The sequence below is a fragment of the Ochotona curzoniae genome, unplaced genomic scaffold, assembly GCF_017591425.1.
Source record: "Ochotona curzoniae isolate NIBS_2020 unplaced genomic scaffold, NIBS_Ocur_1.0 scaffold_3171, whole genome shotgun sequence".
In the NCBI taxonomy this organism is placed as follows: Eukaryota; Metazoa; Chordata; class Mammalia; order Lagomorpha; family Ochotonidae; genus Ochotona; species Ochotona curzoniae.
The window spans coordinates 4,404,543-4,473,683 of record NW_024467104.1 but is presented as its reverse complement, the minus strand read 5'-3'; the positions used below and the strand labels follow the sequence as shown (position 1 = coordinate 4,473,683).

At 54.3% G+C, this 69,141-nt stretch overlaps 2 protein-coding genes across 5 annotated transcripts; one reads left to right on the top strand and one right to left on the bottom strand.

Annotated features, from left to right (window-relative positions):
• The first annotated feature begins 12,212 nt into the window (after positions 1-12,212).
• On the top strand, positions 12,213-36,577 carry VPS37C (VPS37C subunit of ESCRT-I). 4 transcript variants are annotated; one of them, XM_041004250.1, is made up of 6 exons: positions 12,213-12,417; positions 20,751-20,948; positions 30,284-30,382; positions 33,969-34,140; positions 34,557-34,639; positions 35,488-36,577. In XM_041004250.1, exons 3-6 carry the CDS (start codon positions 30,290-30,292, stop codon positions 36,214-36,216), a joined length of 1,077 nt encoding a protein of 358 aa, XP_040860184.1. In that variant the 5' UTR covers positions 12,213-12,417; positions 20,751-20,948; positions 30,284-30,289; the 3' UTR covers positions 36,217-36,577. The 4 variants fall into 4 exon arrangements, with proteins under 4 accessions (XP_040860184.1, XP_040860185.1, XP_040860186.1 ...); XM_041004251.1 differs by lacking the exon at positions 20,751-20,948; XM_041004252.1 differs by lacking the exon at positions 12,213-12,417 and having other exon boundaries at positions 20,677-20,948.
• Positions 36,578-40,607: 4,030 nt separating this feature from the next.
• CD5 (CD5 molecule) lies at positions 40,608-60,727 on the bottom strand. The gene is made up of 11 exons (XM_041004247.1): positions 60,601-60,727; positions 51,162-51,200; positions 47,570-47,875; positions 47,081-47,143; positions 46,528-46,866; positions 44,686-44,979; positions 43,481-43,606; positions 42,928-42,981; positions 41,977-42,099; positions 41,327-41,418; positions 40,608-41,019 (listed from the first exon to the last, which is right to left on the bottom strand). Exons 1-10 carry the CDS (start codon positions 60,656-60,658, stop codon positions 41,330-41,332), a joined length of 1,491 nt encoding a protein of 496 aa, XP_040860181.1. The 5' UTR covers positions 60,659-60,727; the 3' UTR covers positions 40,608-41,019; positions 41,327-41,329.
• Positions 60,728-69,141: the final 8,414 nt, after the last annotated feature.

Sequence of the window (69,141 nt, the reverse complement as noted above, 5' to 3'; positions counted from 1 at the left end):
CAATGACTGAAGCAGTGAGGATAGCTTGAAGGGAAGGAGAGGTGTTTTTTTTTTTTTAAGACTTATTTCTTTTTATTGGAAAGGAAGATTTACAGAGAGAGGGAGAGACAAGAGGAGACAAAGAGAAAGATCATCCACTGATTCACTCCCCAAGTGGTCACAGTAGCTGGAGCTGAGCCAATCCAAAGCCAGAAGCCTCTTCCCAGTCTCCCACACAGGTGCAAGGTCCCGAGATTTTGGCAGTCCTTGACTGCTTTCTCAGGCCACAGGTAGGGAGCTGAATGGGAAGTGGAGCAGCTGGAGTATGAACCAGCACCCATATGGGATCCTGATGCATGCAGGGCGATGACTTTAGCCACTAGGCTACCATGCTGGGCCCAGGAAGAGGGATTCTTTAGTTCAGTAGTGGGGAGGGCAGTTCATGCTGGACACCAGAGGCCCTAGGCTGGGGAGGAAGCTCTGGGGCATGACCCGAAGGGCTGCAGAATGCAAGCTGTCAGAAAAGGAGCTTTTGGAACAGCAGCAGGGAGCTAGGGGAGGGAAGTGGGGGGACGCTTCTGCAGGTCCATTCACTGTCCAAGCCCATTTGGCTCTCCCTGTGAAGGCGAACCAAGCCTGTGAAAGCAGTGTCCTTCCTGCCCTAGCCAGCGCTCACTGCTGCTGAGCCTGGGGAGAGGGGACCAGCCTCATCCAGCGGCTCTCCTATCTCTGTGTGGCTCTTGGCAGTATCTTGGGCTGGACAGTGAAAGCAGGCCCCGTAGAACACCTCCACGTTAAAGACCTAATCTGATTTACCTAATCTTTCTTGGCACATTGTGGCCCCAGAGTCCTGTTACTGTCACTGATCCCTGTAGGAAAGGTGACTCAGCAGAACTGAGACTCCTATCTGCAGGCTCCCTGGCTGGAGAATTCTTTCTTTTTTTTTTTTTTAATTTTATTATTGATGATGTTTACATAGCTGATCAGGGTGGGAAGGGTGGAGAATCAAGGGACAGCAGGTGAGATCCTTGTTTGCACATTTTCTTCTGCTTCCTCCCATTTATGGGGGAGAGGGAGATACAAGAACAGAAACCAGGCCCTGGCTGGCGACTTCTAACCGGCAACCATGGGCTCTCAGCTGACAGAAGCTGAGTGCTAGAATGTTCCACAGGGAAACAGAAACCTTCCAGCTTGTGACGGCAGGCACATGGCACCTGGCCTCCTCCATCTGTTCTGGGTCCAAGGCCAGACATGGCCCGTCAACCCCAGCAGCCCTGATCACTGGCTGCAGCCTCAGAATCCTGAGAAACACATACGCCCTTAGCCATGCATCCCCATTATCAGGACCCAGTCCCGGGGGGTATGGGAATGCTGCTGTACTTGAACAACTCCATCTCCTCATTCTGCAGAAGGGGAGACTGAGGGCTGGAGGGGTTGACTTACTGAAAGGTTGCAAGGTGAATGCAAGGAGGAACGGACCCCAGGACTTCTGGGGGAATACCCTCCTCTTGCTGCACATGGGCTCTGAGAAAGCAAACATTGGAGAATGCTCATTGGCCTCCGTGGCTGCTCACTGGCCTCCGTGGCAGCTCATTGGCCTCCGTGGCTGCTCATTGGCCTCCGTGGCTGCTCATTGGCCTCTGTGGCTGCTCATTGGCCTCTGTGGCAGCTCACTGGCCTCCGTGGCTGCCGACTGCCACGGTGGTCTGCAGGTTCCAGATGCTCCCTCTTCCCCTGCTGCCTTGGAGAGGAGAGAGTTGGTTCTCCAAAGTGCCAGGCAGAGGGCAGTGCCAACCTGAAGCAGTGATACCCTTAGGGCCTCACTTGTGCCCAGCCAGGCAGCCCCACAACTCCACTGCTCAATCAGACCTTCCCTGACCCTTCCTTACATGAAGGATCTTCACCAAATTCACAGAAAATGTGTTTCCGCAAAAACTGTCTGTGGATTTTAACCATTATTATTATTTTGCTCCAGATAAACTTATCTTTTAGTTCCATCTTTCTAAACCCTTTTGGAAATACCCTTTGATTGGGAATTAGAGGCATTTTCCTATTGGACTGGCACTGAAACCCATGTCTTTTTTTCTTTTTGTTAATTTTCCCCTGTATTTTATTTTTAATTTTATGATACAATTTCATAAGCTTTGGGATTTCCCCTGTCCCCTCCCCATATTCCCTCCTCTCAACTTATTTCCATCATTGGATGGACTTAAGTCCATCATTCTGTTATTTAAGCGTGTCCTGACATTGCTGGTACAATGGCAGACAGTCCAGAATCCTGTTGTCAAGATACATCCATCAGTTTCATTGGGAATCCATCTTTGATTTGGAAATGGAGATGCACACTGCATTGTATCCTTACAACTGGATATGATAGTTTCTATCATGCAGTTACTATACATTCCCTTAAATGAGAAGCCATGAAACAAAATCAACAACATGAATAAAGATAAAACAAAAGAATACAGCACTATGGGGTTAAGTAACATGCTACTGAAGAACAAAGGTGTTAAGGAAGAAATTAAAAAGAAAACCTAAAGCTTCTTGGAGAAAATGATGCTACTGTATGATGCATGAGTCAGTGAAGAATTCAATAAGAGAAAAACTATTTTAAGAAATGAAAATAGACACAATCTCAAAACCCATGGGTTGCAGCAAAAACACCATTGAAAGGGTTATTGAGGGCCCAACACAATAGCATAGTGGTTTAAGTCCTCACCTTGCATGCGCCAGGATCCCATATGAGCACGATATAAGTGCTGGTTTTAATCCCAGCACCCCCGCTTCCCACCCAGCTCCCTGCCTGTGGCCTGGGAAAGCAGTCGAGGATGGCCCAAAGCCTTGGGACCCTGCACCCACATGGAGACTCAAAAGAGCTCCTGGCTTCGGATTGGCTCAGCTCCAACCGTTCTGGCTGCTTGGGGAATGAACCATCAGACGGAAGATTTCCTCTCTGTCTCTCCTCCTCTCTTCCTGTCTATCTGCCTTTCCAATAAAAATAAATAAATAAATAAAAAGAAAGAAAGGGTTATTGATCTGATAATTTCCATTAAGGTTACCTTATATCAGAGAGAACATATGATATTTGTCCTTTTGAGAAACCCATGTCTTATTCCTCTGTTGGGAGACACTGGCTGAGTGAGGAGGCTGAGATCAGGCTACATTTGGGAGCATGTTGCTTCTCTGATGCCCAAGGCACTTGTTGAACTTCCGGCAGTCCCATGAGGGCTAAAACCCACAGGATGCAGCCCTGCAGATCTCAAGGGAGACAAGACAGAGCAAGGCAGACCCCAAAGGAAGGCCAGACTTGCCCTGCGTTCCAGACCCCACGCCTTGCATCAGTGCTGCCCCATGGGCACTTTCTAAGAATAGAAGGACCTGATTCTGCCAAGGGAGCAGCCACCGCTGGCCAGGGATGGCGGGAGGGGGGTGGCTGTGGTCACCCTGGGCAAAATTAGACAAGTGAGTTTACCTTCCTCCTGGCCCTATCTGCTGTGGCGGTTCCACCCAGGAGGATAAACAAACCCAGAGGGCCCAGGTCACTGGCGGCAGCAGCGACCTCCTCCGTGCCCACTGGGAGTCGGTGGCACAGTTGTTGATCAGCTTATCCACATGGGCCCAAATCCAGGGTAAACTTGGCTCTGTTGCTATCTCTGCTTCTCTTGAAGCTGCTTGCACGCAGCCCTAGAGCTCCCTGTTGTAGGGAGAGCTGATGGTTCACCCCCGGTAACTCCAAGTGAACTGAGTATGAGTGAAGCCAGGGGGTTCGTTCGTGGTCCCTGTGTTCCCTGATTGACATGCCCAAGAATGGAGGGGAGATTGGCAATGGGCGAAACCTTGGGCCTTTGTGAACACCAGTGCCCCCGGGCCTCCTCTCTGGAATGTTCTTTTGCCAGCTCTTTGCATGGTTGGCTCTTTCTCAGCCTTCAGCGGCCATCTCAAATGTTTCTTCCTCCACGAAGCCTTCCTTGGCCACTTTGGGGTCCCGGGAACAGCATCTGATTCATTGGAGGAGCTCCACAGACCCTCGCTGAACGCATTTTCCCATGTGCTATTTGTGGGTCTCTCTGAGAGGTTGGCAGCGTCCCCAGTTTACAGATGAGGAAATTGGGGTTTGAAGGTTCTGAACAGCCCCCTCGGGAACTTACAGCAAGTAACTGGCGGAATCAAGACTTGAACCTGGGTCTAGGAATTCCATGCCCTTAAACACTCTGCCACTCATTATTTATTTTACTTATTTGACAGGTAGAAGGAAAGAGAAAGAGGCAGAGAGCTCCCATCTGCTAGTTACCAAAAGTCCAGTCCTTGTCAACAAGGCCGAATCAGAATAACGAGGACAGGTCTGAGGATAAAGCAAAGAGGTAGCCGCATCCATCAGCAGATGAGGCGGTAGCAGCTGGACGGCACGAGAACTACCAGCCCCCAGGGAAGGGTGGCCAAAAATCTTAGGGGTTCAGAGTGGGAAACTGTGCTTGGGAGGTCACCACTCATGGCATAGAAATAAACAGCACAAACACCGAAACTGATCGCAGGCCCAGTACCAGGATGTGTTAGAAATCTCAGCTCGCAGGGCAGCCTCTTGAGAAACACACCGAAGGAGAACTGATGGCTTGATTTAGGATGGAACCCAGTAGCTCTTAACTGCCAGGCCAGAAGCCCACCCTCTTGCTGTTCATTAGAGTTGGGGTTAGGAGATCAGGAAGTGATGCGAACGAGAGGGAGGAGGGGGGCACAAGGTGGGGAGGAGGAAGGTGCTGTAAGTCGAGTCCACATTGTACTCGCTGTGTTGAGCCTGGCCAGAGGTTGAGAGATCTGCAGGAGGGTGCACAGGTGGCGTTTTGGACACAGGGCCCAGGCCAAGTGGGGCAGGAACTGCAAGTCCAGGAAAGCTAGAGAAGCAGCTCTGTTATAAGCATGCCCTGTGCTGCCTGACTGGGAAACAGGATGGCTTCCTGAAGGAAGTGACAATCGAGTGGCATCTTAACGTATAAAAGGACTTTCCCAAGTGGGTATAAAAAGGAGGCAATGCCAGTCCAAGAGGCAGAACTGGCATCACTATATACTTAAGGGATTGTAAACTGCCTGGCAAGAGCCACAGGCCTCAGTGAGGTAACTTATTTGTCACTTTGGGTAGGATGTGGTGCAGTAACAAGTAACACCCAATTGATAAACAACATGGCTTCGTTCTCACTCTGTCGAGGTGTCTGGCCTGTGACCGACTGACAGAGGTTTCACTGCCTACATTGCCACCGGTTGCCATGGCAGGCAGGAGGAAAGACAAGGACCAGCTCAAGCACTCGAGGTGGCAGAAGTGTCTGCCAGGAGAGGCAGGCGCCATCACTGCTTGCATTTCCCAGATCTAAGCAACTCATGCGGCCACCATGTGAGCCTAAGGCCTATGGAAGTGCAAACTAAAGTGAGTTTAGAACAAAGGCTGGATGCAGCACTGATGATATCAAGGGTGACACGGAAAAGGAGAACTAGGACTAGGTCACAGTCAGGTGCTTGAATGTCACGGTTGGGGGCTTGGAACCCAGCCTGTGGGCAACTTTGCGAGAAAGAGTGAGATTCTGGGCCTCAGGGAACAGAGGAGAAAGAGCAGGGGAGGTCAGTGCAGGGATGGCTACGTAGGTAGGGTGATAGGAATGAACCCTAAACTGAGCCAAGGGGCCCACGGAAAAGAGCACCTGCAGAGAGGAGTAGAACAGGCTGGAAGGACGGCAGGAGCAGCCCAGGGTTTCACACCACAAAGCCCTGCCCACCAGCCTTCCCAGGAGGAAAGCCCCCAGGGGAAACCTCTCTCTCCAGCACCAAGTGGGGTCCCCAGCCTGGGACTGTTGGGTAGCAAAACCTGCCAAGGAAATTTCACAGCCAGCAAACCTTTGTCCAAGAAGAGAATAGGTCTGAGGATGGGAGGAAGCAGCAGGAGGAAAGCTCGGACCCCGTGCCCTTTTGAGTCCCTGAGCCTGCTACGTCCTCTCTGGTCTACAGGCAGACTGCATCCTCCGTGCTCAGTCCTTTGCTGAGATGCCTGCCTGGCCTGTCAGGGGAGTCTGTTAAACTGTGTAACCTTGCCTATGCCAATTTGAGAGGCTGGGCCCTCTTCTCTCAGATCCGATTGGCACAGGTGCCCCATCTTCTCGTGGGTATCCCAATCATTAAATCCTGCTACATGGCTCACATTTCTCACTGTCTCACATTGAAATTCTGTTCTCATAGAGAAATGACAACCATCCCTGCTAACAGGTGCAAGAGCCCAGGGAAGTGGAGGGGAAGAAGGGACAAAAAATCAGAGAGCTGGGAACAGGGAAAGTAGGTGTGTGTGTGTGTGTGTGTGTGTGAGCGGGGCTGGGGGAGACTTGGTGAAGGTCTGGGTCTTCAGCTTCCAATCTCTGCTTCACAGGAAAGAGAGCGAGTGTAGAGAGAGGCTGGTGGGGGCTACAGAGACCACACAGACACTCTGGGGAACTGTGTCGACTGGCAAACCGCAACTGGAGAAGCTAAAATGTCTGGAAGTGTTTTCACATAAATAATAAGGGACTAGACTTGGTCTATGGGGGATTTTCAGGGTGCAGCAAGGACAGAAGCAGGGAACGACAGGAGGCAGCTGTAACTGTGAGAGCGTCGATGACGTCTGTCACCACCCTTGGGCTGCTTCAGGGACTATTTGCCAAGCACCTTGCACGATGGGGGCTGTGTGCAATGTGCGGAAAGATGCACTTCCTTCCTGATCTCACATGGTAGGTGAGCAAGAGTTGAACTGCCCCTGCGGCTGAGCAGTGAGTACCTCGGGGCTGGCGTCTGTTCTGGGAGTTTAACAGGAACTCACGGGCCCTGGCCAGAGTCACATTCTGTCTTCCCCCTGGACCCAGATACACAGCAGCCCACCCTGACCACCTCAGGAGAAACACACCGACCCATGGCACCAGTCAAAGAAAGGCTGTAGGCACTCATGGCTCATCCACAAGCAGAGCACACCCTGCTCATAGCCAGCTTTGAACTCAAGAGTCCCTGTGTTTAATCCCTCAGGTACCTGGGGTGCAGCGAAAGCTGCCTGACTCCTTGCTCTGTGTGCACGGCAAGTACTCTCCTTTTCTCCCAGCAGCCAATGTCAGTGAGGCAAGGGACCCAGTTATCAGGATTCTTCCCACCAGTTTTTGAGGGTGTTCTATATTACTAGGGGTTAAGCAGGAGCTGCCTCTTTGTGGAAAGTGATGTTTTGAGTCCCTCTGCTCAGCACCTGGCTTTACAGACATGGAACTTGGCCCAAAGGACAGAAGGGACTTGGGCAAGGTCCCCCTGAACTGAGGTGATTCAATGACAAAAGAGGAACTGGGATTCAGAAGTCTGGAAAGCTCCAAGTCCAAGCTGTGCAGTCCTAGCAAGTCCCTGGGCTGCCCGGCTGCCTTCTGAGCTTCCTGGGCAGCAGGTCAAGTGCAGGCTGTCTGGCCTCCAGCTGGTCTGCGGCTGCTGCCTGCCCAGCCAGAAGAAGAGCTAACCTTCCATTCTGATAGCCAGCTGACCCTAGGGTCTGGGGAGCTTTGTTTGACTTCCTGGGGCCTTATCACATCTGATATAAGCTGTTTTCAAAGACTAACAAACTCTCACACCATTCCTGGAGGCCCAAGCTAGACATGCAGAAGCTGACCAGTCTTGGCTGAATACTTTCCCACAACAGCCCTCCTTGTATTCTGCTTTTAACAGCCTTGCCTGTTGGACGAGGGGGCTTTAAATGCATGCCCCTCCCCAACTGCTCCCTCACTGCCTTCTCCTGGAAACACCTCTGAAATCACTTACTCATGAAACCTCATCTCACTGGACACTTCTGGGGAGTCTGACCTAAGACCCCTTCATGCAATCCACTGAGGCCCCCACCCTTCTGGATGTTCTGGAGGGTTCTCTTTTGCCATGGGATCTTGTCCTGGATGGATGTTCTGTCCTCCCTGCAAGCCATCTCGTTCCTGGGAACAGGGACCTCCCTGATTTGGTCCCATGTTATAGACACCCACCCACCACAAGTGGTGAGAGCAATTGCTCTACACAGCCTCCCGTCCAAAAGGGTCAGCTCACAGGATGTTCAGCAAGCCAGATACTGACATAGGAGATGTTGGAAGAAAGGGGAGTGTGTTTCGTGAAGTACAGGGTAAAGAGCCAGGTAGCTGTCACTGAACCCTCGGGCTCCCTGAAAGGTTAGGGGTAAAACTTCTCGAATGAAGCTTAGGTGAGCACAGGCCTCTGCTTGGTCTCTGGCCTCATGCCCAGGTCTCTGCTTGGTCAGTGGAGTGCTCGTGGCTCTCCTTGGACCCACTGGTGTTGGTGGTTGCTTTGGGGAAGTTTGATGAAGGCAAAATGGGCTGCAGTCAGTCTGGGGCCTATGCACAAATGGTGGTTACATGCAAGGGCCTGAACTTCCTCGGGAAAAAAAGCCCTGGAGATGAGACGGCCTCCAGCTTTCTTTAGAGGGAAGTGGTAGGGGAATGGGTCTTGTGGTCAGGGACCCTGGAGGGCCAGTCCCGTCCTACCCTTTAGGCAGTTAATTTTAGTAAGTGTTTGGTCTGCAATCAGAAAAACAGGACAGAACAACTTGAAACTAAAGGAAGGAGGCAGGAGACATCTCCAGCCTGACGCAGGGGCTGGGCTTCAGCAAACCCATGTGAGCAGATGCACTCTCTGTCTGCCATAACCCTAATTGTCCAGACAAGGCTCACCCTCAGGAAGCGCCCCCATCTCAGGCTGCAGATGCAACTGCTATAGCAAACACCCAAATCACAGAGGCTAAAATCAAATAAAATTTCACTTCTCTTGGAATAGCCTCGATGGCTCCACAGCGATGGGGACCCAGATTCTTTCTTGTTGCCTTGTCATTGTCAACATATACTGTCTCTCTCTTTTGGCCTGCTCTGGCTCCTTGAGCTCCTGGCGTTACATCTGAATTCCAGCTGGCAGCAGACAGAGAAGGGGAAGTAGGATGCATCCCTTTCCTTCAAGGGCACAATCCAGAAGCTGCACATATTACTGCTCATTGGCCACAACAGTGAGGTTACTGTGGCACTTGCAAGTGAAAGGGAAGCTGGGAAACACAGCCAAGTTAGGTCTCAATACTAGAGGAAGAGGGGGAGGTGAGCAGCACGTTATACCCTTCTGATCCAGTGACAAGAAAGTGGATTACACTGTCAAGATGTACAGTGCCTGGATCTCAGTTTCAGTACAGCCAAGGCTGATATCTCAGTTACATCCACTCAGTGCGATGGGCAGGTGCTCTGCCCATTAGTCGCTGAGGGTGCCCCATTGTGTTGCAAGGAGAGGCGGCAGGTGGCAAGTTGGACTGTGATTCTTCAAGGCTTCCACCTGGAAGCAACACACAACACCTCTGATCACCTTTACTTGGTCAAAGTAAGTCCCAGGTTCATGGCAACCCTGGGGTGAGTTGAGTGAGGGAAGACAGCATAACCCTGCTCTAGATAGCTGACTACCATGGCTCCCACACCATCGAGGTGCTGACCCTTCACCCCCCGTTGGCTTTCCCACCTGCTCCTCAGCTTCTTGGGGCAGTAGCCCCTGGGGTACTTTTTTTTTTTAAGATTTATTTGTTTTTATTGGTAAGGCAGACATAGAGAGGAGGAGAGACGGGGGGGGGGGGAAGGTCTTTTGTCTGATGGTTTACTCCCCAAGCAGCTACAATGGCTGGAGCAAAGCCAATTCCAAGCCTTGGGACCCTGCACCCGCTTCAGAGGCCGGGAAGAGGCTCCTGGCTTCAGATTGGCTTAGCTCCAGCCATTGCGGCAGCTTGGGGAGTGAACCATCGGACAAAAGTTCTCCCTCTCTGTCTCTCCTCTCTGTATATCCGCCTTTCCAATAAAAATAAAATAAATCTTTAAAAAAATAAAAAAATAAATTGAAGGCATTTTCATTCATTCATTCACTTAGCAATTCATTAAGCAAATAACTAAGAAAAATTAAAAAAAAAAAGAAAAAGAAAGTCCAGCAGCCAGAACTTTAAACCCAGATGGTGGTGTTGCATATGGCATCATTACGCTGGCCCTGCCTAGATCTTTTTAGTTTTGCATGTATGAAGGCCACATTGGATGTGAATAATATTGCGTGCACTTGAGGCATCAGTTATGGGGCTATAGGCGCAAGCATTGCGACTCCAGAACCAGAGGGGCTGGGACACTGCGCAGGGCTGGGAAGGAAGGCAGCGGAAGACAAGGCAGAAAGAGCAGCGCTGCCCAACACCACCTCTCTCACATGACCTGAATTCCTTGCAATGGTCTCCCCCTCCCTACCTTGCCCTAATTCTCTCTGTTAGGTTAGTCAGCCCTGCCCCTGCCTCCTTAGGATGACATGGCAATGACCCAGATCCCACAGGAATTTGTCATTCCTCTCAACACCCTGGGAGGAATCATCGCATCGGTCATATTCACGGGTTCTTCTTACTGTCCCAGCGTTGGCAGTTTCTAGGATGTGCATTAAAAAATAGGCAAAACAGGGCTTCTGTCTGCCCTTACACAAGATGCTATCGGAGCAGTGTGAATGGTCAAGTACAAAAAGTGGAGTAAACTCTAAGAAAGAAGCATGGAACCTTTGGATAACATATCTATCCCTTCTTGGGGTTCAAGAGAAGCGAGGAACAAAAGCCCCGTAAAGACAGTGGCCAGCACAAACGGCTACCTTTATTTCCTAATCATAGAACAGTCCAGAGGTAGGAACCCAGCAGAACCACTACATCAGGGGCCACCCTCCTCCAGCTCTTTAAATGGCCACCAAGTGTGGCCCTTATGGTGGCCTCGTGGCTCAGAGATGACTACAGCCACCACATCCACGTGGCTCAGAGAATGGCCATTACAGGCACATTCCAACTCTGAATGTGCAAGGATGGCTGAGTATGTATATAAGCTCAAGCTAAGTCATAAGTAGTGTTCTGTACTTTTTCCCTCCATCCTCAAAAGCAATAGTGAGACAGGTGCAGAGTTAAAAGAATCCTAGCACAAAGGGACTTATCATGAAAAGCTGAGCCATCTGCCCTGGCCCTCCTTCCCCTACAGAACCAGTTTCTGCCTGGCTTTCAACCAGAATCACCTGATCTCAGGAGCGAAAGACCTCTGCTCAATCACCCATGCGGAGTCCCCACAGGACTTCCAGGTGTCACCTATGGGTGCATAGCTAAGATTACCTCCTCCCAGATTCCTTCTAGCTTGGCTGTGGCCAGAGGGTGGCCTCTGAGGGTTGGGCAAGGGTCATTGATCCACCCATGGGCTACCTGCAGGAAGAGGGCCTTGCCCTGGGGCAGGGGCAATGATGAGAATCTTAGTCAATTAGATACACCCCACAAAGCCTCCAGAATCTGAAACGGACACTGAGAGAAGCAGGGGAATGACAAGCAGGGTCCCGTTAAGGAGGATACTGCGGTACCCCAGTTTGTTGGCTATATGACCCCGTGGTCCCCATTCTGTCCCAGCTGGTTTGATTTGGGTTGGGATTTTGTCACTAGCAAAAATGGCGTCAATTTAACATCTAACAAAACATTGGATTTGGGGCGGTCCGTCTCCCAGGACCCCACTTGTATCAAACATGACCAATTCTGGAGTTCAGGCAGAGGAACAGGATCACCTCGCTGCCTGGATGTTCAGTGCAGGCTGCACGGGAGGCTGGCGCTTCCCCCAGCGCCCTGTCTCATCCCTGGACAGCCTGGAAATTGAGGGAAAGTAAGGCTGCCTCAGGGTTCTGTGGTTTACCAGGCGCTGCCTGCATCGACTGGGCCAAGGAGATGTGGGCCCTGGACAGCGGGCTGCTCTAGGAGCGGGGAGAACCACTCGAATCCCTTTGAGCAGCCCCCAAGTCAGTTCCAGAACAAGAAGCCCTGGATGTTTCCCAGGGCACCCAGGTTCCCCTGGCCACTTCAGTCCTGGTGCTAAACTGTGCGGTGGAAATGCGTGGCTGTCCTGAGGCCCTTCAGTTCTAGATTCTAGTTCTAGAATCGCCTTCTTCTCTCAGGTCCGATAGGGACGCTCTGGGCGGTCTCTTTCAAACCCAGTCAGGTCAGCCAGCATTAACCACGCCCACTCGCGGGCTTTGGCCGCTGCGGGACCTCTGCGCAGGCGCGATCGCCCAAGGTCGCCTGGTGTGGGCCCGAGGGGCGGGGCTGGCGGCGGAGGGGCGGGGCCTGGCGACGGGGGGCGGAGCCTGGCTGCAGCGCGCGGGAGGGGTCTCGTGGGCCGTCCCATGGGTGTGGCGCAGGGTGGCCTCGACACTGTGTGTGTGTTTGGGGCATCCCGTGTCCTGGTCCCTCAGAGGCCGCGGGGCTAGCAGCCTGGGCCGGCTCCGGCGGCCGGACGTTGGCGGGGGTGTCACATCCGGCGGGCGAGCCGGGCCTCGTGGATCCCGGAAGTGTGGGCGCGGCTGTGGCTTCACCCGCGGTGGCGGCGGCGGCCCCGGCAGGTGAGCGGGGCCTGGGGAGGGTCCTGCGCGGCCGGCCGGGCGGGGCCGAGACCGAGGGCTGCGGGTGGTGCCGTCTGTGGCTGCCAGCTCGCCCCCGCTCGCCCGCCTCATCCTGCCGGAGGCCGGTGATTGGGCGCGAGGGGCGCGTGACTCATGCCGGGACTGGCACCCCTGCCCCTGGCGACCCGACAGGGGAGAGGGAGCTGGAGGCCCCGCTGCGGCCCTTCCCGAGGGTCTCCTCACACCCCCTTCCATCTGCAGCTTATGGTCCCTCAGGAGAGCGTCTTGGCAGTTCCAGGTCTGGGGGCATCATAGTCCGTCTGCCCATTGCACGGATGCAGTTACTGAGGCCCAAGGGGTCTGACCCACCAGAGGCCCGGGGGCAGAGTGGGGTGACCCCTTGGCATGCGGATCTCTGTTGGGGCTGGAGAGGATGGGGCTTTGAGCCTTGACTCTGCCCTTGTCTGTTTTCTGGAGCCGGACACAGGCAGTGTCACCTGCCAGTCCTCAGGCCTGGGGCGTCTGGATTCGAGGGGGAAGTGCCGGCTGCACCCCATTATGTTTGCCTGCTTTCCCTTCTCGTTTCCTCCTCACAGCGGGGGCCAGGTGCTTTCCCAACGGGTGAGGGAAGGCGCTGGAGGTGGGGGTGCCTTGTTGGAGCCTGTGGAGTTGACTTTGAGTGCACCTATCACTTAGCCATCATTCTCCTGGACAATGTCACCGACCCTTTCCCTGCTCCTCAGCTGTGGCCCGGTTCTGTGTCCACCTTCAGGCCCCTGCCACCCCCCTCACCAGTTTCAGGCCTCTCATACCCACGATGTGGCCACCGGACTCTCAGTCCTGTGACCCGGGCCCCAGGGCTGGAGGAGGTGGTGGTCAGGGCGCTTGGGAAGGAGCAAACTTTGGCTGTGATTCCGAGCTGTGCAGCCGGCGCAGGCTGGGGATCCGGGGGACCCTGAAGGCTGTTGGGGAGGAGTCCTGGAGGCTGAAGGAGTGGTGACCACACTGCCCAGAACAGCCTCTTTCCTGGGTTGCCTTGGACGATGGCCCTGTAATCTCGCTAAGCAGAAAATGTTCTTGCAGACACCTTCCTTGGGCAGCCTCTAGTGGCTGCTCTGCAGGTAGCAGGTAAGGTAGTTGTGATTTCTTGCCAGGTGCTGCTGTCCCAATAAATGGCAGGCACTGTTGTGGACGTATTGAATTCTGTTAGCATTTCCAAGAAGGAGGTGACCCCCTTGTACACAAGTGGATTACAGCAAGGTTAGGTAGCTTGGCTAGGGTCACACAGCCAGTATGGTCCTGGGTTGCAATTTCTAACCCATCAGTCTTATTTCAAGGTAAATGTAATTTTATTTGAGAGGATTTATTCATAATCTTTAGAAGTTAGAGTTTCAGAGCAAAGACATAACAGAGAGCGTCCATCTGCTGGTTTACTCCCCAGGTGACCACGGCAGCCAGGACTGGGCTATGCTGAGGCCAAGAGCTTCATCCTAGTTTCCCAGGTGGATAGCGGGGGCCCAAACAGTTGAGCCATCTTCCGCTGCTTTCCTGACTGCAAGTTGGATCAGAAGTGGAACAGCCAGGACTTGAGCTGCTGTGTATATGGGGATTCAGTAGCTGCTTAACCTACAGCACTGCAACCCTGGACATGTGCGCGCGCGCGCGTGTGTGTGTGTGTGTGTGTGTGTGTATGTGTGTTTATTTTTATTTGAAAGACAGAGCTACATAGAAGAAGAGAGAGAGAGATGTCTTCTATCTCTTCACTTCCCAGATGACCACAAGAATTGGTGCTGTGCCAGGCCACCCCGGGAGCCAGGAATTCCCTCAGGGTCTCCCTTGTGGATAGCAGGGAGCCACGTGCTCAGGCCGCCATCTGCTGCCTTCCTGGGTGTGCGTTAGCAGGAAGCTGGATTGGAGGCACAGGCAGGACTGAGCAGAGCCAGACATTCTGGTGGCATGCAGGGGTCTCCTTTGAGCAAGTGCTCGAAGTGATTCCTGCTCTAAGGAAGTTTAGGAAGCACTGCCCTCAGAATTTGGTTGATTTGCTGGGCCCTTGGAAACTTGGAAGAAGGCTTCTTACTAAGGATTCTTGTTTTCTTCTTGCCTTGAAACGCAGTGGGAAGAGGACACGTGGACAGCTAGCCTTTTGCATCATTTCTGTTGGCCGGTAGTAGTAGGGTTTTTCCAGACTGACATAATCAGGACATTGAAGACTTTGCTTTAATTCATCATGTGGAAATTCTATCACAGGTTTCCTTGCAGGATCTGGGGGTTTGCAGAAGGTTCTGGTTTGTTCTGGATGGTTGCCCTGTGACAAAGAAGTCCCTGTAATGGCAACAGTCTCTTAGGTTGTGCTGTTAGCAGGTGCCTCCTTGACTTCATTTCTCTCTTCTTCATTTGCTTTCTTTGGTTTATGTGAAAGACGAGCCAAACTGAATGAGTTTGTCTCTGGTTGAGTCTGCCAAGTGGGGCCGCTGGAGCCTAAGATGGGTTGGAGAGGAGAAGAGAATAGGAGGGGAGGAGAGGGGAAGGAAGGAGAGGAGAGGTGATAGGGAAGAGGAGAGGAGAGGGGAATGGAAGGGTACGGGGAGGAAAGCAGGGGAGAGGAGAGGAGAGGAGAGGAGAGGAGAGGAGAGGAGAGGAGAGGAGAGGAGAGGAGAGGAGAGGAGAGGGGAGTGGGGGGGGAGAGGAGAGGGGAGTGGGCTGGAGAGAGAGAAGAAGGGATGGGGAGGGAAGAAGAGGGAAGAGGAAGGGAAGGGAAAGGAAAGGGGAAGGGAGGGGAGAGGGGAGGAGAGGAAATGGGAGAGGGAAGATGAGGGGTAAGGAGAGATGTTGCTTGATATTGATATAAACAATCCAGGTTTTCTAATGTTTAATGTTAATGGATCGATATGGAGAGTATATAAAGAACTTATTCAACAGCAAAGAAGCAAATAACCCAAGTTAAAAATGAGGAAAAGACTTGAGTAGATGTTGCTCCACATAAAAGAATCACAGATGAGCCGAAAGCATGCTGACCACCACTAATGATCATGAGAAAAACAAACTATAATGTGTGGGGTTGGCCCCGTGGTACAGCAGATTAAGCCGTTGCCTGTAGGTGCCAGTTTGTGTCTTAGCTGCACTAGTTGGGATCCGGCTCCCTGCTAATGGCCTGGGAAAAGCAGCAGAAGATGGCCCAACTGCTTGGGACCCTGCACCCAATGGGAAGCCTGAAAGAAGCTCTTGCCTGCTGGGTTGTCTGGCCCAGGCCTGGCCATTGCCACCATTTGGGGAGTGAACCAGTTGATGGCAGATCTTTTTCTGTCTCTTTTCTCTCTAATTGCTTTGCAAATAAATAAATCTTAAAAACAAAAATATACTGTGCCACCACTTCGCATCCAGTAGGGTGCCTTGTTATTATAAGCCCAGGAAGTGGCAAATATTTTTTGTGGGAATGTAAAATGATGCAACCACCTTGGAAAACAGTACAGTTCCTCAGAAAATCAGACACAAAATTCCTTCATGACCTAGCAGTTCCACTCCTGTGTCGTCAGAAGGAGTGAATGCAAGATCTGGCATTGTGGCTTAGCAGGTTAAGCCACATATCCCATTTGAGAGTCCAGCCAGTTCAGGTCCCAGCTGCTTCACTTTTGATCCAGCTTCCTGTTTTACGCATCGGAAAGAAGCAGAGGATGGCCCAACCAACTGTACTCCTGCCATCCGTACAGGAGACTAGAATGGGAGTCCTGACTTCAGCATGGTCCAGCCCTCACTGTTGTGGTTATCTGGGGAATAAGCCAGCAAATAGAAGAGTCAATCTCTCTCCCTCTCTCCCTTACACCTTCTCTCCCTCTCCTTCTCTCCCTCTTTCTTCCTCCCTCTCTCTTCCTCTCTCTCTTCTTTCTCATTCACTGCCTTTAAAAAAAAGAAAAGAAAAGAAAACGGGGCCAGCACTTTGACTGCACTGGATCATCCTCTACGTCCAAGTGCCAACATCCCATATGGGCATCGGTTCATGTCCCGGCTGCTGCACTTCCCATCCAGCTAACCTGTGTATGGCCTGAGAAGGCAGTGGAGAATGACCCAAAGCCTGGGACCCTGCGCCCATGTGGGAGACCTGAAGAAGTTCCTGGCTCAGGGGTTTGGGTCGGCTCAGTTCTGTCTGTTGTGGCCATTTGAGGAGTGAACCAGTGGATGGAAGATCTTTGGAGCACCATTTCAAGTCCTGCCTGTTCTGCTTCCCACTCAGCTCCCTGCAGTAAGGGAACAACAATGATGGTTCAAATACTTAGGTCCCTGCTTCCCCCCACCCCCCGCCCGTGGAGCTAATCCAGATAGAGCCCTGGGTCCCTGGCTTTGGCCTGGCGTGCATGTCTGGCCGTTGGAGGCATGTTGGCAGATAAATCAGTAGAACATCTTGGTTTGTATCTCTCACTTTGCCTTTCAGATAAATAAAAAAACAAACCCTTTGAAAAACTGATTAAGATGGGAAATGTTATGTTATATTCCTTACCACAATTTTTTAAATAGAGCTTACAAATTATGGTGTATCTTTTTTAAAAAGTCTTTTTACTCTTAAATGATTTGTCTTTATTTTATTCAAAATGGGTTTCTGGTAGGCAGCACACAGGCAGGTGTTCCTTTTGGTTTTTGTCCAGTCTTAGCATCTCTGTGGAAGGAGTTATTTAACAGTATCTGAGTGAAGATGTGAGAGGCAGCCGTGATCTCCTCCCTCCCGGTCCTTGCGCTGTTGTCACCCTGGGTACGTCCTTGTATGTTTTAAGCTCCACAGTATGTTGCTGTTTTTGCCTTAAGTGGTTATCTTTTGAGGGACTTAAAGGAAAAGAAAGCTCACAGTCGCTCACTTGTGTATCATTTTGGGGGCTCCTGATTCATTCCTGGAGAGAGACCCAAGTCCTTACCTTCCTTCCTGCTCCTCCTGAGTCGAGCACTTCCTGTTAATACTTCCTATTACTGATGAGTTCTTTGAACTTTTGGATGTCTTTGTGGCTGGAAGGTATTTTTTCTGGTGTGAAATTTTGACTGTTCTTTCTTTCATTACTTTATAAATGTCCCAGTGTCTTCTGCTTGTTTTGTTCCCTGTGCATAATCGTCTGGTTTTTTGTTTTGTTTTGTTGGTGTCATTCCTGTGTTCCTAAGGTGCCTTGCCCATTCTAGATTCCCATCTTTTTAAATTTTTTACTGGGTTTAAATAAGTTAATTATGATGTCTTTTGGTGTTGTTTTCTTCATGTTTCTTGTAATTGGAATTAGTTTTTTACTTTTTCTTTCCTCTTTTTTTTTTTGTCTGTGGCTTTACAGTCTTTATCAAATTTAGAAATGTTTGAGTCAATTATGCTTCAACAATTTTTTTTCCATTTCCTGTTCTATCTGCACTCCCTCAGGGACTCACGTGTGCAGGAGTGCTTGAAGTTATTCCACAGTTCTGATTCATTTAACCCCTGGTTTTACTTTCCTTTTAGCAGTTTGTTTTGATTTCTCCTACTGCTGTCTTTAAATTTCACTAATCTTTTCGGCAACATCTGATCTGGTAGTACTCTCACCTGGTACACTTTTTGTCTCAGATATTGTCATTTGTACCTGGACAGTTTTTTTCTTTGTGTGTGTTTGCTTTAAGATATATTTACTTGAAAGGCAGAGTGACAGGGAGAGCCTGAGAATCCTTCTCTCTGTGGGTTCATTTCCCAAATGACCACAGTAGCCAGGACTGGGTCTGGCCAGTACCGGGAGCCCTCCAGCTGGGTCATCTTCCACATGACTGACACGGGCCCAGCACTTAGGCCGTCATCTTTCGCTTGTGTTAGCAGAAGGGGGTTGTCAGGGGAATAGCTGGCGCTCCTGTGGGATGCTGATGTGTCACCTGCTGTGGCTAGCTTGTTGCGCCACAGCATTGGCCCCATCACCTCTAGGTTTGATTTGGGTCTTTTCGTATTCATCTCTTTGAACACGGTGGTGTTCAGTTTTTCTTTTGGCTTCCTGGACGTGTGAAATGTTATTGTAGTAACTGCCCTCATGTCCTATTATCTATAAAGTTTCTGGTTTTGCTTCTCTTAATTGTTTTCCCCATTTACGCTTCACAATATATGGTTTCTTCGTATTTCTTGGTAATTTGCTATTAGATTTCAGTTGTGATTTTTACCTTGTTGAACATTGGGTAGTTTTGTATTTCTATAAATATTCTCAGCATTGCATTTGGACACTATTGAGTTATTTGGCAATGATTTGATGTTATAAAGACTGCTCGTAAGCTATTTGCTGGGGTCCGAACAGCCTAGAGCCAGGGCTGTTCTTCCCAGCTCCACAGGCGGTAACCTCTTCCCGCTGTGGCTGATGGGAACACCAAATATTCCTGATGAGCTGGAGGTCTAAGAGTCATTCCCTCTGCTGCTGGTCCTTATTGGTCAGTATCACCTGAAAATTGGAGGGGACCCTTGGTGGGTTTCTAGGATGCTTTTTCTTTTTTTTTTCTTTAATTATTTGTTTAATTAACTAATTTGAAGAGAGGGAGGTACCTTCCATCCACTGGTTCGCTCCTTGAATTACGTAACAGCGTCTGGGTATGTTTGAGGGTGGCAGGGACCCATGTACCTGAGCTCTCACCACTTCACCTGCAGAATGCGTTAACAGGAAGCTGGTTTGGAAGTAGAGGCAGAACCCTAACCTGTGCCCTCTGATAGAGGTTTTGGGGGTCCCAGGCAGCAGCTGAGCATCGGTGCCATGACTGCCTCTGTCCTCTGTCAGCTCTGGATGCCTTGGCCCCTCTGGACTCCTGCACTCCTCTCCCCTCCCTGGGTGGCCAGGCCTCTCTAGCCAGCAGACTGGTCCAGCTTCAGTGCTCCCCTTGTTTGCAACTCTCAGAGACGCTCTTCTGGGGCCAGTGCCATGGCGCAGCACGTTAATGCTCTGGCTGCAGCACCAGCATCCCATATGGGTGCTGGTTTATGTCCTGGCTGTTCCACTTCTGATCCAGCTCCCTACTATGGCTTGAGAAAGCAACGGAGAGCCTTGGGACCCTGCACCCGCATGGAATGACCTCCTGGCTCCAGGAGGGCCAGCTGTATGTTGCCCTCTCCTCTCTTCTGTGAAGTGTGACTTTCAAGTAAAATAAGCAAATCTCTTTTTTTTTAAAGTCACTCTCTGATCTGCCTCATGCACAGCGTTAGAAAACTGTTGTGTTGTCTAGTTTATTGGGCTTTTTAGTTATTTGAGGTGAGAGACTAAATCTTCCAGGTTCTTTGATGTTAGCTGAACGTAAGCACTCACTGGGTGTCTCGTGCGTGCTCAGCACTGGTCTGGGTGCCAGGGCATGGGGCAGCAATGAGCTAGACAGGGGTTAGAAGCATGTGCTGGTTCCAGTATGGTAAGTGTGATGCGGGGTCCGTGGCTAACCATGGGAAGGCAGGATGCCTTCTGCGGGTACAAAGCAGGCAGGGCATCACAGAGGCACTGGCAGTTGAGGGATGAGCAGGTGCTTTCTGGGTGTGGGAGAGTACCCCAGGCAAGAGCAGTGGCGGGTCGCTGTGCACTGAGCACCCCGGGACAAGGATCCTGGTCCTCGTGATCTGTACAGTGGCTGGAGGTATGACTTGTGCTGAAGAAGTAGCGAGGCAGAAAGCACGGAGAGGTGAACAGCCCTGGGAGGTGCGGGGAGAGCCAGCTGGCGAGCGCTGACACAGGGCCCGGGCCAGGCAGCACAGTGCTTGGGACATAAGCATCACAGCTCTGGGAAGCCATGGCTGGTTTTCAGGTAAGGCTGTGAGAGGTCTGACTGACGGTTCTTCTGAGGCACCAGGCTGTGTGTGGAGGAGGGCATTAGGGCCAGCGGGCAGCTGCTGCAAAAGCTTAGGGCAGACCTTTGGTACAAGGACAGAAGTGAGTCTGCAGTTGCGGGCACAGCCTTGCCACCTTTTGGCTGTTTGATTACGGCCTTTATGGGCTCCTGTGTGAGTCAGGGGGAGACACGAGGAGCTTCTGGTGCAGTTTGTGTGCTTCCAGGGGCACACCCATCTGCTGCTTTATCATTGCGGTGGATCCAGAAGTTCCCAAGGTCAGGCTTGTCATTGGCAGGGGAAGATTTGCAGCTATCCACCTTACCCAAGCCTGGCCAGACATCAGCAAGAAGAGCCATGTCCTGGGACCTTGGACAGACGCACCTTATGGGCCTGTGCAGACTCCTGGATGTTTATCCCCAGTGTGCCTTGGCCTTTCCCTTCACCTTGAGCCTTCTGAAAAGATGATGGAATCTGCTTGCTCAGCTTGCTCGGCGCAGATCAGAAGTGTGGGGACAGGGAGGCTGACAGCTGCAGACTAAAATCCTCTTCATCCGAACAGTTGGGAGAACCGAGAGGCGAACGGAAGCTGGATGTGAAGTCATTGAGGCCGTCTGTCTTGTCAAGTCAGAGCCACGGGACAGAGAAGAGGCTTGGCTGCGCAGCCGGACTGTGTGGCAGGAAGCCAGCAGCACAGGCTGCATTCTGGGCACTCAGGCTGCTCCAAGAGGAAGCTTGTCACTGTGATCGTGCTCGGCTGGTAGGTGATTCTGTCACTCAGCGCCTTCTCTTAGAGTCCACGTGGGAGGCGCTTGCAGGCCAGGAGGTGAGGGTGCTGTGGGCATGAGCTCTACCCTGGGTACAGAGGTCACACCCATCGAGCACTGTCTCGGGGGAGAAACTGAAGTGTGAAGGGGTGAGACCCCCTTCCACGTCCCCCAGCCATGGTGAGCGCACGGGCAGGCCCTCATTGCCAGGAGTGGCCACAGAGCTGAGGTCCAGCCGTGCAGTGGCTGCTGTTCCCTTGGAGGCCTGTGTGCCAGGCTCAGGAGCCTGGGCTGGTGAGGCAGACTAGTTCCCATGCAGAGGCTCGCTGGGACAGTGACATTGTGCCCAGAGCTGGGTACTGCGTCTCATGGACAAGGCAAGGCCTTCATCAGCTGGAGGCCTTGTCTGGTGGCAGGGAACACGGACCCTGGGCTGGGCTACCTTGTGAAATTCAGGCTGTAGTGTGTCATCCCTGCGGGACTAGATGGGCAGGGAACTTCTGTTCAGCCCTGTGGGCTCTTCTGCAAATGAGGAAAGCCGAGGACATATGACACCCAGGGAAGACTGCATGACTGCGTGAGCTTTTACGGACAAGGTGCCTAGAATGGCGCTCTGTCCTGGCAGGCGCTCCTCATGTCAGCTGCAGCCACTGTCCTCGCTGCCACTTAAGATGGGTCCCAGCACTGGGGTGGAGCCCAGTTTGATGCCCTCCTCGCTGCTGCAGAGGCCATACCCTGTTTCCCCCAGTTAGATGTCACAGCTGACAGGGAGCAAGAGGGGTGGTGTGGCAGCAAGGGTTGGATCAGCAGCAGGCCGAAGGGTTACGGGAGTGGTTTTTGAATGTTCTGGGAAGCTGGGGGAGTGTGGTTCCCCACTGACCCCCTCACCAAAAATATGTCCTCTGCGGTCTGTCCTGGGCTGTGGGAAATGGGCTATGTTTTGTTTGGAAAAAAGAAAACCTCTCTTCCTTTAAAACAAGTTTGAAAGATGACAGGAGTTGGCAGGGCACAGCAGGCATGAAGGAACAGGGGCCGTCCTGCCCTGGTGGTTAGGAGGTGCATGGGAGGAGGGAGTTGGCAAGCCTCTGGAAAGACAGAAGAGGCTGGAGGCTCTGATTTAACAAATACTCATCTTGGAGCAGGTGTTGTGGCACAGTGCATTAAGCCACTGCCTGCGAAGTCAGCATCTCATATGACTGCCAGGTGGAGTCCCAGCTATGCCACTTCTGATCCGGCTTCCCTGCTCCTGGGAAAGTAGAGGAGCTTAGACCCCTGTAGCCATGGGAGAGAGCAGGATGGAGTCCAGGCTCCTGGCTGACCAGCCCTGGCTTCAATTTCTCTGTCTCTCTAATTCTGCTTCTCAGATAAATAAACAAATCTTTAAAAAATGATAAGAAGGAAATATTCATGCCAAGGTGCCACAGGCTATATAGGAAAGCCACTTTGGGAGGGCAGAGACACACTGAAGAGAGTAGGGAGTGCTGGCCAGACGTGGCATGGAGACTGGATGTCAGCGGTGAGGGGACCTGCAGCCCCCAGGTGTCCTGCAGGGCTGGAGAGAGGCCTCTGAGGCCACTGAGGCTGGAGAGGCAGCTAGGTGTGCACCGAGAAAGCGAACAAGGAGGAATGGGGATGTGGATGTTTGAATGCGGGGTCGGGGAGCTTCTCAGGTTGGAGAGGACACCCCTGAGTGAATTGGCTGGGTCGTCAGAGGAAGATGAGGTACCAGGGACCCCTGGGGGCTCAGGCTGGCCCTGTGCTGCTGGTGCACCAGCCAGCTGGCTGAGCAGCCGTGTCTGCCACTCCTGCTAGCCCCTGATGGCTGTGACAGTGAACAGGCCCATTGCTGCTGGGGCTTCTCCGTTGGAGGACCTGCCTGTGTGGTAGGTAGGGACGGGGATGCAAGGAATGGTTTCCAGTGCCCTTGAGGAGCACCAGCTATGCAAATATTCTGTGAAGGTGGCACATCCCTTCCTGGAGCAGGATTGTGAGAGGGTGTGTGCCCAAAAGCTGTGCACCTGTGCTGCCATTTGTAGGCCTTTGTTCTCACTGGTTTGGAGCCTGTTTCAGAAAACCTTTTGCTCCTCCCTGGGACCAGCTCCTTCATAATCCTCTGAAACACACTTCGCTGGCGGCCTGGCAACACTGACAGGTGGGATTTTATGAGCGTGCGGGTGAGGGTAGAGCCTGCTGGTGGCACACCTGTGGTTTTGTGGGCGTTCTTAATCACGCAGACGGTCTTCTCCTTCTCATTCTAGATCCTTACAATCGTGTGGCATTGGTAGTAGTAGCCTAATCTTACAGATGAGAGCAAAAAGAAAAGCTGAATGTTTCGCTCAGGATCCCACAGCCAGTGAAAGGTCAAGCTGGGATTTGTAGCTAAGCGTTTGGCTCTGAAGGCACGGACTCCTTCCCTTGCTGCTGGCTACCCTGTTTAGCACTAGCTGGCTGGGAGGGATCTGCAGCCCGTCCTAGCCATTCGTTGGGAAGACCAGAAACTAGAGTTCCCTCCTGGCCTAGCCTCTGGCTTGCCAGCCTAGGGGAAAGCGATTATTGAGCGGTGCTTTGGGTCAGGGGAGCAGGTGCCCAGTGCACTGATTTGATCTCATAGCTGGAAGCATCTGGGGAAAGACAACTAGACCAAAGTAGCCAGCCATCCTGTAGCAGCAGGGTTAGGAAGGTCTCTAGGGCAACAGCAGGTTGAGGGGTGGGATGGGGTCATTTCCCTGTGTGACATGTGTAGATTGAATTTTGCAGGTTACCATGGTTACAGCTGCTTCCAGCACCTTAGTTAAATGTGGGAAATGTACAGAAATCTGAGGGGCTTTATCAGAAACACTCTACAGTGTGATTTCAGACTTGAAAGTTGCTAACCAATAAGTCCTGGCTGGTGAGTGTGAGGGGAGGAGCCATCAGAGGCTGGAGCCCGCCCTACCCAGGCCCTGGCCATGGTTCAGTTCAGTCATTATCACACCGCAGGTTTCAGGAAGCGCCCCTAATCCTCCTATAACCCCCCAGAGGGGCAGAGTGGCTAGCATTTGTTCAGCACGCTGCCATTTGCTAAGCCCTCTCAGGGCTATTTGCTACCTGAGGAACTCCGCCCTTTCCAGGTAGAATTGTCACCGTGGCGCCCCATTTCCCAGCTAAGTCACTGTCCCAAAGGATCTGAACCATGCACCCCACAGCGTGTGCCTTTCTTCTGCGTCACCTGTGCAGGGAGAGCTGGCATTGCCCGGGCTGACAGAGTGAGCTGGGGCTCTCACAGGTCACCCCGAGCCAGTTCCCCTTGCTGCTAGCTCGCTGCCTAGAAAATGCTGCCTTTGGCTTTCTTTTTCTACTTGAATTTCTGTCAGTTGAAGCTGGGAGGCTTCCCCAAGTCTGTGGAAAATGGAACTAAGAGTACAAGTTCATTTTAGTACCAAAAAAATAAAATAAAATAAAAAAGAAGCTCACTGGTTTTTCTTTCTGATACATGTTTGTCATGCATTATAAGTGTATTTTCCTCCCAGATAAATTCAGGCATTTACTTCCATGTTTTCACACACTTCTGGAAGTTCCTTCTTACTTGTTTTTGAGATAAACAGCTATGACATACTTACTGAGCAAGAATTGTCCAAAGGTTCACTTCTTTTTTCCCTAAGAAAGATCTGGAAGGCTGCCCTGAGCCCCTGCACACCTCTCCACTCCAAGGCTGTGTCACCTATGCCAGGGAGTGTCCAGAAACAGGGCCACGTTGGCCTGTGATCTGCCTTGGGGCCCTACTATCTCCCAGTAGTTCTTGCTTCCCTGATGGAGGCTTGTGGGAGCATTGAGTCAAAGCAGGAAGTTGTGGAGTGAAGTTGAAACCAGAGATAAGAGCCACAGGAGCTGGTGGCCAGAGACTCCTGATCCCCTCCACGCGGGTGGCCTGCAAGAGCCAGGCTGGCCTGGAAGTGCGATTTCCGCCATCATCAGCTGTGAAGCAAAAGGTAGTTGCCTGGACACCAGTAGACTGTGTCTGCTACCTGTTCCCTCTTGCCTCCCCTTTCTAATGACCTGTCATCCTTGCCCACGCCACTCATAGAGGGTGTGGTTGCAAAGTGCAGCCCTGGCAGCGTTCTGATGACCCAGCCAATGCCTTTACAACCTTGAATTAGTTCCTGAAATTGATAAACAGGAAAGTGCATGTTGACCTGAGTTCCCAGCTTCGCCAGAGACCTGGCAGGTCTGACAAGCTGGGCCTGCTCCTCCCACAGGAGGAACCTGGAGCCCAGCCAGCACCCATGCTACTTTCCTTGAGGGCCACACTCCCTCCTGGGGCCTGGCCCTTGCAGGTGGCCAGGGTATGACCTCTGGTGAAAGTGTAAACTGCCCAGGAGACAAAACTCTTTAAGAAGGGAGTTGAGGGGAGCAAGAAAGGCCAGAGGCCAACTTGCCCTTCCCAATGGCTGTCAGGGAGGCGCAGGGGACACTCAGTCCTGGGTGGCTTTCCGCTGTGCTCCCAGGCTGGTCATCCCTGAGCTGATGCTGTTCCTGTAGAGAGTTGAACTGCTGTTCCTGTGAACAGCATGCAGCCAGCTGCCCCTCTGTGTACGTGGGTGCCTGTGCCTGAACAGGCGAGGCCCACAGAGCCTACAGAGCTGTCCTCATTCCCGTGCCCTGCTCCACTGGCACCATTCTGGACAGCCCCACCACACGCATCCTCAGTGGCTTGTTGTGTGTTGGTTTTTTCTTTTTAAACCAGACTAACTGGGGCCAGCTTTGTAGCCCAGCAGCTAAAGCTGCCACTTGCAACACTGGCATCCTATCCGGGACACTGTGACACTTCCGATCTGGCTCCCTGCTAACAGACCTGAGGAAGCAGTGGATCATGGCCGTGGTACCTGAGCCCTGCCACACAAGTGAGAGCTGGATGGAGTTCTCTGCTTGTAACCCTTGGTGCTCAGGGCCACTCCAAGAAGCTCCCGTTGGGCTTTTCTGCCACTCGGGGCAACTGGGAGTCTGAATGCTACCAACGGGGGTGCCCACGCCTTGGGGCCACCTCTTAGCTGGTTGTGCTGCTTGGGCCAGATGCCTTTTCCAGAAGACAGAGCCAGAGCAGTGCTTGCTACATTGGGCCGTGCTTGACTTGGGCCTCAGGGATCTGTGCGGGAAAGGCTCCCCTAACTTCCAGGGCTGGGTGGTGCTGTGCTAAGTGGAGCAGGATGGAACTTGTCTGCCCAGCCTGACACGTGTGAGGGCAAGGCTTGGAGAATGGCTTGTGATCTCTGACCGTGGCACAAATTAACTAAACTCACCATCCTGCTCACAGCCCTTGATGGGCAGTGCTGAGGGATGGGCGGTGGTAGGGTGCAAGCGCCAGAGCAGGGCTGGACTGCGCCTCTGGGCAGCTGACCCCCAGGGTCCGGTGAGGACATGGGGCAGACACTTCTGCCTGTTTCTGGACCTCATTTCATCTTTTAATTTGTGGCAGTCACACACTCTGCTTACTCCACCGACCAGTGTGGTTATGTGAATTACTGGAAAGATTAACACAGGGCTTTGATGTCGGAAGAAATAGCACTGTGAGGTTTATTTACCCATTTTACAGGTGAGGAAAGTCAAAAAAAAGAAGACATTTGACATGTAGCCATTTGGCAGCTTTGGTAGTAGAGTGTTGAGCACAGTTTCTGGCAGCGGGGGCCACGAGAGCCTCCGGCACAGGCTGGAGCCCTCCTGCCCTTCCCTGCCCCTATTCCTACCCAGTGTGGGGTCTCCTGGCCTCTTGGACGCCAGTCTCGAGGCAGCCATTGTCCTTGCGTGAGTCACCCTGTGGAGCTGGCCAGTTTGGGCCCCTGTGTGTTGTAGCCACGAGGTGTGCACATTAGTTCTGATCACGTGGTGGCCACATTGCTGCTGCCTCGCATGCTGACATTCCTTGTGATGGCACCGCCAATCCATAGCTTGCCTCCAGGTGTGTGAGGCCCTGCCCCAAGCAATGTCACCCACCGTGCCGCCTGCCTCGTCGTCCCCGGGCGCCGAGCGGAAGCAGCAGGGCCTGCGTCCGTCCTCCCCCTGCCTCCACCATGGACTGGTGGACAGACCCATTCCTCTCACTCTGTCACATGGGGCTAGGGCCACCCCAGTTCCCCTCAGAGGGTTGGGAGGAAGGAAAAGTAAGACAATAGATGCCCAAGCAGTTGGGCCTGGCTGGCTTTGCTACAGGGAAGCCATCACTGCAAGCTAAACCTTGACGTCTGGAAGAGGACTTGGGACTCGGCTGTATGTAGGAGCTACTGGGACACTGAGGCAGGCTCAGAGACCTAGGCCCGGGAGGCAAGGCCGCTTGGTCTGGGGCGAGTGACCTCACCTCTAAGCCTGTGTGGGTGATTCTTTTTGTAAGATTTATTTGAGAGGTAGAGTGACAAAGATGGGAAGGCAGAGAGAGAAAGAGAGAGAATCTTCTATTACTGTTTCACCACCAAATGCCTGCAATAGGCAGGATTGGGCCAGACCAAAACCAGGAGCCAGGAACTCCACCCAGGTCTCCCACATGGGTGGCAGGGTCCCAAGTACTTGGGCCATCATCTGCTGCCTTCTCGGGTTCATTATCTGGAAAGTGGATGAGAAACAGAGTAGCCGGGACCCAAATAAATGCTCCAGTATGGGATCCCCCATGCCCCACAATGCCCAGTCCCATCGGTGTTGCCAGCTATGGGCCGTGGCTATGAGGGTCCCCAGATCCTCCCGCAGTGCCTACCATGTGCCAGACCCACTTATCCTGTTGAAAACTCTGCGGCCTGAAGCAGTAGAACTCAGATTCAAATCCACAGCCCTCTGATTGCAGAGTGGGATCTCTAAGAACTAGGTCAGTGCTCCAAACATGCCCCAGGGCCCCACAGGTGCCCCCAAGGCCCTTACAAGCCAACCATGAGCAGTTCTCGTCAAGATTCTAAAATGAGGGCCCGGCGCGGTGGCGCAAGTGGTTAAAGGTCCTCGCCTTGCACGCCCGGGATCCCATATGGGCGCCGGTTCTAATCCCGGCAGCCCCGCTTCCCTTCCAGCTCCCTGCCTGTGGCCTGGGAAAGCAGTCGAGGACGGCCCAAAGCTTTGGGAACCTGCACCCGTGTGGGAGACCCGGAAGAGGCTCCTGGCTTCGGATCGGCATAGTATCGGCCCGTTGCGCTCACTTGGGGAGTGAATCATCGGACGGAAGACCTTCCTCTCTGTCTCTCCTCTCTGTATATCCGCCTTTCCAATGAAAAAATAATAAAAATAAATCTTTAAAAAAAAAAAAAAGATTCTAAAATGAGATCTCTTCCCCACTTGAGTGCAGTGGCGTTTTGAAGGCTTACACAACCCATGATGGTGTCATTTTGACAGCCAACGGGATGTGTGTTTGCATATTGTTGTATTTTTAAAATCTCTCACTTTCAGTTTCTAACACTACATTACTAATTTGGCCACTGCGTCATGCTCGTTCACCAGTTTGATCTTGGCCTTGCACCAAGCTGACCTTCCACCTGTGTTCTCTCAGTGGTCCTAGCCCCCACCCTGTGAGGGAGGGGCCCTCACCAGACTCACTTTCCAGGTGAGTGAAGAGCCTGAGGCTGCAGGCAGTTCTGCAGGTGCAGGGCCCCGCAGCCGACAAGTGGCTCTCCCTGGAGCCTGGATGTGGATGGGTTTCGTGCCTTCCTTCTGTCGCCCCTGGTGGGGTAGGCCCTTGTTTGGTGGCAGGACTGCAGTGTGCTTCCCCGGGATCCCACCCCGTCGTAGGTCTCTGCAGCCTGCTGTCACTGCCCCAGCCTTTGAGCAGGGTTTGGGGAGCAGCAGGGCCAGGACAGCGTGCAGGTTTGGGATTGGGCCGGCTATAGCCTCCTGAACCTTTCTGATCCATTCTGTCTGCACGCGGGAAAACTGCTGCCCCCTGGCGTTACCAGGGGAGACTGTGCAGTTAAGCTCACCTGGCAGGTGCTCCGAAACCCCCTGGCCTCTCTGGTGACATCACTGGCATGGAGCTGCCCTCTGCCTCTCACCTAGAGCAGCTGCATAGCTGTCCCCGGGAGGGACTGGCTTCTGGCCCTGTCCAACCTCCTGCAGCAGGGCACCGCTGGTGGGATGCAGCACCTGCATTCCTGCTCAGCTTTTGCTAGGCCTCAGTGCAGTGCAGAACTGACCATCCCTGCTGTGTTCAGACCCAGGAGGGAACAGGCAGTGGCAATGCTCCCACAGGGACCCTTCTCCCTCCATCAGGTGTCCCTGAGTGTGCTGTGAAAGCCAGGACACTTGGAGCGTGAAAGGAGATGCCATTAATAGCTGCAGGGAGCGAGCTGGGAGTTCGCTGGCAGAGGAGGGATATGTGGTCTCTGACAAGCTTTGGAGGTGTTCCCTTCCCATTATAGTTACGGAAACCAGGTCGCTTCTGTCCACTCGGCACGTGGCTCTGCATTCCAGGTGCTTTCTTGGCTGAGTCACCAGCACAGCCCCCGCCAGCTGAGAGCTGGTGTGGGAGGCTGGTGTGAGACCTGTGGGATGTGCAGTGCTGGGATCTTGGGAAAGCTAATGTAGCCTTTGTAATGAGAAAGACCAAAATGAAGCCCAAATAGCATATACCCTTCTAGAAAAGCGGAACACTGGATGCATGGATCCTCCTCTCAGCCAGTTATTTTTGTGCTTTGTCTCCTGTGTCCCAGGGCTTCCCTCCCGGGCCTGCAGTGACCCGCCCGTCACATGTGCAATCGAAGGCCCTCGGCAGGGGCCAGGGAGAACTCCACTGCCCCCAGCTCCCTGTTGGAGCAGACGGCCTATTTGGGTTAGTCAATTTTCCTCTCAGTTCGCCCAAGAGGCAATTACATGATTGTTTTTCTGCTTCAGTGAGAACATGTGTGTGGCAGTTCATTTTTCATGACACAGAGAGGGCTACCTTGCTGGGGACACTTGAGGCACCCCTGAGGCTGCTGTTATGCTAAATATAGCAGTAACAGTTGAGCCTGCAATGTTGGAGCCAGCAGGGCCCTGTGTGCGGGACTGGTGTATTCCTGGTCCAGACAGAAATAGATGCCTGGCAGAGGGTGAGCTGACGTTATTGCCTGCATCATCCGCTGCCTGGCTGTCCCATCCTGCCTGTTCCTTGCAGAGCTCCATCCAGCACTGGGGACGTGATGGAGAGGAGGGCAGAATTATGGTTTTGCCTTCCAGCTGCCAAGTGCTTTCCCACATCCCAGCTCCCTGGTCCCCTGGGATGTGCTTTCTGGGACCCTGCTGCTTGAACCCCTGGGAAGCAGAGGCATAGTAGCGGATCTCCACCTTGCTAGTCTACTGCTCCACCACTCTCGCCACTTCCTCACTTTTGGTGTCACTGTGTTCCCAGGGAAGGATGGAGACCCTGAAAGACAAGACCCTGCAGGAGCTGGAGGAGATGCAGAATGACCCGGAGGTGATCAGCCGGCTGGCCTTGGAGTCCCCTGAGGTATGGCTGGCCGTCATAGTAGGCCACCACATAAGCGTCTGATGTTACCTTAAGAATATATTTATTTATTGGGAAGGCAGAGTTGGGAGGAGAGAGAGAGAGAAAGACAAATCTTCTGTCTGCTGCTTTACTCCCCAAATGGCTACAGTGGCTAGAATGGGACCCGACTGAAGCCAGAAGCCTCTAGTTCCACCTGGGTCTACCCCGTGATTGGCAGGGGCCCAAGCATTTGGGTCACCTTCAGCTGGCTTCCCAGGAATGTTAGCAGGAAATGAACCAAAAGTGGAGCAGCCAAAAGAGCACTCCTGGGAGACATCAGTGTCGCAGGTGGTGGCCTGCTCACTGATCCACACTCTTGGCCACCACCCAGGACTCATAAGAGGCTCTTTTCAAAAATGCTGAGGTATTGGGCCTTTTTAGTCAAATTTATTTCCCTTTTCTGTCACCTTGGCTTTGGTTTGGACCCAGCCCAAGGAGCCCCCGAGGTGTCACCCCTTGGATGTGGCAGCAGTTCCTCACAGCACCACACATCCAGGTGATTCTGAGACTTTCAGAAACCATTCTTGGGCTCTCCATCTCCTCCTGACCTTGACTCATGTCCATAGTGGCTCCTGGTCCTCCCAGCTGCTCACCAGAGTCCTCATCAGAGTCAGCCAATTCCTCTGCCTGCACAGAGCTTCACCCTCCAGAAAGGCTTTTCCCTGCTCTCCTGTCCCCATCTCCTATGGCCCCTCACCTGGGGATCCCCACAGTCACCCTTGAGCCCACTGCCCTGGAGTACCTGCCTCCTGCTCCCCACGTGAGGACAGATGGCAGCACTAATGATGCCAGCCTCTTGAGATCAGCATAACCATGGCATTGAGCAGGCACAGCATGCCTCTTGGCCAAATTCACAATCTGTTATGAATTAATCAATAAAAAATGAAGCCACCACTTCCAGCTTCTCCTGCTTCCCCTCCCCCAGAGCACCTCCTGTGCTGTGGGGAATGTGCAGTGTGTCCCCTGCTGCTCTCCTTACTGTGCAGTATGCCTGCCAGCTGCCCTTCCACCCAAGTGGAAGGTACTGCGTGCTGGATTGCAAAGATCTCCCGGTGGGCAGAGTACAAGAAGATCCTGGGCTCCTTGGAGCGTGTCTTGCTACCCTGAGTCTGTGTCGCTGTCCTGGCTGGAAGCCACATTTGTCTTGGTGAAGCTACAAAGCCAACTGTGGCTATGAGCTTTGCTGGGGCCTTGTGTTGCCTGGCCCAGACAATGGACACAGCACAGGTCTTTATTCCTTCATCTTCTGTGCAGCTCGAGTGTCCCTCATCGGAAATGCTTGGGACCAGAAGGGCTTCACATTCCAGAGGTTTTGAGTTTCGTATAGATTTTACCCATGAGGCATCCCCAGACCATGTTTTTTAAATGTGTCTATTTTCATTTTATTTGAAAAGCAGAAGCAGAGAGATAGGCAGGGGGAGATCTTCCTTCTCCCTAAATATTTAGGCTTCACTCCCTAAATATCCGCAGCAGTGGGGCTGAGCCGTGCGTGCTGAACCAAGAAGTTGGAACTGTCGCATGGGAAGCAGAGACCATGTGGGCACTTAAACCTCCCAGAGGGAAGGGAGTTGAATCAGAAGTTGAGTAGCTGGGACTCAAATTAGGTATCCAGCAAGGGATGCAGGTGTCCCAGGCACCTCTGAAGCCCCCAAATTCAAAACTGCATGAACGTGACATCTGTGTTCCAAAGGTGTTGACTTCGGAGCGTGTGGGGTTGGGGATTTTCTGACTAGGGACGCTCCATCCGTATCAGCGCTGAGTGTTCATTGAGTCTTCCCGAGCATTGTGTTAGGTCTGGGAGTGCCAAACTTGGCAGAAGCCAGGCTGACATGGTTACCGTTTGCTGACTTCCAAGTCAAACAGACTGCTAGAATCTTTGGTGAAGCATAGAATCACACAGAGGGTGAGCAGAAACAGCCTCTTGGGCCAAAGGCCCCTGGCGTTTGTGGTAGGCAGTCAGTGTGAGTTCTCCAAGGGAAGAACCTCTAGTGTGGATCAGGTGGAGGCAAAGCTGGGCAACTGCTCAGGCTCAGCAGGCTTCTGACAGATGCAAGGGCCTGGGAGAAGAGCCCGGATCTCATTTGGTCTGGGATTTGCTGTGGGCACAAGAGTGTGCCCCTGGGGGGCAGGGCTGGGGCAGTGGGTGAGCTGCTCTTCTGGGGGTGGGTTGGTAGGCAGTTGCCAGAACTGTCCTCCTGCCCTTTTGTGTATTAACTGTGGGAGGCCTCGTGGTGAACACCAGAGGGAGAAAGATTTGAGGAGATGATGGAGAGGGGGTAGAAAACGGGTAAGACAAGGTGGCAGGAAAATGATACTGTGTGGACTTAACTGGTTAAGATCTAGAGGAAAGACAGAGAATGTTCCTACCCTGTGTCACTTCCTGTGTCAACCACACAGGTGGAACAGAGCTCCCATAGCTGCTACCAGCAAGTCTGCACCCTCCAGGGGCTGCGTCCCTAACTGCCTGCTTGTCCAGCAGCCAGAGACTGTTTGCAGCTGTAAGACAGATAGATAGCCCAGTTGTGGGGGCAGCCTGCTGAGGGGCCGGACAGACAGGTGGACCCTGCAGACCCGGAGCCCTGCAGCTGTGTCTATGCAGGGCCTCTCTCCAGGCCACAGAGCCAAGAGCAGGTCCTGAGGTCCCGTGGCCTGGATCAGCGGGAGGGCAGGTCTGCCCAGGACAGCCGTGGGCTTGCTGTGTCTGCAGAGGGTCAGTCACTCCACCTGTGCTGACCCTGATGGCAGAGAGAGTGCACATGCCCTGGCTCCTCCCGGAGGCCAGTACCAAGCTGCGCTTTGTACCCTGTGGCAGGGGCTGGGTCCTCTCAGTGCCAGTGATGCTGTTGGTACCTTGGCCCACGCTCTCAGGGTGCTGGGCCCAGCTCTCCAGCCCTCGTTGCAGAGAGAACTTCTAAAAGATGGCCAGGGCTCCAGGTCACGTGGTCCCCTGGGCCAACAGCCATGAGGGCCTGGCTGAGGGGCAAGGTGCTGCCTGGACGGAGGCAGTGGCTTCTGCCGGTGCCTGGGCAGCTTCTCTGTGAACACATGTGTGGCCTAGAGGCAGGTGTGAGTTGCTCCCAAACCAGTGTTCAGAACCAGCCTCACTGCCTGTCCAGTCTGTGATCTGACCTGGGCCGCCTCAGCCCACCTCAACATCTCTTGACCTCCGAGGCTTGGGACTAGTGGTTGGGACTTTTAGTGCCTTCCCTCTCAGAAGGCCACAACTTCCTCATGAACGCTAGGCCTGGCTCTCCGGCTCCCCCTCCCAGCGCTGCACACTGCACTGCAGACCTGGGCCGCGTCCAGCACGTGGCCTTGGGCAGGCTGTTACCCTTGCAGCCCAGCATGCGACTGGGGTCTACCCTCCTGGTTACGGGTGAAGTGGGGCATTTGGGGCATAGTGCTCTGCACAGGGTAAGAGTCTGGCTCCATCTGTCTGTGCTCCAGGGCTGGGCATCGTCCCATATTCCCCAAAGTGAGCAATGCTCCAGCCTGTGGGTGTGACACATGGTGCTGGTTCTCATGGTTGGCCGTGCTGCTCTTTCAGGTCCAGGACCTGCAGCTGGAGCGGGAGATGGCCCTGGCCACCAACCGGAGCCTGGCCGAGCGGAATCTGGAGTTCCAAGGTCCCCTGGAGATCAGCCGCTCTAACCTCTCAGACAAATACCAGGAGCTCCGGAAGCTCGTGGAGCGGTGCCAGGAGCAGAAGGCCAAACTGGGTAAGGAAGGCCCTTGCTGCTGCTGGCACGTGGCTGGAGCCACCTCTGCACCCGGCAGAGCTGAGCTGGGCTCCCTGCATTCCAGGGCCTGTGGGCAGTGAGGGCAGGAGGCGCTGTCTCATCTGACCACTCACGTCAGGGTAGGGGGGCGGCTTCCCCTCAGCGGAGGGTCCTGACTGCACCAGTGTGCTGGGCTGTGAGGCCTGCATCCTTCACCAGGCTCGAGCGGGAGCTGCTGGGCCCGTTTCTGGACTTGGCTTGGTCAGGCTCCTTTCCTCCGAGGAGGGGGACATAAAAGGGCATGGTTAAAGGGGCTCTGCAGTAGACCCAGGGTGATAGCTTTCCTGAAATCTTGAACTTCAACCCTGAGTCAGATCACACTTCTGAACCGTTAACCTTTGTGCCTTTCCTTCTAGAGAAATTTTCCTCAGCGCTGCAGCCAAGCACCCTGTTAGACCTGCTGCAGATCGAGGGCATGAAGATAGAGGAGGAGTCCGAGGTGAGACGGGGAAGCCTGTCCCCTCGTCCACGGGTGGGTGCTGGCCGGGGACACAGCGCGTTAGAGATGGCAGGGCCTTCGGGCAGGCCTGGCGAGACAGATACAGGAGCCCCCTTACCCATGTACCCACTGAGATGCCAGGGGATGCCCGAGCCTGCAGAGCGTGCTGACTGTATGCACTGTTTGTTCCCATTCATGCACTCCTTTCATGAAGACTAACTCATCCCTTAGACACAGGAAGAGATAACAGCCATACCCAATAACAAAACTGCACAAGCATATTGTTCTAAAAAAAGTTATTATAATGAAAGTAATTTCAAACTTATGAACTGCTTATTTCTGGAAGTTTCCATTTAGTATTTTTAGACTGTGATCAAATGTGGGCAGCTGCAGCTGAAGAGCCAGGGGTCTGCTGCAGCAGGAATGTGGGATCTCCCTGGCTGAAGCAGAAATGGGTGTCCGGGCCATGCAGAGAGCTCTCACATCCCTGGTGCCAGGATCCCTGCCCCTCCTCCACGCCTGATTTCTGCTGTCCCTTGGCCACACCCTCTCCGCTCTCCATTCCTTGAGTACAGGGGCTGGTGTGCACCAGTCACCAGGGAGCTGGCATCTGATCAGCTGTTCAGTACATCCGTGCAGCGGCCCAGCTGGGGGGAGGTGGGGGACGGTAGTAACCCACCTCGAGAAGCTAGCCGTGTAGAGGACATGCAGACACGTGGAGATGCACGGAGGGGTGGGAGCTGTTGGGTGGGCCTGAGGCACGAGGCCGCAGCAAGGCTCTGACCCTGGAAAGGCAGACGGCCTCCACCCCAGCAGGCCCCAGTGTCACCAGATTGTGTGTCTTCCAGGCCATGGCTGAGAAGTTCCTGGAAGGCGAGGTGCCCCTGGAGACCTTCCTGGAGAACTTTGCCTCCATGAGGATGCTGTCGCACCTGCGTCGGGTGCGCGTGGAGAAGCTGCAGGATGTGGTGAGGAAGCCCCGAGCTTCCCAGGAGTCCAGCGGCAGTGCCCCTCCACCACGTCCGCCACCCCCGCCTCGCCCGGCCCCCCAGGCCACACCCCCTGTGGCTGAGGAGCAGCCACTGCCCTCCGTCCCAGTCGTGCCTCCCTACCCTTTGCCCTACAGCCCTTCTCCCGGCCTGCCCGTGGGCCCTACTGCCCAAGGTGCCCTACAACCAGCCCCTTTCCCTGTGGTGTCCCAGCCCTCCTTCTCCTATGGGCCTCCTCTGGGCCCCTCTTATCCATCAGCACAGCCAGCACCCAGGGCTGCAGCAGCAGGCTACTCCTGGTCCCCACAGAGGAGTATTCCGCCCCGGCCGGGCTATCCCGTGGCACCAGTTGGCACCTCAGGACCTGGCTATCCCCTGGCAGCAGGCCCGACCCCCAGCCCTGGTTACCCTCAACAGTCACCCTACCGCCCAGGAGGAGGAAAACCACCTTACCCAACGCAGCCCCAGCTTCCGGGCTTCCCAGGCCAGCCCCAGCCCTCGGTGCCCCCACGACCCCCGTATCCCCCGGGGCCCGCCCCTCCCTATGGCTTTCCACCACCTCCAGGGCCCGCCTGGCCTGGGTATTAAACACAGCCCTGGCCCTTGGCTGTCCCTACTTGCACCAGTACCATAACCTTTGGCCGACCCATCACTGAGACTCCAGGTTCAAATGCAAATGGAGTCCGTGCTCGCTGTGGACTTGCATGGGCACTCAGAGACCTTGGAGGGGCCTGGCTAGGGGTGTGCAGCCCCCAGACAGCAGTGAGCAGTGTGACCAACTGGCAGTGGCAGAAGTCCCAGCCCCTGCCAGCTTTCTGGCTGCAGGCCCGTCTGGGAGCCCATTCTTTGTGTGATTGGCTCCAGCTTTTCTGGTGCTAGCCAGGCTGTGCACCCAGGACCCCTGTGGGTGTCTGTGGGGCTGGACGTATGCATGCATTGTGGACACTGAGCCCAGGACAGAGGTGTCTCAGTGATGAGGTGGCCGCCGGTCTCCCACCCCACTCCCTCCCCATCCTCGGGTGTTTCAGCCCCGACCCATAGATACCGCTCGTGGTGTCTGTCTAATCCGTTCTAGGGTGATCTGCCCTAACTCGCAACTCCTTGGCAGGAGTGGAGTTGGAGGGAGAAGATGGGAGAACAGCACTTCTTCAGTCCTACGAAGCCATATTTAACCCCGGTGGACTGGTGGCAGATGCACTTGGCGTGCAGGAGAGCTGCAGGGAGGGGCTGGGGGCGTGCAGGCTGACCCCAGCCCTTGCTTGTCCTGCTTCCCTCTGGCTGGAGAGGAGGGAGCTGCTGTCGGCCAGGAGGCTGTGGCCATGCATGGTGGGCTCATCTTGGCCTGGAGGGCCTGGTGCCATCCCAGCTGCCCCTCTCTTCGCCGAAGCCTCTACTTCTGGCTCACTTTTTCTGTGGTCCACCCATCCGTCCACTCCTTTAGTGCCTTGAATCTTACTCAAAAGCAGTCCTCCCCAACAGCCCCCTCCTCCCTCCAGCCCTCTCCGTGGAATCCTCCCTCCAGCCCTCTCAGACAGACATCAGGAGCTGCCCTCACAGTAACCTCCCGACGGTGCTTTCAGAAACACCCCCACTCTCCCGAGGTCAGCCTCTGCTCCTCTGTCATCCTGAGGACATAGAGGGCAGGGGTGGGGACCCCATGTCCCGTGCAGCCCCGGCACGCTGGGGCTGTGTGCGTGTTGTGTAATCCCAGTGACGACACTAGACCAAAGGGGGCACGGTGGGGGAAGCATTAACGTGCTTGTCCTGGCTGTGATCCAGGTCTCAGGGCAGACCCTGGAGCTGCTATTGGTATGTGCCTTGACATGCCCACCTCTGCCGGGTCTGGGAGTGCAAGGGGCCAAGGAGGCAACCGCCTCCTGGTGCCTGCCCCAGCCTGCGTGCCACGGGTGGGTGTGTGTGATGCTGGGTTGGCCTGCTGGTTCCTCACCACTTGTGCTTGCTTCTCCTAAGTTATTTATAAAGAGAAATCACTAATGAACTCTGCTGGTTCAAGTGCTCCTGAACTGGACGAACGATCACCGGGATGTTTGTATCATTAATTTCCGTAATAAACTTGGAACAGTCAAATGTAGTGCCACAGCTCCCAGAATGGATTTTCAAGATGACAGTATAGCCTTTGGTGAGGGCCTTGGTTTCCCCTGCCCTGTGGCCTCTTTGGTTCTTGCTCCAAACACGTTCCCTCTCTGGAGATCATCCTGTGCCCTGTTCCTTCCCTGCCAGGCCTGGCTCTTTCCTCTCTGGCTCTTTGACTTGGCTTCACCGTGTTTTTCTGGAGTTATAGCCTGCAATGCCACAGGATCCCACTAGGTGGCACCCACGCCTCACTGGGGACGTGCACGTTCCTGACCTGTGCTGAGCTGGTTGAACTGGGTTTGTCCCGCTTGCCCAGCTTCTGCCTAGAGGGTCAAGGGCCATGAAACAGGCTGTACAGCTCACCAGTATGCTGCAGCCCAACCTTGCACCCTTTCCCCACAAAACCCAGGCCAGCATTTCAGAGCTCTGCTGTTGGACTGGTCATCCCACGGCCTGGGTGGGTGTCCTCTGCTTCCAGCAGTGCAAGGAGTGGCAGACCCAGTGTCTAATGGTTCCACAAGTCAGCCCTCCTCTTCCTTCTCAGAAACTGCCCAGAGCTGTGGAGAGCTGCCAAATGAACTGCTCCACGAGGCTGCTTGCCACCCTGTGCCTCCATGCCCGTTATCTCCTCAGGTCCTCTCGTTGCCCTTCAGCCCCTGTTTCAAATGGGGGGAAGGCACAGGGTGGCAGGCCTGGAAGAAAGGGACCCAGACAGGACCAGATCTCAGAGGTTCTTCTGTGCCACTGATGTCCATCCCCAGGACCCAGGCGAATCCCTGGGCTTCAGTGTTTACTGCCCTCTGCCCCGGCTACACTCAGGTCTGCCTCACTCCCTCGGCTTTGTGGGAAGAAGCCGCAGCTGTCTCTCTGGGAGCACAGTGGAATGCTTTGCCAAGGTGGCAACAGGAGGCAGAGGGCAGGCTTCCCAGGACGGGGTGGCATCATGAGTGGCTCTGGCTGGTCCCATGACGTCTGCACCCAGACACTGCCTCCTCCCCACCCCCGCACTGGGGTGGCCCCCACACTTGGGCTCGAGTGCTCCCCAGGTCTCCCTCCCATGCTTCCTGTGAAGTCACTGGGCATGCTTGGCCAGACCACAGGACACCTCTTCCTGCAGAGCCCGCAGCTTGGTTCAGGCCCTTTGTCCAGTTCAGAGCCTCAGCTAGATTCCTAGCTCAGAGAAGACCAGAAGTGCTGTGTAGGGCAAGTCCAAATGAAAAGTCACCACATTAATTCATTTCATACTCCGATATCCCTGGACACGTGACAACTTGAAAAAAATATTTATTTGAAGGGTAAAATGACAAAACATTTGCATCCGCTGACTCACTTCCTAAGTGGCTGCAACAGCCAGTGCTGGGCCAGGCTGAAGCCAGGAGCCCTGAACCCTGGGCTTCCCAGTGAGTGGCAGGAACTCAAACTCAGGTGTGTGAGTTAGCATCTGCCACTTCCCAGGCGTGTTAGCAGGGGCCAGATGGGAGGTGGAGTAGCTGGGATTGGAACTGGTGCTCCGGCATGGGATGCAGTCATTGCAAGTGTCAGCTTAGCCTGCTACAATACCCAAAACCGCAGCGTGCACCACATTGAAACTAACTACTCTTCAGTTCAGGGGAACTTTTTGCTTTGAAGTTCTCAGATTTCCTTGACATAAGGCAAAAAGAATGTGCTGGCATCAGGAGTTACATGGCCAAACCCCTGCAAGGGCCAACCAGGTAACAACATACAGGGAAGAAGACACGGGGACTATAGGGATGTGGTGAGTGGACGGAGGGCAGGCATTGTTCTGTAGCAGGTGGCTGGGATGCAAGAATGGAGACCCCCTAAAGTTGCCCAGGCCATAGCAGTGTGTCATCAACAATGAGCGAGACCCTCACTGGGGGTTCTGGCTGGGTCCAGCCAAAGCCAGAGCTCATCAAAGTCTTAATGGTGGAATCAGCTCCCATTGAGCTGCATGACCGGACTGATCCTTCTGGAATGTATCACCCAAACATACCACATTTCTCTCCCCCTGCTAAATGTTTTTTGGTGGGTTTTTGTTTGTTTGGTTGGTTGGTTGGTTTTTTTAAAATAGACCATGGTTGCTTTGAGGTCACTGTATGGTGGTCAGACATCAAAGAGCCTTTCTCAAGAAAGACCTGCAGAGGAAATGTTCGAGGTCTCACTTCCTTTCAGAGAGCCTCTCACCTCCCATTTAGGAATCCTCTTGCCCCGCCAGGTATGGGCAGGTAAATGGGTGGCCCTGATGCTGATCAGGGGCAGATCTGTGACACTGACCTGGCCCCTTGGGTGGAGATTGAGGCCTGACGGAAGGGTGTTGGTTGGGGGCCAGAGTGCTGACCGGACTCCTGATGCGCTGGCCCTACCCCCACTCTGCCTCTTACTGCTGATGACTGCTCCCTGTAGCTAGAAGGCTGAGTGGGGAACGGCTCCAAACCCAAAATGTGCCACCTAGCATGTCACTGCATTCCCACCAAGCCGCCCAGTGCCCAAAGGCTCAGTGACACCAGCACAGCCTCTTCCCTCTATTCAATACCTTCCTGCTCTCCTCCTCGTGGCTAGGATCATTCAGACCCAAGGTGCATCCCAGCCCCATTCTCTGACTCTCCAGTCAGTTAACTGATGGACTTGGGATGGATTTACCAGGTTCCTGTCTGTGCCAGGTCCTGGCATGACACCTGTGCCCTAGACAGCCAGCAGTCCATCTCTGGAGAAAGAATCTTTAGACCTGGGATTAGGGTGAGGCTTTGGGTTCAGTGGCCCACATGTCACCCCATTGCCCACTTGCTCCCTCGGGGACAGGTGGTATGCATGTGCCAAGCTGCCTGTGTGCTTGGCTGGCCGACCCTCCCCACAGGGCATCCCCAGAAGAGGCCGTAGTACTACTGTTCTCAGGAAGTTAGGAAAAGCATTGTTTACAAAGAATGTTCCCAACAGGCACCAGGGAAACTGCCCCATCCCAATGAGAGCTTCCTCGCCAGGGTCAGAGTCCAAGGAGAAAAGGCTCATTGTGCCCTGTAAGGAAGGGTCCACATTCTGGATACCCACTTGGAGGGGCTTGGCCCTGCTGTCACAGTCCTGTCCTGGGCCAGGGTCTGCTATGGGGAAGGTATGAGCTGGCCTGCCCCTACGTGCAGCAGGATAGAAGCAAAGGGCACTCTGGTCTCTGTCCAGCTTCCGGCTGGAGTAGAAGTTCAGCAGGGCCTTCCAGGGGAATGAAGCTACGCTGTGTCTGGACGGCTGGGTCCAGCTCCTGGTTTTCAGTTCCTGGTGGCCAGTTCTGAGGGATGAGAAGGAAGCCTGTGGGAGGAGGAGACTTCAGTTGCCGGTGGTGACAGGGACATGGGGGACTGGCCCAGCCCTGGGCTCCTTCTGGGTGCAACTGCTTGTCCTGCTGCTCGTGGCAGCGATGCAGGGAGCCGGTCTCGAGAAAAGCTCCAGGGCTCTTTGTGGACAGAGCTTCAGAGATGACGCTCGGATGGAGGATTCCCCTGTTACCATACCAGTGCCATCACCTCGGTGAATACCCAGGTACTCAGGGCTCCCAGTTCTTGTCTTGGCAGCGGCAGACCTGGTGTGCTGGGCCTCTGGCCTCCACCACACTCACCTGTTACAACCTCTGCACCGCATGCAGGTCGTAGTCGCTGTCGGAGGAGTTGTCGGGCTGGGCAGAGGAGCGATGCAGGGCCCCCTCCAGCGCTGGGAAAAGACAGGGGACAGTTTGTAGAGGGCTCAGGGGCTACACAGAGCCCCTGAAAGCCAAAAGCCGATGCCCACGTGGGTGGAGAGCTCACAGGCTCTCCGAGCTGATGCCAGCCCCTGTTTGTTTGGATCAGATCAGCCAAGCGCTCACTAACGATGCTGAACTCCAGGCCCCTGGGGCGCATTTGTTAGCACCAGCGAGGGAGCCTGCGGGCCAGGGCTCCTGCAGGCCATTTAATGGCTCTCTTCTCCTCCCAGAATTCCAAGGGGCCTCATTTAGCATCAACCCCTTTAAGGCGCTGCAGGAAACAGGCCCATTAGGTCCCAGCGTGGCCAGGGTTAACAGTGCCCACCCGCCCTTCCAAGTGCCTTCTGCTCTGTAGATGAATGGCTCACATCCTCACAGGAGCCATCCTGGCCTCCTGTCAAGTGGATCGTTTGATCCCTTGCCCCCTGCAGCCTCCCGGCTTGCTCTGGGCAGTCACGTGAGCCTCATTCAAGGACACCACGTGACCAGTCTGGGCAGGACAGGCCCAAGCTCTGCCTGCCACTTACCTGGATAAGCAGACAGACGGGAGTTCCTGGGGGGCTGGCTGTACTCATTGTCCACATGGGAGGAAGCCACAGGGTTTCCTGCCTGGGAGCGGACGGTGGCCGTGTGGTTGCGGTGGAAGGACACTGAGCAGGTGGGGAGACACTGCCGTCAGTGGGGCTGCTCCATCCTCCCGCTCTTTCCCAAGGGGTGTCTTGAGGATGTCACGGGGACGGGGGCAAGGGCACCCACAGTCTCTTCAGTGCACCCTCCCCCCTTGGCTCTGTTTCTGGGGAGGTTCATGGTTTCAGTTGGTAGGTTGGGGCCTTCATTCGGACCATCAGTCCTCAAACATTTGTCCACCAGGGAATTGAGCACAGTGACTGAGCACATACACTCCCCGGACTCTGGGGACTGAGGGCCTTTGGATTGCCAGATTCGTGAAGCCTTTGACCGTGGGCTTGGGAAGGAGAGGAATGAATGGGGAGTCTTTACTTCTATTTGCAGGGGTGATGCTAGCCCTGCTGGAAGGAGAAGGGGTGGAGACCGGGGGAGGGGAATGGGCTGGCTCTGCTAACTTATTCCACAGTAAGAGCAGCCTGGGCAACCCTTCTCAAGGCATGCCTGCCTCGGAGATGCCCACGAGGGTTCCAGAAAGGCCTGATGTAATACAAAGCGTGTAGAGCTTTTCTCAGCTCATGGATCCCCAGATTCCATCCTGCAGTTCTCTTTTGGGAACCACTGATGGTGGCCACTGTGTTGGAAAGGCTGCCTGAAGAAGTGACTGCCCCTGGGATCTCACAAAGGGGACCCACGGTCTCTGAGGCTCCAGAGGCAAAACCCACTCAGCTCTCCATCCTGTGCAGAAGCCTCAGCCTGCACAGTGCAGAGACATCTGCTGGCCGCAGTCAGCCCCCGGAGGAGCGAGGCTGGAACCAGAGGCAGCCTCCAAGGCTTGCTTCTGGGACACTCACTGTTCTGGTTCATTTCCGTGGGGCCAATCCACTGGCGCTGCTTCTTCTGGCGGACTGAGCAACAAATAGAAAAGCAGGTCAGGATGGGGGCAGGAGAGGGGACCCCCGGGCTAGGAGGGAGGACGGGGCTGGCAGGTGCTGCTGAAGGCAGGGCCCCTAGGGTCCAGCTCTGTGAAGTGCCAGGGGTGGGGAACCTTGGGAGGGGGACTGGTGCCACCCAGTATGCAGGGACTCCCCCCCACACACACACCACAGACCAGCAATGAACAAGGCCAGGACACGACCCGCTGTGGCCACAAGGGGTGTGAGTGCCCCTGTGGTCCATCGGGAAGCTGGTACTCAAAGACAGGGAGAGTGGCTCAGTCAGCATCGCTGGTAGGGGCTCAGCCTTGGCCCCAGGCCACTGTTACCTGTCTCCGTCTGCCCCTGTCTGATGGATGTGGTTCAATCAGAGATAAAGATTTCCCTGGCTTCCTGGTTCTGTTACTGTGGGCGGGGAGCGAGGGTTGTGCTGGGTGGTGAGGAAGGAGGTGCCCCAGGCACTGACACCTACGTTTCTTCACCAGCTTCCTGTAGGCGTGAGGGCCGCACACCACCAGCAACACTGCCAGAAGCACCAGGGCCAGTATGATGCTTGCCACTGTGCCTGCGGCTGGGCCTGCGGGGTTTGGATCCTGGCCTGGGGAAGGAGCAGAACGTAGGTCAGTCGGAGCATTGGGGGTATGAAAGCTGCCTGCTCAGGGACCCTCAGGGCTGCCACTGGCTTCCCACAGTCAATTCTCTCCTCAGAAGGTCTCCAGCCTGAGTGGAGGGCCGCTACTCCACTGACCACCTCTCCAGCCATCTCTGGACATCTCCACCCTCCTTCCCTCGATCCTTGCCCCCACTGTTGACCATCCACAGTCCACCCCTAGAGGTCACTTGCCTCTATTATCCACCATTTAGCTTTCTTACATTGGCTAGTTTCAAGTGATCACCTTTCGGTCTTAGACCAGCATACAAAGAACCTTGAAAACATTCCCACAGTGCCTGGCTGGGGCGGACATGGTCAGTGGGCACGGGTGCAGCTTTGCATTCAAGATGCCCATGTCCCTTATCAGAGTCCCTGAGTTGGTGCTCCAGCTCTGGCTCCTGACTTCAGCTTCCTGCTCAGTCACGCAGACCCTGGGCAGTGGCTGTGATGCCCAAGCAGGGCGACTTCTGCCATCTACATGGGACATCGGGGTTGAGCTCTTGGTTCCCAGCTCCAGCCCAGCCTCAGATGTGCAGGCATGTGGAGAGGGAACCAGCAGAGGAGTTCAAATAAAGAATGAAGGAAACTTATTAAAAGCTCATGTTATGGAAAAACTGCATAGATTTTGAAATTATTTACATCAGAATAAACTTCTCTTTTTATTGCCTAACCTCCACAGATTTTTGAAGCACTCTGGTGTATCAATAGCCATCCTTCCTTCCATCCATCCATCCACTTGTATGCACTCCCTGCCCTCGGCCTTCTGGCCCCCATCTGGGAAGAGCACAGACTGAGGCATCCTTGTGCCCTTCCCTAGCTGTGCTCTACCTGAGCCTTTGCCCGGCATCTCTGTACCACTCATGTTCACAGCCCCGGCCTCCTGCTCCCCATTCCCTGATGAGCCCCCTCTCTACCCTCCCCTGGCCCTGGGGGTCTCTGTCCTCCTGTCCTCTAGCACGTGCCCACTGGTCATGTCCCAGAGGAAGCGTCCCTCACCTCACCCGCCCTTGCTGTGGGCAACTCACATGTGACAAACACTCTCCTGCAGTTACTTTTTTTCTCCTGCAGCTCGTGGCACTGGGACAGCTTCTCCCGGTCACAGAAGAACCCTGTGGCAGTCTTCCTGCCGGTATCCAGCAAGTGGTAGGAGCTGACTCTGCCGCACTGCTGCTCCTGGCACAGCTCCTCCCATCGCGCCACACCCTTGGCTGGGGCATTGTGGCACAGGGCTGCCCACTGCGTGTGCTGGCGCACCTCCACGATACCCTCACATGTGCCGCTGCCACCCACCAGGCGGCTCTGCACCTTGGGCTGGAAACCTGGGAAGATGCAATGGGAGACGCAGTGAACGCTTGACCCCAGTCTGCAGGCCCTGGCCCCTGCTGCCTGGGCCACTTCCTTTCTTTCTGCCTTCCCTTCCTTCTAGCATCCTCTCTGGCATTTCTCCTAACCAAACTCTGTCCCTGATGCTTCTTGGCATATGCTGAGTTGTGGTGACACAGGTACATCGAGTAGAGAAGCTGGCAAGGTGGCAGTGCCTGCTGGCAGCCCTGTGTCAGGTGGCAGGAAGAGTGTGGGACACCAACCTCACCTGTGTCCCTTTGCTCTTAGAAGCATCCTCTGCTTGTCTTGCTGCTCCTTGGGAATCAGGACAGGTTCTCAGGAGAGGGAGAGATTGGGAGGGAGATGGGGTAGATGTTCAAAGGCCTGGATGGAGGCTCACAGGTGGAACAGAACCCAGGCCCTGTGCCCTGAGGGTTATGCTTTCAGCCAGTGGGGCCTGGGAGAGAAATGAAACTTGTTCATTTCTGCTCATCAGGGTGGGGCCCAGAAGCCCTCCGCTGAGGTTGGTTCTGCTCCGTGATCTCACCAGCTTTGTCCGGTTTCCATAGCAACCTCGACCTTCAAAGCCCTAGTATATCCTTTCTTTAGAAGAAACTTCAGAAGCTAGACCCCCTGGGCATAGTCTGGCAGGTTGTCACAGTCAAGAAGACTCCTAGCTGTCAGGCAGGTGGGGCCAAGGGACGCTGGAGGCTGCTTCTGCCTGGGGTAGCGGGGCTGTGCTTTGTGGATCCACACCAGCTGCTCGGCAGTGGCAGGGGTAGGGTGGCCCTGTCTGCAGGAAGCCAAGGGACTGGGAGTCTTGGGCAGAGGACTCACTGCGACCCTGCTGGAATGCAGGCTCTGATTCGGTGGGCCTGGGGACTCCAGAATCAGTGTTTCTAACCAGCTCCCAGGCAATGCACCTGCCCACGGGGGGACACACTAGGAGCAGCCAAGGCCTAGATAACACTCAGAGTGGTGATGGTTACACAATGCTCTGTGACCCCGGCTGGGCAGGGCATTTCACCTCCACTTCCATGTCACAACACTAGGAAACCACCTCCTGAGGGCCTTGTGAGCACTGAGGAATGTGCCACAGTGTTCCCTGGGAACCGCATGGCTCTCAGAGCACATCCAGGTGACCCTCCCAAAACCCCCCTAGGGGTCTGCTGCCACCTGTCTTCCTGCAGCTCCATCCTTTGACCTTGGGGCAGCCTGCGTCTCCTCCCCTCAGCCACAGCAACCCTCTGGGCTCAGGACCCTAGGAAGGGGGAGCGATTCCGTCTTCACTGCTTGCCTGCTGTACTGTCACTGGGCACCGGCAGCCGCCTCCCCTCCCTGAACTTACTACACACTCCTTGTGCAAGCCCCATCTCCGCTTCACTCTTTCGTTGTACCTCTGTGATTCTTTCGGGCATGGGCAGAGTTGATGGGCAGAGATACCCCAAGGCACCCCAGTCATATCCCGGAAAACCCTGCTCAGACCGCACGCCCTCCCAGGGAAGCTGAAGCCCAGGGAAGCTGCTCGGCCGGCCCTTACTTACCAGAGCAGACAACAGCAAGAGCCTGGTGGCTGTCCCAGGGCTGGATTCTCCGGAAGCACTGCTCCAGGGAGGTGCAGTTCGTGTTCTGGATGGCCCACCTGATTGGCAAAGGCCTGAGTCCCCCTGGTTCTCCCGCATCCTGTGCACCCTTTGCCTCTGCCTGAATCACTTCCTTCAGGGCACCGCACTGCAGGGTGCTACAGACGAGTGTTCCCAAGTTCTTGGCTTTGTCCTGTGTCTCAGCGCTGATGGTGCCCCCCAGACTGCCCCTGTAGAACTCCACCACTCCGGCACAGCGCAGGCCCTGGGACCCCGGTACCAGCCGCAGCCTGGGGGGAGCTAGGAGAAGAGACAGAGGTCAGACTCCATGGTGAGAGTGCTGGGAGGGGTGAGGGCACAGCTGTGGCACACTGCATACTTTCATTGAGTTACCTGTGTGCCTGAGCTTCAGACATAACTGTACCCCCTGGGGTAGGGGTGTCTTAGGTATTCACTCTGCCCCTAGCACCACCTCCCCGCAAACACCCAAGAAGGTCTTTAAAAACCTTCTTACCTGTGGGTTGTGGCGTGGTTGTCGGTGGGGGACTTGTGGGCCGAGGGGTCATTTTCTTGGGTTCTGCAGTGAGACAGTCCGGTGGGAAGGGAGGAGGAGGAAAGGCATTGGTGGTGGGGAGAAGGACCAGGAGCTTGTGGCAATAATGCCACCTGCTGTGTAAGCCCACTTGAGCCACGCATGATGATGTTTGGGCCTCCTATGAGGGGACAGTGCCACCCTCCTTTACAGACGGGAAAAGTGGGGCCTGGAGGGGATTTTGACCCTCAGCAATCAGCAGAGTCTGGGCCTGCTTTTTCATCTTGCCAGAGAGGTGCTGGTTGCCCCGTGCCCTTCCCCTTCCTGTCCTCCCCCCACCCATTGATTACCTGGTGTGTGTTGGGGGTTGGTGAGTGATCATAACTGAGAGGTGTCCTTCCCATCCACCTGCCCGCTCAGGCCCTGGGTATCCTCCTCCTGAGCCAATGCCCAAGCCGAGGGCTTACTCACCTATACAGACCAGACCCAGCGGGGAGCATGACCTGGGCCAGGTGTTGGTGCAGTTGTCAAAGGACCACAGGGGTCCGTGGCAGAGGATATGATTCTGTACTCTGTGGAAGGCAGGGAAGTAGCCAGCAGCCAGGGCATTCCCACAGTGCAGCTGTTGACAGATGCTCTGCAACTGCCAGTGATCCCTCCAGCCATCTGGGCCTTTGCCCCAGCTCTGGCTGCACACGGCGTACCATGAGCCCTCGAAGTGGACTTGCAGCTGGCCCTGGCATGGCGACGGGGAGCCGGTGAGGTTCACTGAGATTCCTGCGGGGTCACAGAGATGGAGAGGGTGGTCAGACCAAGGAGCACCGCCCTGCCCCCACTCCACATGCTTGCCGGGGCTTCCAGGGTTGCACGCTTAGCTGCCTGAGCTAGTATTCCCTTAACTGCCTGAGGCCATTTGGTGACCTCAAGTGGATCCAATTTCACAACCATGAGGGAGGGCACTTCGAGCCAAAGTACCCACTGCCTGGCAGAATCATTCCGTTCCTGAATATTCCAAACACATTCAAATTATTTTTACAGAGATAGAGTTTATGAATAATGCCCAATACCTGCCTCTCATTCCTTCTCATTGTAGAGTAACATTTTACTATGGGATTGTTTCCGGGGTTTGCCTATCATGGATAAAGCTGTGAACGAATTTGGCACAAGGTAACGGACGAAGGCTGGTTCTACAGCACAGTGAGTTAAGTGACCGTCTGTGGTGCTGGCATCCCATATGAGCACCAGTTTGCACCCCAGCTACTCTGCCTCCGCTCCAGCTCCCTGCTGGTGTGCCTGGGATAGCTGCAGAAAATGACCTGGGTGCCTGGGCTGGTGCAGCCATGTGGGAGACCCAGGTGAAACCCCTGGCTCCTGGCTTCAGCCTAGCCCAGCCTCGACTGTGTGGGCCATTTAAGGAGTGAACAGTAGATGGTAGATCTCTCTGTCTCTCTTTCTCTGTAACCCTGCCTTTCAAATAAAGAAATAACCTTTGTTTTTAAAAGGTAATGAAAAATAGGATAAAAGATAATGTGCATTTTCCATGCATTTTTGGAGTCCCTTCCTACTAGTCTTTTTTTTTTTTCCCTTGGGAAAATATTAAGAGTGAAATTGCTGGGTGAGAACTAGATATGTGGGTCATATAATTTCCTAAAGCTCGAGAGAACACACACACTCACAAGCACACACATGTGCACATATCCACACAATATCCACACACGCACAGATGTGCACTGGACATATGTACACATACATGGATGTATCTGTGCACCTGTAGCCATGCGTGTACATGCATGCACCTACATGTGTACACACACACACACACACACACACACACACACACACACACACACACACACTTGTTCCTTGGTATCTACAGTGGACTGGTCCCAGGGGCTGTACAAAGGCTCCAGCATCTGCAATGCTCAAGTTCCCCATCGAGAGAGCAGTGGAGTAGTTGTATGGAACCTGCGCAATTTTCCCATTTACTGAGTCATCTCCAAATTGCTTATAATACCTAATGCAAGGTAAAGGGTGTCAATAGTTTTTTGTTTGTTTGTTGTTCAAGGAAAAATGACAAGAAAAAAAAGGCTGCACATCCGGGCTGACATTGCGGCCAGCATCCCCTATGAGCATGTGTGTGGCTGTGTGTGGTGTGTTTGTGTGTGCATGTGTTCGGGTCCTGACTGTTCCACCTCTGACCGACCCAGCTCCCTACTAATGTGCCCGGTGAAGCTGCAGAAGACTCCCCAAGTATTTAGGGCTCTGCCACTCACATGGGAGATTCAGGTGGGTTCCCAGCTGTTGGCTTCATCTTGGCCTGACTTCAGCAGCTGTGGCCATTTGGGGAGTGAACCAGCACGGGATTCTTTTTCTCCCTCTCTCTCCCCTTCCTTCTCTCTCTACAACTCTGCCATTCAAATAAATTCATCTATTTTTTAAATGTATATACATATTTGTAAAGATACTATCATAAGCATAACTATAGTTGCTTTTTAATTGAAATTTTATTTAAAAGGCAGAGTTAGAGGGACATAAGAGATCTCCCATATGGGGTGCTGGTGCTGTGGGCAGAGGCTTAACTTACCATGCCACAGCATCTTCCTCCCTTCCTCCTTTCCTTCCTTCCTTTTCTTCCTCCCTTCCTTCCTTCATTTTTGAGAGAGAAATATATACAGATCAATAGGGAGCTTCAGAACTGATTCATTCCCCAGATGCAGACAGTAGCCAGAGCTGGGCCAGGCCAAAGCTGCTAGTAAGAGGATCTTTCATGTGGGTGGCAGGGCCCAGCCTCTTGATCTGTCACCCGAGATCCCCCCGCCCTGCCATCCAAGGTCTGCACCAGCAGGAAGGTAGAATCAGGCAGAGCCAGGACTCAAACCCAGGCACTCTGAATCAGGAAGTGGGTGAACCAACCAGCAGCTTACCTACTAGGCTAAAAGTCCACTGGCTAGCTGCCAGGCTAAAAGACTCACATGGGTAAAGATGGCTGAGTGTATCTCTATTTGTATTTGCACAAAGAGCTTCTGGAAGGATGTGCAAGGGAGAAATAAATATGGCCACTCCCTAGAGCTCTCAGGGATGGGGAAGAGATTGGGAAAACAGGGATGGAGGAGACCCCCTCTGCACATATCAGAGCAAGGCAGCTCCAGGGAATTCTGAAGTGGAGGCTCTCTTCTCTGCGAATCACCAGTTGGGCGGGCTGCTTTGTCCTTCCTGCAGTGCCACCACTTGGCGCCCTGTGTGGGATAAGGCCTGCCAGGGCCACAGGCTGCTTGGATGCTCATGTCACTGATTCCTGCCCAGCTAGCAGACTTCCCGCATGACTCCTCACCAGGCGACAGACTTGGCCTTCATGCTACGGGTGGGTAGACCAGGGCTCTGAGAGCGTCAGCCGTCTGCGGAGCTCAGAGCCTGGACATCAGCCGTGTGCCTGCTGAGGCCCATGGGCCTCCTGATGGATGCTGAGTGACTTCTTGAGAGCCTCCAGCCTCGTTTCTCTCAAAATTACTGCCGGTGTGGCTTTATCCCAGCTAACACATGAGAAAGAGATCACGAGGTTTCGAGTGTGGGAGTCGCTGCGTTTAAAGAGGCTGAGCGGGTTTCTTTGCAGCAGGACTTCTCAGGGTTTTAACTAGGCCAGTGAACATTGTCACCCTTCAGTGAGGGCGCACAGAACCCTGCTTGGGAAATGCTGGCCCAGGATTACAATTTAGCCTTGCCTGCTAGAGGTTCAACACACTGTAGAACCAAGACACAGCCTTACTCCCCAGCCGCGAATGACCTTGACCCTGGAGTGTTTGGTGAGACTAAGAGGAAACAGGACTCTGTTGTGTGTGCCTGGTGAGAGGCACCTGGTAAAGACCCTGAGAACCAGCCTGCAGGTGGTGTGTCACGGCCATCTCAGGCATCCACCTGCCACGGGCACCTCAGAGGGGCAGGTGCATTATGTCTGCATGTGGCTGTCTCTGGGAGGGCAGGTCACCTCACTGGCAGTGACAGCTTTGGTGGGCAGCTTCCCTCCAGTCCCTTGTTCCTGAACTCCCTCTGCATGGCCCTTCCTTACCTGGATTCTTCCAGCTGGACTGTCCGAAGCAGTAGGTGTCTGTAGAAAGGAGAGAGAGTGGATCAGGAGGCGAAGGCTGCCTTTGCTAGCGCACACCCACGCACAGCTCACCCCGCTCAGTGATCGCAGGGCCCAAGGGGAATGCCTAACGGATCAAGAAACTAAGTGAGTACTTGCAACCATTACGTCTTTCTCTTTTTTCTTTTTGTAAAGCGAGCGTGCATTGCAGTGGATTTTCCTCCAGGTCATGATTCTCGGAGTGCTATGTACATGCTAAGACCCACACAGTAGCAGTGATGCAGCCAGCTTTTTTTTTTTTTTAATGGAAGGCAGACTTTCCACACAAACAATGCTTGGGGACCTGTTTGCTACTTTCTAGGACTCCCGTGGCAGTTGATGGCTCCCAGTTTCTGGAGGAGGTCAAGCTCCAGGAAGGACTCTCAGGCTGTCCTGCAATGGAAGGACTCAGGCCGTCTGCTGCACCAGGTGGCAAGCGAGCCAAGAGAACAAATGCCGTGATCGTGGGTTTGTAGGGATTTGTCTCTGATGGTGGAACGGGGGGCCAGAGTGGCCAGTGCATGTGGCTCCCGCTGCTGCCCAGTCTGGGTGGGGACCAGCTGTGTGTGCTGGGCCAGCTTTGTCAACTGCAGAACTGCTCTTTGGATTTCCACCTGTCTGTCACTTGGGACCAAGGCTGGGTCAGGGAGAGCAGAGCACTTCACATCATAGGCAGCTTAGGGAAACTGCCATTGGATGTGAAAAAGTAGGTGTTTAAAAAAAATCCATTCTGGGCCCGGCGCGATGGCGCAAGTGGTTAAGGTCCTCGCCTTGCACGCCCGCGATCCCATATGGGCGCTGGTTCTATCCCGGCAGCCCCGCTTCCCTTCCAGCTCCCTGCCTGTGGCCCGGGAAAGCAGTCAAGGACGGCCCAAAGCTTTGGGACCCTGCACCCATGTGGGAGACCCGGAAGAGGCTCCTGGCTTCGGATCGGCATAGCATCGGCCGTTGTGCTCACTTGGGGAGTGAATCATCGGACGGAAGATCTTCCTCTCTGTCTCTCATCTCTGTATATCCGCCTTTCCAATAAAAAAAAAAAAAAGATCCATTCCCAAGTTAGGGACATGTGCCTGTGCCAAACAACATCCAGCCCTATGACAAAGCTTCCCGTCTTTCTGCCAGCCCTTCTTAGCCACCCTGGGAGTCAGAGACCTTGGAGGGAAAGTGATTCACACAGACAAGACGTGTTGAGCCAAGGGCAGTGGCCGAGGCTCCGGCCTGGGGCAGGGGAGGAGCCATCCAACCCAGAGAACAGGAAGGAGAGCCCCTGACTCCTGGCTCCCACCTCTTTCTGGTTCCACTTCCTGGGCAAGCCCACCTTTTGAAAGTCATTCCTTAGGCTAAGTCCTAAGGCTGAGGTAGCTCGGGCCCCAAGCATCTGCACTTCGCTGCTGTCCACACACACGAGGGGCTGATGACTTGCTGCTGCTCTAGGCCTGAGCACTGGCTCTGCCACTTCCTGCCTGTGGGGCCCTGGGGAGCAAGTCTCGGAGCCCCGTGGTGTCCCGGTTTCCTCATCCGTGGCATGGGGATGAGCATAGTGATGATGAAATGAAGCCATGTGGGTATAGGACTTAGCGCAGGGCCCTTGTACTCTCAGAGCTGGCGTTACTGGACCCCAGGGTGAATGTGGCTGGGGGGTTCCCCGTCTGGGAAGCCCTGAGGCCCAGCATCCCCGAAGCTCTGCCTCCCCGAAGCCCCAGGAGTCAGCATTTGTTATGAGCCACAGCTGGCGCTCAGGGACGGGCCTCACACATATCTGCATCTCTTCCATAGCCCCCAGGGCAGGTGTCAGTAGCCCATATCTGTCCTGTCCAGGGCGGCCCGCCTAGTGAGTGGCAGAGGCCCTGAGACTGACTTCAAAACCCATTCCCTCTGCTCCCCCGAGTTTCACTTAGTGTGCCAAGTCCTGAAACACAGGCAGGAACATGATAGAGATCCTGACCCCAAAGTGCCGCCTGACCCTGGTGGCCCTGGGGGCCAGCCACACCTACAGATCGCACAGAGAGCCACTCGGCCCTGCTGCTGCTGCTGCTGCAGCTTGGAGAACATTCTCAGCAAAGGGCAGGTTGGAAAACCAAGTGGCATTCCAGCAGGAAAACGTGCCGATGTCACAGTGCCAGCACTTTGCCCCTCTTCCTGGCCAAGCCACACATGAACTCTCCCAGCCTTCAGCAGCGTGTGATGGAGGCAGCTCAGCAGTTACTGCAGCCAGGAACCCCCGGGGACCTGAAGCTGTGGGCCTTGTTGAGTACGTTGAGGCAGTGCCACCTGGTGCTGGAGCTCACCATACTCAGTGTTTATGTCACTGCCGTCTCATCCCCACCACCTCTTATGCATTCTGGATCTGGTAGTAATGGAAAGCAAGGGCGACTTGAACCCAAGCTCTGCACTACTACAACAGCTGCCCTGGCCACCTACAAGGCTGCTGAGCCATTCTCACAGATGCTGGGATAGGTCCAAGCCAGGATATGCTGGCCAACGATGCTTCAAGTCCCGGGCAGCACTGAGGGATATAGCCTAAGATCTCATCATGCTACTCAGAACGGCACACAGCTAAAAACTATTCTGAAATTTCCTATTTGCCACCTCCCAGGGTAACTAGCCGCAGATGAACAACCTTGGGAAGCAAAACTGCCGCTAAGGAGGAACGGATGCTGTACTTCATTTTTTGGTCGCCATGTCACAGATGAGCAAACCGGGAGAGGCTCAGCAAGTTGCCCAAGCTGCTGTTGAAGGCTGGGACTGGGACTCTGAGCCTGCTGCGCTGCGAGGATCTGCCCCGTCTTAGTGGTCCCTGCATGTCCCAAGCACAAAACTCCCAGATCCCAGGGACAAACCCTGGTTCTGCCCTGTCTTCTTGGAACTGTGAGAAGGCAGCAAGTCAGTGACCTGGCAGATTCCACTGCAGCCCTGGGGCGGCGGGGCGGCGGAGCGGCGGGCAATCTATGACCCCAGTGGGTAGGCATGGGACCAAGGTCTTGGCTGACTTTCTCCACCAGTCGCAGGGCACACTCAGATTTGGATTGTCCACAACCTCTTTTCGTCCCTTTAGCTCCTTTCCATGCAGCTGGGACCAACACCCTCCTTCCCCTCCGGAATTCTGCTACCCACGCTCAGGGCTCCTTTCCCCTCTGGGGCTGCGTCTGACTCCTCCCCATCTTTTCTAGAATCCTCAAGGCCCAGGTCTCGATACCATGGAACCTTCACGTGGAAGCCTGGAGCCCTTGTGGCCTTTGACCATGCACTTACCCACCATTGTAAACTGTGTCCCGAGCAGCTGCAGACAGGGAAGGAGGCGCCTTCCACCGCCTCCAACTCAGTGTAGGGCTTGGACTGGGCAAGCATGGGCAAGACTCAAGGCAAAAACAGGGGTCAGCATAGGGAGGCTTCAGCTCCCTCCCCGAGCTGCCCCCTGGACCATTTGTCCCAGCCTTGGCAAATAAGCGGTCATTTTTTTTTTTTTATCGTGTCTATTCTGAGACGCACTTAATGAGGGTTGGAGGGGCAGCGCTGGGTGCCCTGGCCACTACCTGCCCACGACACTCAGGTCAGGCCTCGCCTGGGTGTCTGCACAGTGGACACTGGAGTCGCATCAGCCACAGATGAGATTTATTTGCTCTGAGCGTATTGAGTATTTTCTTAGAGCCAATATTTACGAAGTGTTCTCCTTGTTCTGCTTTTCAAATGAAGTTCAACATGCAGACGGCTCTGGAAAAGCCGAGGCCCTGCCACAACGACCTTATGGCTCTGAGCCCCAGGCAAAGGGCTGTAGCTGCGCCATGGCCCTGGTGGCCCTGAGCTGTCACCTGCATTTCAAAAGCCCTTGTGTTAAACCCATGTTGGTGTCTGCAGAGATGCCTGATTCCACATGGAGATGGGTACACAGAGACTGTAAAGCAGCCTCCCTTTGCTCATGTCAAAGTTATGCCAAATGCGGTTTCCAGAAATATTCAGGTGCATTTTGGGCTCAGGAATAGCAGGTGAACATCAATGCATCTGTAGGACAGACCCAGTTGTGCAGACAGCAAAGTGACTGCGGGGCACCAGGTGAGAACAGAGCACAGCGAACAGAACAGCCCACCGGGTGGGCTGGCTGCAGAGCCATGCGCCCAGCTCTGTTCTCTACTCACCCTCGGGCCCTGCCCAGCCTCTCCCTTAGCACTTGCAGCCCCCGTGCCCTACCTACAGCAGATGAAGACAAGCAGGTCCTGACTCAGGGGGCAGTGAGCACCCAGGACCCCCCGCGAGGGGCTGGGGCATGATGGGTAGTCTCCTTGGTGCTCCCACCTGCTGCGGAGCTCAGGGCAAGGTTTTGTATGCAGACCCCATTTCCCTCGGAGGCCTGGGGGTTTGGAGCTGCCGGTACCCTATCTTGCTGGTGAGCTGATGAGGTGCCATGTCCCCTCAAGCTGTGCCCCATTCTTTGTAAGCAGGATGCCCTCACTCAGGCCAACAGCTTGGTGCTGCCCGGCTTGGCAGGAAAGTCCTGAACTCCTCCGTGTTGCTGACTCAGGAGCTCGAACATCCCTGTTCTGAGGGTCTTCAGCAGAGGAGCTGACTTGAAACTAGACAGCCTGGGGCTTCGGGGAAGCACGGGCACAAGACCTCATGTCTCAGGCTGGGCACTCTGTGGTGCGCTCCGTGGAGTGCTGCTTGGGCTGCAGCCTGGAGGGCCTGGGGCAGCATGCCCAGCGGGCAGCAGCACCCGTACAATTGTCTTCATCCCTTCAGGAGGTTGGCCGCTCCCTCCCCTGCAGCCTCCCCACTCGGCATGGGGTCCACACAGTGTTCCAGCTCTACTGTGATGGTGACAAGAACTCCTCGTTCGGAGATTAACGGATCCCAAAGTTCGTCCACACCCAGGGGTTCCACCTCCCACCAACAGCCCTGTGCAGCAGGGACCATGCTCTCCTTCATTTGCCAATGGTAAAGTTAGTCCAGCCAGCTGGGGGACAGGCAGGACACAAACTCCATCTCTATCACCTGGCAGCACCCCCACCCCACCACCCACGTGGGAATCCACCAACAGGGTCCCTCCTCATCCTTCTTGTCCCATGGTGGAAGTGGGAAAACTGAGGCCAAACAGAAGGAGGGGCTGTCTCTGGATGCTTCCGTGGGGGTCTATGGTGCTTGGGACTCAGTCATGTCCGCCAACAACCACCATCCGTGTTCTGTCCTTAGTCTGCTTGTCCCAGTTATGCCCCAAGAAGAGGACTGGGACCATCAACTCCTGAGGACAGAGCAAAGGAGAAAGTGACTGCAGTGGAAACAGTGACAGTTTCAGAGGAAGGAACTCAGGCCTACTCCCTTATGTGATGTTCCAAATCCAAGTCGCAGGCTGTGTGGCACATGCGACTTCACACTAATGGGCCTGGTGCAGTAACCTAGCAGCTAAAGTCCTCACCTTGCACATGCTGGGATCCCATATGGGTGCTGGTTCATGTCCCAGCGGCCCCACTTCCCATCCAGCTCCCTGCCTTTGGCCTGGGAAAGCAGTGGAGGATGGCCAATGCCTTGGGACCCTGTGCCCACATGAGAGACCTGGAAGAAGTTCCTGGTCCTGGCTTTGAATTGGCTCAGCTCCAGCCGTTATGGCCGTTTGGGGAATGAATCAGTGAACAGAAGATCTTCCTCTCTGCCTCTCCTGCACTCTGTATATCGGACTTTCCAATAAAATAAAATAAATCATTTTTTAAAAATTCACACTGACACAGAAGTGGGAATGTGTTCCTTGTGGGTCATGACCCCAGACCTCAGCTACACGTGTCAGAAGGATGCCACAGATGTACGCACCACTGGTGCACACTGAAGGGACACAGTATCATGATCTACGATCTGAAGTTTCCCAGTTCCCAGGTGCACCTGTCCTCAGGCTCCCAGTAGCCGCCCGATGGCATGGACGGAGCACAGCGCCTGATGGCCTGGAGGGAGCACAGCTTTGGCTCCCCGCTCCTCCAGGCTGTGTTTCCAACTCATGGGCTAGTGTGGTGGTGCAGGGCCTCCAGCTGCTGCCTGCCTCACTGGCAGCTTGCACTAGTGCATGGGTTCAAGTCCCAGCTGCTCCTCTTCCAGTCCAGCTTCAAAGGGGAGATCAGAATGGAGTTTCTGGTTCCCAGACTGGCTCAGCCCTACCTACTGTGGCCATTTAAGGGAAAAAAAAATCAGTGGATGAAAAATCTCTCTCTTCGGTTTTCAATTGAGTAAATCAAATAAATAAATAAATCTTTTTTTTTTTTTTTTAAGAAAAGAAGAAAGCTCAAGAAAGCTTCCAGGGCTAACACAATTTCCAGCTCCCACCCACTGAGGCTCCCGGCCTCTCCGGGAGCCCCTTCACAGGTCCCACGTGCCGGCTCATTCACTTCCTCCAGGAATCCACCCAAATGCAATCTCCCTAGGAGACTGACTCACTGAGCCCTCTACAGAGATCCTGGGCTCTGGCATTCCTGACCCCAAGCCTCCTCTGCTCGCGTCCACTCCACCCATGGGACCCATGCACTCTTTTCCAGCACTCATGTCCTTATAAGCTTGTCTCTCGCCACCTCTCCATTGCGCCATGACTACACAGCAGTCCCCCCGGGCAAAGATCTAGCCTGCTGTGTTCACTGCTGTATCCCCAGCCATCATGGCAGTGCCTGGGCAGCACAAGTGTTCTGTTTCCGGCTCTCTGCCAGCACAATCCAGCTTCATGATTGCAGGGAACCCTGAAGGTGGACACAGCCATAATGCCTGCTTTTCTAGATAGAAGACAGATACTCAAGAGGCGATCTTGCCACATGCAGGCTAATCTACCTTGCTGCCAAGCCCCATGCCCAAGGCTGCACACGTGAACACACATACACACACATGTATGTGCAATCCTTTCTGACTGGGGGACTCTGTGCCCGCCAGGGCCTGGTCCTTCAGACTCAGCACCAACAAGAGCCTCAGCTCTGGGACAGGAGTCATGGCCTCCCACTTTTGCTTTGCCTGGTTGGTTCCCTCCATCTTTTGGGTGTCAGGTCTTAGGTGAGATGAGGGGTGACCTCCTCAGGAGTCCCCCTGGTTGCCTAGCCACAGGGTGGTGCCTGCAATCATTGTGTCTCATTGTGTCCTGGCCTCCCGTTGAGGCTCAGGGAGATGTGAGACCACTCATCGGGGTCTCACAATCCCTGAACACAGGAGTTGCATTTTTCCTTGTGCTTAATGGGAGGTCTTCTCCATGAGCCACCCCGAGCCATGAGGGCAGGGTTCGTCCCTCACATGCGATGGTGCTTGCCATGTTTTGTGCAAAGCTGGGCACAGGTGGACTCTCGGCTAATATTTGCAGATGAATGAATGAGGACATGAGTGAATGGATGGCCTTCATGAGAGACTAAGGGAGAGAGAGCTATGATGAGGCTATCCGCTGGTGAGGCACCCAGCCTGGCCCTGCCTCACTTGAACGTGGCAGTATTCCTGAGGAAGGTATCGGGAACTTACAGAGTTAGGCACCAGGCCTTGAACTACAGCTCTCTGTTGGTCGTTGCATTTAATTCCTATAAACCACTGTGTGCTGCCACTATTCCCAATGTACAGCTGAGAAAACTGAGGCATGTGGAACTAGTTCAAGGTTACTCAACTGGTCAGAATTCAAACTGCAGAGCCCAGGACTCCTCTACACCCTGTGGCTGGCTTCTGGAGTCCCAAGGGACTGGGTCTGATGGGCCCAGGCAGGACTGTGTGCCAGGCAGGGACCCCTCCCACCCCCAGCCCCCCCGGCATAGGAGCCTTGGGAAGGTTGGAACCCAAACAGGAGCAGCAGTGGAGAGCCCAGGCCAGTGACTTTCACCCTAGGGACACTGCAGTCACTGGCATGCCCCAGGAGCTGACAGTCTCAAGTTCGGCGTCTCCAGGGTCCTGGTACCAACACTTGTCTCTGAGGACCAGCTCCAGGCTGCCTGTGCTCTGCCCGACCCTTGGCGATGGCTCCCTCTGCCTCTGGCCGAGGCTCCATCCTATGGTCATTTTCCAAGCCATGGAAGAGGGCAGGTCTTTCTACTGAGCTGAGAGTACAGAATGGGCTGAAGACAGAAGGCTGCAGTGCTGGGTTGGCTCTGCTGTGCCACCCTGGCCCAACCACTTGGCTTCTCTGAGCCTCGCCTGCCTTACTGTCAGATGGGGCAGGGCTTGCCTATTTCACCTGCTGCTGAGCTCACGGAAGAAAATGGCTTCAAAAGCATTTGTGAGCTATAAGCCACTGCATGTGCCGGGGTGAGGGATGTGGCATCCCATCCCCCTGGCTCCTGGCCTCCCCCACTCTGACTTGTGTGGGGCCGGGGACCTGCCCTGGAACTTCACTGGAGATGGGCTTCAGACAGAAGGACTCCAGAACAGGACCCTCCCTGGGGGCCTGGCTGGGCCCAGCCTCTATGTCCCCAGTAGGATGGCAGGGGAAGTTTTAGTGTATGGTTCTAAGGACTCCTGGTACCAGGAGACCACAATAGCACTCTGACAGGATCGGCGAAGCTCGCTCTGCGTCTGTCTCTAGACCTCAGGCCAGCAAACTGAGGTCCTAGGCTGCTTTTGCTGTTTTGTATTCAAGTGGCCACGTTGAACACGTGTGCACACTGACCTTGTCCAAGCGGGCAGAAAGAACCTCTATAGTGGGGGGGGGGGCAGGGGCGCTATGCCATGCTCCCAAGAGTACACACACACTATGCTCTTATCCAGATGTGCACGCACAGACTCCCCCATTCACACATACTCGCCAACACTCCCCCCACCCACTTCTGCAGCAGGCGCCTGGCTGCTTGCTCCAGCAGGCAAGGCCGCCTTGCCTCCTGCCTTACTGGGAAATGGCTTGCTTTCCTGTCTCCTGCCCAGGAGTCTGGCCCCCTTTCCCCCATATCTTCACAAACCCTGGGGAAGCACTCGGAGTCCCACCAGTCCCCTCTGTCTGCATTTTATTAACAAGGGAGCTGAGATCACACGTGGCCCAGCTTAGAAGTTGGGGCCAGTGTGGGTGACTTCCCCAGAAGTACAGCTCCAGGCCCACAGTGAGGGCAGACCCTGCATGTGCACCCCCTCGTCCTTGGTCCCTCTGGGTGGACCAAATACTAGGACCAGCTCAGCTCAGCTGCGTTCTATCTCAGTGCTACCCCACACCTGGGGTAAACCAAGCTCCCATGCCGAGGGGAGCCTGCATAGGATGGGCCAGCTGAGTCTGATTTTAGCACAGAAAGGAATGGATGCTATGAGAATCCCAAGAGCACAGAGAGAAGCAGGATTGGAGAAGCATATGGGGTGCCCAGTGACCCCCAAATCTGCACAGCACTCCAGAGAGATGACATGGAGGCCCAGAGGTCTCTTTCTCTGGAGCCCAAGTGGAGAGGTCCTTGGCGAAGCCATGGCCAGAACTTACCCAGCATTCCTAGCAGGTACACAGCGGCAGCGGCCAGCATCGGTGACTGGGAGCCCATGGGCGCGGCCTCCTCCTGCCTCAGGCCTGACAAGCTCAGCACCCGTGGGTGAGGGTGTCTGGTCCTGCGTCTCACTCTCAGGGAAGAGGGGGCGGGGCGGGCAGGCGCGGATGGTGGAGGGGTCGGTGCGGGGCGGGGGGGGCGGGTAGTGGAGAGAAGGCTGCTGGGGCTTGCGTCACTGTGTTTGAAGTTGAACTGTCAACTTCCTTCTGGCAAAACCACCTGCCCCAGTTCGTATGGTGGCCCTGGCTTCTGCCAGCTTCCTGCCCGCCCAAAGTGCCTGGGGCTAGGACAATGCCCTCCTGGCCACCTGCACACCGGGACAGGCATCCTGGTGGGTGGGCAGCCCTGAGCTGGGAGTTGTGGAAGACGGGGTCTACCTGGAGCCTAGGGCAGGCTCCAGGGCATAGAGGGTAAACAGCCATGGGCTTTGAGTAGACTGGAGGGACGTGGGAGGTGAGGAGGGGGACCTCCTGGCATCTCTGGCTGCAGACAGTGAGAGAAGACCTAAGTGAACATTTTCACTTCTCCTTTAGAAGAGCTGAGGTTGGCGAGATGACCTCCAGCGGGGTCCCAGAACACTGGGCTCACCCCAGAGTGTGGGTCGGGGGGTGTGTCGGCGGGGAGTTGCAGCTTGTGGAGGGTGGCACATTGACGCTGTTCTAGGAAGGGTTGCTGCCAGTTTGAGGTCTCTGGGATTCTCTATGAATGGGGAGGACCAGGACCGGGAGAGGGAATGGGTATGGCCTGGCCCCCAGCTGCTCCCTGTTGTCCCCCCTCACTTTGGCCTGATGCTCCAGGGCTGGGATCCAGTCTGTGATGGCACCCACTCAATTCACGTGGTGGAAAGAAGATAGAGTAGTGACTCTTAGGGGCTGCGGTCACCCCTCACACAACCTTTGAGGGGGTCCCTCCTCGCCTCCTGGAGCAGGCCCTGGTTCAGCCTTGGGATCGAGGGGCCCCCTCAGCCTCTCCTTTTACTCGCTCAGTTGTTGACCCCAACAAATGTCTGTTGTGTGCTGAGCCCCAGGGCTGCGGAGCAGTCAGCCCTGGGGCCTTGGTGTGTGGAAGCTCCCAGGGGTCAGGGCAGCTGTGTATAGTGATCCCCACAGCCCCCGTCTCTGGCCATCACCACAGCCCAACGGGAACAAGGCTGGTTGCTAAGCACCCTCTCCAACCAGAGATACCCCTTCCTAAGCTCCCATTTCACAGATGAAGAAACTGAGGCTCGGGAAGTGGCATATCAGGCCCCAGTAGCTCACAAGTGAGTCTGGAACCCACACAAAATCTTGCACTGCCTTCTACCCACCTTCCTATTCAATGTAAAGCAGGTAAGCCGTAAATGCTGGCTTGGATGTGGGCAAGGGGCTGGCGCACTCCTTCTCTGGCCTGTGGGCTTGGTTTTTGGAAAGCCGGAAGTGACCTAGAGCCGAGGTTACCGCCTCTGCCCCCGTCCCTGTGTGTGGTACCTGCCAGATCCTCTGGAGGGGACCCTGGGGCCCGAGAGCCTCCTCTAGCCTGACCCTTCCTGCTGCTCACCCTGTTATTGCTCACCGGGGTCCCTGTTGCAGCTACCACTTCGGGGCCCAGGCGCCGGCCCTATCAGAACCCAGATCCCTGCTGCGGGAGTTTCCTGTCCTCATTGCTGCACTTTCCATGACACAAAGAGGAAGTCAGCTGAGTGCCACAGTGAGCACGGGGCTGGGTTTTCCATGCAGCAGGGCAGGGTGGAGGCCGAAGGTAGGGGGAGGGCATGACAAGCCCCCAGGGCCGGGTGTCAGAATCTCCTTGGTCCCGTGCTGGAGAGACACCTGCCAGTGCTGCCCTGAGTCCCAGCAGGTAACCTGGGTTTCCTAAGCACCCCTAGAATTTGCTATTTTATGCTAGGGTGCAGCAGCCTTAGGGCATGTGGGGAGGGGCGGCGGGAGGGGAGGAAGGAGGCTGGTGCTCCTGGGAGAACCTCAGTGTTTATTGAATGAGTGAGTCTGTGGCATGGTTTTCAAAGGCAGAGAGACAGTCAGGGGCTGGAGAAATTGGTTGTTGAATGACTCTCATTCAACTCCCATTCAAACAACTCCCAGTAGTTGTTTGTTGAATGACTCCATGACCTGAACCCTTGGAAATTTCTTTCTGACAGCCTTCATGGGGACCCACAGGTCCCCCGGTTCAGAAAGAGCACCCTCCGCCCCAGCTTGGGTCCTGCCCAGTTGGGTCATTTGCAGGGGTGGGAGGTTCTGGCTCTGGATGATACTACCTGGGTGCAGGTATGGTGAGGGGCACCTGTGTTCCCACCCTACCTTGATCTGGAGTATGTTGAGTATCCCTGGACAAGCATCCCTGGGACTCCAGGCCTCAGCTTGCCCCTCTGTGCAATGGGGACCATCAGTGGATCCCAGGCCAGTTTTCTCAAAACCAGTGGGCAGTTGGGGAAACTGGCCTAGTTGGCTAGAGGGTAGGGGATTTCTGAGACCTGGAAGGTTTGCCTCCTGGGCTTGTATGAGAAAGTGTGAGGGGTTGAGGCTCTGCAGGAAGGGCAGAGGGCAGAGGACTGGTGCTGCCCTCTGTGTGAGCTGGCTGAGGACACATGCCTGCCTTCCTCTGTGCTGTTTCTCAAGTTCCAGGTGGGCGGCTCTGGGCCTAGACATCCCTGATGATGCTGGCTTCAGAAGCCGGTGGTCCCACCTACAGTCCCTGGGGCAGAGCCACTCGGCTGCTGACCTGTGAGCTGCTGCTGACACTAAAATGGAGTGAGTTGTGGGAAGAGTGGGGCATAGCACCAGCCCGGGGGAAAGCATGGCCCCAGTTCAGGGGGCACAGCCTGGCTCAGAGGGGCATAGCACCAGCTGAGGGGAAAGCATGGCCCCAGTTCAGGGGGCACAGCCTGGCTCAGTGGGGCACAGCACCAGCCGGGGGGAAAGCATGGCCCCAGTTCAGGGGGGACAGCCTGGCTCAGAGGGGCACAGCCTGGTTCACAGAAATATGGCCTGGCTCAGAGGGGCACAGCCCCAGCTTGGGGGGTGGCATGGCTTACGATGATGATTTTCCATGGCAGAAAGTGTATGTGGGTGTAGGACTTAGGGGTCCAGAAGCCTGCTTTACCTCCTGATGGGTTGGGTGACCGTGGGCAAGTCATTTCCCCTTGCTAAGAGTCATCACTGTCCTGCGTGGCAGGGCTTCTAGATGATTCCATGACAGTAGCATGAAGGGTTAGCAAACCTCAGCACACCCCTGAGTGTGAGGACCTATCCCCTCCCTGTGCCCCAAGGGCCCTATTCACCTTCCTCAGCAGGGACTTCGAGCCCCCTCTCCTCTCCCACACCTACCAGGTCTGCAACTAGCCCCTAGACAGCCTTACTGATCACATGTGCCACAGTCCCAGCTGCCCTGAGCCCTCAGCCTTCACGGTCTCAACCACAGGGCCTGGCTTTTGGCTGAGAAAGAGAAGCCATCCAGCAGATGGGCGGTAGCCGAGTCCCTGTCACAGAGGCAGCTGCTAAGCATCAGAGATGATAGGTGGATTCCCAGGGTACACGGCCAACCAGCAGTGAGGCTCTGAGGTGCCAGCCCGTTCCCTGCCCTGGGCATAGTCATTCTCCCATCCCGGGCTGGGCCCTTTCCAGCCTTGAACAGGCTATGCCGGCTCAGCCAAGGAGTGAGGCAGACCCAGCTGAGTGCCCTCAATCCAGTTGTCTCGGCTCCAGGCCTCTCCGGAAGGCAAGGGGAGCAGAGGCCACCTTGCAGAGATGCTCTGAGGCTGCCGGACATGCAGGGTGGGCGGCAGTGGCGTGGGTAAGCCAGCAGCTGATCCCCAACCCGTCAGAGCAGAGCTCTGCAACCCACAACACCAATCAGAAACCTGCCCCCTCCTCTTTTCTCATTATCCCACCCAAGCCTTTTCCTCCCAGCCCTCGGCATCCAGCATGAAGCTATCTTATGAACAAGTAAATGGTAAATAAGCCTTCAGCGTGAGCACAGGAAACACGCTGGCACCCCACCTCCTGCCCCAAGCTTCCCGCCTACAGCTAGGCCAAAGGGGAGCTTGGGGGAGGGGAGTATGTCCCCAGATTCTGAGAGAATCTGGGAAGGCATGCTGGAGAGGGGGACAGCCAGGCAGACCCCTGAAGTGTGGGTGTGGGGGGGGTTACCAGCTGGGTGACGGGCTAGATTTTCCAGGTTTGAGGGAAGAGAGAGGGCCTGGTAAGGCAAAAGTATATGCTGCTACAGTGAGAAGGTTCTAGAAGCCAGGGGACCTGGCTTGCTCCTGGTGCGGCCGTCCAGTGTCTTCTTGAGGTCTCAGTTTATGTATGAAGTGAAAGGCTGCCCTCGATTGGCTCAGGGCGTCCTCAATCCAGAACACGAGACACGGGATCGTTTCAGCAAAGCCTGAGACCTGCACACTGCCCGTCGTTAAAGAATGAGATGGCAACAAACGGTCACTTGGCTGTTTGAGGCTGGTGCACACAATTTCACGCTTGGCACTGTCCGACGTTCACCAGAGCGCAGGGCAGAGCTACGGGGTGCTTCTTAGCTCACACCAAGGGGTGGTGGGAGCCATGGCAAGACGGGCTCAGGACACGTGAGTCCTAACCGAGCCACACCGGGGAGCGCTGTGCAGCCAGGAGGAAGGGGCTTTGGCACAAACACAGAGGAGGTCGCGACAGATTGCTCAGTGAGGAAACTGAATTCCAGAACCATTGGATCCGGCAATGTTGTTTTCCTGCAGTAAAATCGGGTGCGGTGAATAGGTGGTCTGACTGCTCCTGCGCTTACAGGATGTTTGGTAGTGTGCTAACAGGGGCGGCGTTAGGGGAGACGCTGCGGTGAGGCCAGGCCTCGCTTCCAATTGTGCGCTGTAGTAGTCATTGCTTTCAGAGAATGCATATGAACCTATAATTATTTTTAAAATAACATGAAAAGGATGTGCAGAAATCCTCTAAGAAAAATGTTCTATGTGCTTGTGTTGTTGCATTATCATTAACATTATCATATGATTTTTCTTAACAATAAAAATAATACATGTTTAATTGAGAAAAATCCATACTTACAGCAGAGTGTAATTTGGAAAATTCCATCATTTCAATCCTATGTTCCGACACAACTAGTTCTAGCATGGCAGGGCATGCCTTTCTAGTCTTTTTTTTTCTGTTTATAATTATGCTAATTATTCTATGCTTTATATAAGTATACATGAGATCTATCATTTTTAATGTATTCATGTGCATGTATATAAAAGATAAAACAGTACAGTGATACACAAGATATATATATATATATATCTGCACAATCTTTGTAACCTGCTTTTTCTCTGTCTTAAAACATATCTGAGAATCTTCTCATGTCCTCAACATTGCTTTAAAAAATGACTCTGTAGTAACTAACAGATAAAGCTGGTGTTTCTTTAAGTTGCATTATTGACAATTTTTGTTATTTGCCTTTTTTTGCTATTTAGAAAAATGTTGTGATAAATGTATTTTTTAAAGATTTTTTTAAAGTTTTTTTTTAATTGGAAAAGCAGATTTTCAGAGAGGAAAAGATACAGAGAGAAAGATTTTCCAGCTGCTGGTTCACTCCCCAAGTGGCCACAACAGCCATAGCAGAATTGATCTGAAGCCATGACCAGGAACTTCTTCCAGGTCTCTCATGCGGGTGCAGGGTCCCAAGGCATTGGGTCATCCTCTACTGCTTTCCCAGGCCACAGGCAGGGAGCTGGATGGGAAGTGGGGCCGCTGGGACATGAACCAGCACCTGTATGGGATCCCAGCATGTGCAAGGCGAGGATTTAGCCACTGAGCCATTGCACCAGGCTTCTGATAACTATTTTTCTGATCTTTTTTCATAACCTTATTTCCTTTAAATAAAGTTTTCATTGTTTTTCTTTTGTTATTATTTTCCTATGTTTTGTTCTTTTTGATTTGAGAGGCACAAAGATAGTCAGAGAGGTGTCATCTGCTGGCTCTCTCCCGAGACGCCCACCGTGGCCCTGACCGAGGCTGAAGCCAGGAACTCAGTCAGGGTCACCCAAGTGGTCACCCACGGCCTCCCAAGGTCTGCATCAGCAGGAATCCAAAGTCAGGAGCAGGTGGACACCAAAGACAGAGACTCTGATAAAGGACAGGAGTGCCACAAGCAGTGTCATCACCACCAGGCCACGTGTCTGGCCAAAGTAGAGTTCTTTGAACCAAAAGTGACGACGCCCTTCGCCGTGTAGAAATGCAGAGTTAGGAATCTTTCCCCACCGTAGCTGTGTACCTGTACACGCTGATTGACTGGATTTGCTTGCAGAGGAGTAATCCTGAAGAGTTTATAACCACATTAGGCTTTTTCTTTCCTCTGACAGGCATGCCAGGTACCTGAGATGGCCAGTAAGGGAGGCCCATCCCAGGGGAACATCTGAGCTAGGACACTTGTGATGATTTCCTGAGGGCCCAGGGCTCTCCTTCCGACTTCTGTTTGTCTATGATGGAGCATCCTTCTCTGGACCCCTGTTGAGTGTCCTGAGGAGCCAAGGATACTGCTGTATTAGGGGTCAGGCTGGAGTTCAAGGGGACAGGTTCAAGTACACTCAGCCTGGGTCCAGGGGAAAGGCAGTTCTACCCAGGCAGCCTGGAGTCAGGTCTGCTCTCGGGTCTGGAATGGAAATGGAAGAGTGCCACCCTGAAACTCCCAGGAATGGGACCCATGCTCTTAACCCTTTAATCTCTGCTGAGGGTGAGGCCATGTTGGGTTGATCCCATGGGATGGTCTGGAAGCAAACATTGGTTTTGTCTGTGTGTTCCTCACAGTGATGGTGCCAATGATAGCAGTGATATCGATGTCAGTAACGACGCTGACAATTACATCACTGCTGTTGATAGCAACGATGTCACCAGTGAGGCGGCAGTGACAATGTTAGCAGTGACGGTGATGATGACATTAATCATCCTGAAGGTGATGATATCAGTGATGATGATGGCAGCAATGACGTCATTGATGATGTCAGTACCGTTGGCAGCAGTGATGGTGGCGGTGACATCAGTGACAATGAGGATGATGCTGGTGATGACAATGGTTGGCCTTTAAGGTCTTACACTAATGACACCACCCTGGATTGTTCCAGATTCTACGTTGTCTTCACCAATACAGGTCATGACTGAAGGTGACACACAGAGGAACATTTCTGTCTTCATAATTACATGCTTGCTTTAATTTAGATAGTAATAAATATGCAGTTAGCATGCCAAACCCATGATGTGGATGTATGAGGTTGCTGTAACATTCCACTTTTAGAGTATTCGTTTAAGGAAAAATACTGGGTTGCCTTAAACAATACTTGGATAAGAGACCCATCGGGCGGGGAGCTTTTAGAAGCTGACATTGGGGTCCTTGGAGGTAGTTGCCTAAGACCCCCAGCTTGCAGAAGTCAGAACAGAAGCTCATCTATGCCTGCGGTCCCACAATGGGCAGATTGTAGAACTGGGACTTGAACTCACACCTGTAATTAAAAAGACACATTTCACTTAAGTAAGGGACACACACGTGTGCAGCTGCCCAGGTGCAGGCCTTCGCAAGCTGAACCCCCTTGGCATCAGAGAACCCATGTACTCCTGCTTGCTTGCCTTTCTGCTGGCTCCTACCTACCCAGCCAGCCATCATCCTCCTGACTTTTGTGGGTGTAGCTCATTTTTGCTTGTTCTTGAATTGCATGTACATGATATCTGATGGCTCATTGTACTTGGCAGAGTCCACTCTGCTCTTGTGGTTCTTTTTCTCTCCCGCATAGTATTCCGTTGCCTGCCTGCACTGTGATTGATTTAGTTCTACAGAGCCTGCAGTTTTTAACCTTGAAGCTCTGCTGCCACCCACAGATATCTGTATGCGACAGAGTGAACAGGACTTTCAAAGAGCAGGAGGCCAAGGAGGGTGTGAAACACTCAAAGCCACAGCCTCTGAGTCAGGTGCTTTCCTGGCTGCGCGGCAGCCTCGAGGTGGCCTGGGGTGCAGATAGGGCCACTTGGATGCTTGCCGGCAGCTTGGCATCTGAGCCCTCTGTCTGGGAAGGGGTGCCTGTCCCCGTGCCAAAAGGGAGGAAAAGGAGAAAAGACTCCAGTCCCCTGTGGTGAAATGAAAAGGAAACAGAAATTGAAACAGCGTCTGAACTGGTGCCTCCTGACGCCAAGTTCTTGACTGTTTGCACCTTGTCCCAGCAGCCTGGTAGAATCCAGGGGGTGGGACCGCAGGCCGGGGAGACTCTCCCGGCCCTGTGAGGATGCTGCAGTCTGGGTACCCGAGCCTCCTGAGCAGGATGGTAAGCAAAGCAAGTGTCTGGGCTTTGAAGGCGGGGGCCCACCTGCCTTGCCTTGAGTTTGTGTACAAAATGGGAGTGCGGGCCTATTGTCACAGGCTACCCTGACTGGGTCACAGCAGGGCCACCTTCCCTGTGCCTTGCCGTTCCACAGTCCCTGCAGTACATCTGGCCCCCCACTGCACCTGGGAGGTACATGGTA

Bases quoted from the DNA above. Each gene is read 5' to 3' on its own strand.
- VPS37C (XM_041004249.1), top strand. From the start codon at position 29,555: ATGGATCCTCCTCTCAGCCAGTTATTTTTGTGCTTTGTCTCCTGTGTC. The intron at 29,726-30,283 runs GTTAGTCAATTT...CTGTGTTCCCAG, and splicing joins GGAGCAGACGGCCTATTTGG to GGAAGGATGGAGACCCTGAA. The intron at 34,141-34,556 runs GTAAGGAAGGCC...CTTTCCTTCTAG, and splicing joins GGAGCAGAAGGCCAAACTGG to AGAAATTTTCCTCAGCGCTG.
- CD5 (XM_041004247.1), bottom strand. From the start codon at position 60,658: ATGGGCTCCCAGTCACCGATGCTGGCCGCTGCCGCTGTGTACCTGCTA. The intron at 47,876-51,161 runs GTAAGGAAGGGC...GTGACCCCGCAG, and splicing joins GTCCAGCTGGAAGAATCCAG to GAATCTCAGTGAACCTCACC. The intron at 47,144-47,569 runs GTGAGTAAGCCC...GTCTCACTGCAG, and splicing joins GCTGGGTCTGGTCTGTATAG to AACCCAAGAAAATGACCCCT.